This window comes from Ptychodera flava, unplaced genomic scaffold (genome assembly GCF_041260155.1).
Source record: "Ptychodera flava strain L36383 unplaced genomic scaffold, AS_Pfla_20210202 Scaffold_53__1_contigs__length_892398_pilon, whole genome shotgun sequence".
NCBI classification, from domain to species: domain Eukaryota; kingdom Metazoa; phylum Hemichordata; class Enteropneusta; family Ptychoderidae; genus Ptychodera; species Ptychodera flava.
In genome coordinates, this window is record NW_027248375.1 from 444,380 (window position 1) to 516,468 (window position 72,089).

Sequence of the window (72,089 nt, forward strand, 5' to 3'; positions counted from 1 at the left end):
TATCGCCGATGACGTCACGCACGCTCTTGCCATGAATCCTTTCGCGCCCATGGGATTCCGAGCTCATTTTCATGAATGCCGTGTACTTCAACGTCTCATATCGTTGCGCCGTAGTCGTTGGCGAGTTCAAATATGTGGCTAATTTGAACTGCATTTTATTCACGTGGATTTTAGAAGGGATAAATGATGATGTTCCTTGGACTTAGGTTTCCCTTTAATCTCGGATGTTATCTAATCTGCTTTTCTTATGATGTTACAAACTTGTTTTTATGAGTAGTTTGCGACATTGCAACAGTCAGCTATATGGCACCTAACATTTTTGAGAAATTTGCAAAATATGACAATCCAATTATCACAAATTAGTTCCAATCGTGTTTTGTGTAAAAGCTGATTTATATGAAATGAATATTTCTTGGCCTTACTACAGTCTGCAGAGGTTTTCATTGTAGTGGATAAAGAACTCGATCACTTAAGTTATCATTAATTATACAAATTGACAATACAATGCAATCGCTACTAGTGACTTGAAAATGGTGGTTCCTTATTAAAGAGCTATTCCCTACTCGACATTATTATATAAAGGCTTTGTTACAATGTTGAATGGTAATAAAACAAACACAACATTTCTTTTCTTATGAAAGGCCCATTCAAAATATAAGAAAGAATAAAGAATACTGCTCTTTAAAAGAGTCCATGGTGGCGTACGGAGATTAAGGAACACGGTGTGCAAGGTAACACGTCCAGCGAGTGTCTTCGAATCCCGCACGGCTGAAACATTTTTTTTTCATCTGTCCCCATTTGTGTCTAGGTATTGAATTCAGCACAGAAGATTTTCTACTGATATATATATTTCGGAGGGATCTGATGTAAACTACAATCAGATTGTAAATTAGACTATCCTATTTATATAATGTGGAAATAAATAAAAAAATGAAACCTAGTTTTGTGTACTAGCCTTTTTTGTTTTCCCTTCTCTCGCCCTATGTTTCCTCGCTTTGTGCTCATGGTCCAGTGTTAATTATATACGCAGTGTGTAGTGCACCCTCTCTTGTTGACCATTTGACACGCTATACAATACCCTGAAAGCCTTATAAACCCAAGGATAGAAAAACCCAAGGATAGAAATAACACAGCCGATACGATGTGTACTGCAGCGTGCCAAGGCAATTAATATGCATCGTGATTATTAATATGCTTATGTGGGCACGTTTTTGTATGAATGAGCGTCTGTATCACTAGGGATAACCATTGTCTCTCTACTGTCCTGTCTCTCGGGTAACTAACTGATCGTATGCAAACAAGTATATATTATTGCCTGAATACAAGGGTTTATGTGTCCGAGAGCAGGATACAATTTGCAAGACGCTAAAAAGGTAAATTGTATCCTGCTGCGAAGGTACATACAATAACATTTTATTACATGCCTCTTCACAGTTAATGATTTCGAAAGTTACATGCAGGCATTTTCAAACGTCTTTACCGTTATCAACCAGTATAAAACCGGTTTTAACGAAAGTCAAATAGCAGTGCGAGTTGGATATTTTACATTTAATGTTAAGTGTCTATTTTAACGTCGAAAACGTCGACGTCTTCACTGGACCGGGTAACAATGGAAACCGGTGAGTACATTGTTCACCGGCCCGCTAACCGGATGTTTTATTCACGTCATAGCATTCATATCGACTCATGCAATAAAGGGAAAGCAACTCCACACATCGTACACATATACCCCTTGTTTGTGTTATGTGAATGATGGATAGTAGGCCTAAGTGTATATTATGTTTGGCTGTTTTATGCAAAGAGTTGATTAGCTATGGCGGGGCGTACCCGGATGATCTATGTGTCTTGCACCACGGAGCTCTTTGTAGGCTGCATGCTTTCACAGACGTTCTGGACAATGCCATCCTTTGACGCTACGTTTCGAGGACAGAGTTCTCTTCATCAGTCGCTTAAATTTATTTAAGTTTGGTGATTTGTTATATGTGTTACGACGTTGTTCCAAATGACTGAAATTTGTTCTTCAAGTACGGAAGTAGAATGTCTACGATTAGTCTGATCACCGAGGTAAAAAGCTATGTGTTTGTTTATGCTCATGTGATTCGGAGTTCGGCTATTGTTAATATTAATGGGTTCTTTTAAAGCGCAATTATCCAAAAATTGTGCTTAAGGCGCTTTACAATTATTATTACCCTGATCACTGGACTTTATTACAACCACTGTCCTACCAGGTACTCATTACTCCTGGCTGGGAGCAATGAGGAATAAAGTGCCTTGCTAAACGACACGGCACTCTTCATCCTGAGATCGTGTGTCCAATGCTCTAGCCACTAGCCAATGATGCCTGGCCATTGTGGCTTTTGTAAATTTTGGCATTTATAAATGTGCCGCTCATATTTCGGTTTCTCTTTCATTCTTCTTGGTATATATTGTTTCTCTGGTGGCGTATTCTATTACACTCCTTTTGTATCGTCGATATTGCAGTTTTCGCAACATCGTTTTACTTTCTGTGTAAAATCGGCCTTTTAGCTCCTTGGTTGTTGTATGTTCTCATGTACCGTATTGTTTCACCTTAAGCAAGGTCCGTTGGTGTTGCTGTAGGGTGGCATAAGTTTCTGTGTGAGAACAGGAATATATATGTTCTTGGTTTTGTGTCTCGCTGTCGAAAATGTTCCCTTTAGTAGGATCCACTTTGTTGATGTTTGATATGAATTAATTTAGCTCATTTTGAGTTTCAATGAAAATTAAAAATAATTGTCTCTGAATCTCAGCAAGTTTGATATTTTCTGTGCCAATGTAAATACCTCTGCAAGATAACACAAAAATACAGTATTGACTACCTATTATCAAACTTATCCCTATATTTCAACACATAGAGCATAAAAATGTCGTCTTTAACTCCTGTCATATGAATTTGGAGTGTTCTTGACCAAATCTATCATCATTGCATTAAAGTGCATGAAAGACAAAGAAATGACAATACCCCTACATTGTCTCATATATGTTTATCACGGGTCTGATCAATTGGTTTACGGTTGTACTAAGAAAAACAAAAATGCCATACACATCGGCCTATAATATCAACATCACGGACGTCTCTTGCACATTGTGAGCTCAAATAAAATGAAATTGCTGACAACAAACACTAAATCTTAAATGATTGTAAAAAATCATCAAAGGGACATTAGTTAGTCCATCTCTTCCTACCTCCGTGGTTAGTCACACGACTTATTACCTCGACATATGTGGGTTGCTTCAGTCGTTGAGTTTCAGCGTAGTGTCCACACGGAAGGCTTCCTGTTTATAGACGTGTTTATTTCCTGTGTATTCCTGAGCTTAGTCACGTCCTTTTTTCTTCTATGATACAGTCACTCATCGGATTAATCTGGTGTTAATTGCAACTTATACATCATAATGAAGGTTTGTGCCCAGGCAGTCTACGGTTCACATCGTGCAGACGGTGACGGTACGCAATCTTCTTCCAAATGTGTTATTGATCGTCGGTAATCTGAACTACTGCGGTCACTGACATCATGGTATTTGGCAATGTAAACTACAGCTTTGGTAAAGTTGGGCAGTGTTGTTGCCTGGAATTTTTAGATAAGGGACACTGTGTCCCACTACCATTTATTTTTGGGAACATTTTGTACATTTTGGGGAAATCAAGCAGTTGCCAATAAAATTTTGTATTGTTTCGTAACGCATTAGTTTCACTGAACAAAATTCAAGCTACCGCGTCGCTATGCTTGAATTTCAGGCTACTGAAGCAGTATACAATATCTGCCTCAAATCAGAGCTCAGACGGACTACAGTCAAGCAAATTATGATTTTAAGTGCAGCGTATTACTTACTTTTAATCATATGGCTAGCTCCGAAAGTACGTTGTGTAAGCTTCACAGTAATTATGAAAAATAAGGATCATCGCCAGACTACACCCATCACAGTCGACTCACGAGTGCGCCCCAGGTAACTGGCATTACGCAAGAGTGCCGGACAACGGGTTCCGTTTTGGGGACATTGTTGCAAGGGCGCGGCAACACTGATCGGGGAATATAGTTTGTAAACCACGATTTCGATATACTAATGTATGAGACGACTGGTCATACGTGCCTCTCTTGTTTGATAAGGCAACAGTATGGGAGGTCAACCCAGAAATCCTGTACGAAATCCTTTCTGTACGAAAGTTCACAAAGGGAGGGCGCACTACATACTGCATACGTTATAATTACCACTGAAGCGTCATGACTCACATGCACAGAATGGGGAAGTGTAGGGGTGACAGTAGAGAACAAGAAAAATAAGTCGTAGCAGTATTATTTATTCTTTCTTATATTTTTATGGGCCATATCTAACTGCGATTTTATTTCACACATTAATTTTCACTGCATAAAAACCCTATAATACTTACTGTATTAACATGGATTATTGCATGTATTTTAGCTGAAGAGTGCATATACAGATGAATATAGTCAAGAATCCATTTTTTGTATTCAGCAAGCCTGTATTCATGTGGATTCGTGTGAATTCACGTGTATTATACTATAATACAGGCAACTTATATATGTGAATTTATCTGAATTATTGGGTTTTCATGCAGTGTTTGTCAAAGTGTGTGTCACACGGTCTTCAGGTATTCCCCTATTCCCGGGTATCTTTCTTATCCATCCTTCACAATAGTGTACAGAATCTGAATGGCCAAATAGATCTGAAAAGGAACGTTTGACATCGGAAATTATCAACAAAATGGTCATTGGTAGATATTTGTTTTTCCGGTCTTCAAATTGTTATTGAACTTTTTTTCATGTTAACTTATAAGATAAAGCAAGTACAGCATACTAATGACCAATCGGATAAGAGAATATAGCTTAATGGTAAAGACATGTAAATGACAGATTAATCGTGTCAATTGTTTCTACAGCGTCAACAGGCACCAATATAACATTAAATGATATATTGATAAAACAATATTGCAGGTCGTATTTGAAATATCCATGGAAAATTTAAGATATAATTTATATTTTCATTTGTTACTAAAAATACACAGCAGTACGCGTGTTTGGTTGAAATTGATAATACATTCAGAACCTTAATGATATTTTAATACATTTTCACTCTTTGATATAACATTGGTCAATTTCATTAGAATCTAATGTTCTATTTATATGGAATAAATACAATCATTTAAACTTTATCATAGACAGATTCATCTCTATCAATAACACCAACTTGAATGCACGGGCCATTATTTGTCATTCCTTTACAGAATCTATACAGTTACGCTATCAAAAAACCTCAAGATTCTTGTAGTTCGTGAGCCGGACCTGTTGATGGTACCATTTTGAGGGAACATTCCCTCATACATTTTCTAAAAGTCCGAAATCTTAAGTTTCTAAAAATCTTTGCTAGAGAGGTCGCAGAAGTAGCTTTCTCCTTTAAATGTTGTTGTCATGGCAACCATACTCAAATCCTAAAATTTAAGAATATTCTATAAAACTAATTATCTACAGGACGGCAAAATATATTTACATGATTTCAAGACAGACTGTAGTACCTCATATCATGTCCTTTCAGGTTACTACATGACCTTGAACATTCTTGGTCAAAGTCAATGGGTAATGCCCATAACATCTTAAAATTTCTGATTAATACAACTATTTTACTGCTATAATAACATTAAAGAAAATTATAGAAACTCGGAAACGTAATTGATAATAGCCACAAATGTGTGCTTTTTGAAAATTGTTACATTTTGTATCAAGGATGTTGTTAGTAGTGGATAATTGCCACAAGCAATCAGTTTGTTTTCAACAAGTCATCGTTGATGACACAGTCCCCACTTGTCCATTTTGCTATAATCTTTGGTGTCTAGGTAGCTGTGGTCTAGGTAGCTGTGGAATGACATTGATGCAACAGGCACATCAGGCCTGTGACTTGCATAATAAAGTAATCTGAGGAACGTTCAATAAATGACTCATCTCTGCCGGTAATGACCACTCAAGGAACTTTTGATTACATCACACATAACGATGCCCTTACTGCCTCCAGTGTCATGATGGCACATACTATACACATGGTTTGGTGGAATTTTCGAAATGGTATGGGATCGGGTATGTTGTTGTAATCAGCCATTTCGGATCATATAATGAAACAAATTAATGTGCACAAGAATGCAGCCATAGTATTTTATCTTCCTATCACGTTTGAACAAAATCAGTCCATCGAGGGACAGTGACCTATGTTTATGTTTCAAAGACATAAAAAAATCACACCAAAATTGTAATCAAATGGCTGTGTATTGACCATATGGATCATAGCACAAAATTAGTAGACATGCATATGTATGCCTACTTTATCTTTGTACCAAGTCTCAACAACATTGGTTAAAGAATATTTGCATATGATTAAGCCTCAAAGACATGAAAAAATCCAAAAATGACCATCTGACAGCGATATTGGAAAAAAAATGACAATCTGGCAGCCATATTGGAACATGTCACGAAGTAAATTGACATGTATATGTATGCCATAGTGCTTGATCTTTATGCCAAGTTTGGACAAAATGGGTGTAATGACCTTTGAATTACGATTCAAAGACATGCAAAATTCCAACAAAATGGCAGTTCTGCAGCCATATTGGATCCTATCGCAAGCTTAATTGATACATGCATATGTATGCCATTGTGCTTTGCCTTTGTGCCAAGTTTGAACCAAATCGGTTCAAGGATGTTTGAGTTATGGTTCAAAGACATGAAAAAATCGCAAAAAAATGGCCGCCTGTCGGCCATATTGGATCATATCACGAATAAATTGGTGTTCATATGAAGGACATAATGTTTTGCTTTTGTGCCAAATTTGAACAGAATCGGTTCAAGGATGTCTGAGTTATGGTTCAAAGACATGAAAAATCGCAACAAAATGGCCGCCTCACGCCCATATTGGATCGTATCGCAATATAATTTGACATGCATATGTAGGACATAGTGTTATGCCTTTGTGTCAAGTTTGAACAGAATCGGTTCAAGGATCTTTGAGTTATGGTTAAAAGACACGAAAAATCGCAAACAAAATGGCCGCATGCATATGTAGGCCATAGTGTTATACCTTGTGGCAAGTTTGAACAGAATCTGTTCAAGGATGTCTGAGTTATAGTCCAAAGACATGAAAAATTGCAACAAAATGGCCGCCACGCGCCCATATTGAAACATATCGCGAAATAATTTGACATGGAAAAGAAAGCCATAGTGTTATGCCTTTGTGCCAAGTTTGAGCAGAATGTGCTCAAGGATGTCTGAGTTATGGTCCAAAGACATGAAAATCGCAATAAAATGGCCGCCTCGCGCCCATATTGGATCGTATCACAAAATAAATCAATGTGCATCTGTAGGTCATAGTGCTATGCCTTTGTGCCAAGTTTGAACAAAATATTAATCATTAAGTTTTGAAGTAAGGGGCCGGAATGGAAAGTAGGTGGCTTGCAGCTGCCATGACCACAAAGCGGTCGTCGTCGGGGGAGGGTACGGGAGGGGGTGTTCTCCCTCCCGGCGAAGGCCGGAAATCCTGAAAAATGAGCTAAAATTCACTTTTTACAGCTCACAGTCACTTGAATTTTTAGTATTTTCAGGAGAATTGTCAGCAGTGTTCAAGGGTAATTTGTGTTCATATCATAAAAGCGATTTTACCTTGGAGATTAAGCCTAAATATGATAATTCATAATTAAAAATGATAAAATGTGGTAATGTTAACGATGTTTGAACAAAGAAAACTGAAGTCTTTAGAACCTCTATGATTTTAGGAGGTAAACTATAATAATTCACTATAAGTAATGATATAAATTTGATATGTAGATGATATTATACAGTGTTACATCTAGACAGTGGGATAGGGGATTCCCCCTATGTTGAAATGTTGGCAACCCCAATTAATTTGTCAAGGGGGACCACTCCCCCAATGAAATGGTGCCAGTCACACCTTAGAGGTACAAGTAGAACACATGAACTGGTGAAATGCCCTCGAAATTTTCTGGTAAAGGGGAAAATCCCCCTTTTTGATGCCATCCTGGATGAAACACTTATATTTTAAGCACAGTAAATGAGAAACTTTCATAAATGTATAATGTTATGCTTAAAATTAAGAACCCTGATGTTTGGTATGAAAATCTGTAGATGAAGAACTTTTATACCACTGGGGAGGTAAAAAGGATAATTTATATAACACTAATGATAAAAATGACAATTATTACCATATTTCGCAAATAGAAACAAAGACCCTCAAGGTTATTTGACTATATGGGTATGCAAAGTAAGAACCTTGATATAGGATATGAAAATTTGTACGTTCAGAAGCTCACATTTGGATTTAACCTGACGATCGTTTTTTAAGTGAGTTCGAAGATCTGATCGTATTTTAACCACTCTGGGCAACGTTCTTATTGGCGTTGATAGACCGAAAAACAGTACATATCATACGTCCAGCTGGTTATATACCTTCACATTTACGCCTACCGCAGTCACAGAGCAATATCACGCACGTCGGCTTACTAAAATTCGAACTGTAATCGGGAAGTTTTTTCGTGAAAATAAATCTTGTCATTGCCTTCGAAAACGTAAATCCACGTAAATCCTTCTTTTGTTTCTTGGTGCATTTCAAAACCGAAGATCGTACAGCGGAGCTTGATCTTGCGATCGCTTCCGTCTTCATTTGTTCATTAACCATTTTGAGTTGAGCTAATGACGGCCAACAGGTGTATTATGCACGTTTTCACTTGCGTATATAAAGGTCACCACATAGGAAACAGCGATTCAGGTAGCCAATAGAATTGTCCGTTGCAATTCCGATTTTTATTGAGGCAGTATACGCAAGACCTTGCTGCATTGTAGTACAAGGGGATCGTAGTAGTCGCTCGTCTTCTAAATTTTGTTTCACATAAAAGCCGTTGAAAAGTTTGATTACACAGCTTGTGAAACTTGCGCGTATAATTTTAGAAGGTAAAAAATATTTTAGCTATGAAAGAGTTCAAATTTTCCGAAAAAGTAGCCGGCGAAATCGTGAGAGTAACCGATCAATTTCGCCGGCTGCCGGCTCTTAATGAAACCCCTGTCAAGTGGCGATTTCTTCTCGGAAATGCACATAAATATTATCTGTTTTATCACAAAGTCCCGCCATGCACGTCTGAGACGTTTTCAAGCAAAAAGTGAAATGAATGTCAACAAACGTTCTCTCGTATGTGTGATAAATGATACATGTGGCCTCTACTTAAATTTTGACCATATTAGCCTATCTGATGATGTCAAAGTCAATGAAAGAATAAAAGTCATATATAGAATAAATGTTGATTTATTTGGTCAAAAATATATGTTTTACATGAAATATTATTTTATGGTAACGTGTTTTTGATATCATAGTTATAATTATTAGTAACTTCAACAAGTTTATATTTAGCTGACAGCATGCAGTTATTAGCTACAGCTATATGTATTGGCAAATGGCGTATATGTCAGGAACCTAGATAAAACATGGAATGTAAATATTTGCAAGAGAGTGCAACTTCGAATTACGTCATGCCTGGTAAGTGGAGTAAGGTGTATTCCAGTATGTGAACTTCTTACATTTGGAAACATGGTTGAGCTTGAAGAACAGGTCTTAGGTTACAGTTATTTCAGGGACGTAACAAATGTAGACGATGATGATAGTGATGATGACGATGATAGTGGATAAGACAACAATAATGACTATAGATGTAAAGATTGTTATCTAGAAATTATAACGATTTCTTATGAAATGCTACCATGGGCGCAGCCATCCTGGATCTTTGTTTACTTCCGGTCGGCTCTTCGGGACACTCGTACTTCTACGGAACTCATCTGAAGTCTTCCTCTATATTCAAACTCCGCTCATCGACAAAATTCAGTGGAACAATCACAAATAATGTTCTCATGACAATCTCAGACATCTGACTGAACTCATAGACTGAATAAAGTTCGCAGTTAACATACAATTTGCTGCAGAAAGATCCGTTTTCAACTTGTGGTGACACTATCATCTCTGCGAGCTTCGTGCAGCGCTAGCCCTGCGTACCGTGCTGTGTGCTCCAAATGTTACGTGGCCCATGTGGTGGCAAGGTCATGTAAAATTGTATGAAAAGATACAGGATGAATCACTGTAATAAGTCAAAGCCAGGAATGCTGCCGTTAATCATTGAGTGACCGAGGTGTCATATTTGGCCACAATGTCGTCATATCGACCATAGAACTTTTTGAAAGTCCTAACGAGTCTTTTTGTTGTGTATCCCTGTCTCACTAATTTTGATGTCAATGAGCTGTGTCTCAGTTGAAAATCAGCGTAGGAATCACAAGCCCTACAATATCTGAGAAGTTGAGACACGTACACACCATAAGCAGGTGCAGATGGAATATTACTTGATAAGTGGGGATAATTTATGATTTCAAAATCGAAATCATCCCTTTTGTCATACAGCTTAGTGTGTAGCCCATTAGTACCCACTTGTAGGAAAAGATCAAGATATGAAGCAGAGTTCCTACCCTCTGTTGTTTCTTTGATTTCCAATCATCAGGGTAAATATCATGCAAGTAATTTGATATGTCTGGATTGTCTAGACTAATCAGATCATCAATATATCTGTGCGTGTTGTTAAAACGCCTTGCAAGTTTTTTAGACCCTACTTTCTGGAACTCTGCTTCATATGAATACAGAAATAAGTCTGCAAGAAGGGGTGCACAATTTGTTACCCATTGGTATGCCGATAGATTGTTGAAATGTCATACCGCCAAACTTAACAAGTATGCTGTCGATTAAGAATTAAGCATTTTAATTATTTCTTCATCTGTGTATTTGTGCTGGGCATCCATGTTGTTACTGAAATAACCTGATCTATGTTTGATGGTAATGTATTGGTAACTTCTACTGCCATCTTTATGAATTATTTCTTTTAAATATAAAACTAGCTTAATCTGTGTATTTATTAACTCCTGATTATTGATATTAATGTACCTGATCAGACTAGGGTGGTTACCGGTGCATGTGTGAGCAAAAAATTGCTTTAAAATTTCGCCGAAATGTTGATTCACTATCTTGTCAGAGGAAACTATAAATAATTGTTTATCCAATACAGAACTAGTTAAATCTGTGTTTTTATGTACGCGTAATTATTGATATTAATGTACTTGATTAGACTAGGGTGGTTACAAGTGGATGTTTGTGCTAGACATTTGATTTTGGAATGTCACCGAAATGTTGATTGACTATCTTGTCTAAGAGGAAACTATGAATAATTTTTTCCAGTACAAAACTAGTTAAATCTCTGTATTTATGTACTCTTGATTATTGATATTAGTGTTCTTGATTGGACTAAGGCGATTACAAGTTAACGTGTGTGTAAAATTTGATTTTGGAATTTCACCAAAAATGGTGATTCTCTATACATTGTTGTATGTGAGCAAACTTTGAATATTTTTTGCAATACAAAACAAGCGTTCGGCGCACCTAGCAACGTTATTCGGCGAATCCGGCGTTCTTCTCCCTACCGGTTTACCTTCTAATACTATTTTGTACGTACCCGTTCTATGATGTCTCGCTATTTATCCAAAGTACTACCGTTCGGCAGGTTTTTGTGTACCAATTACGGGCTACTCACTGAATGGGACGCCATGTTTGAAAGGGATGACGTAACATTCTCGCACATCCACGTTCCTATCCTATTAGCAAATGTAACATTTACGTTGTAGGTGTATACTACGCTGGTTCTTTCAGTTTTTATTATACACATATTGACTGTCCATGTGGGCAACAGCATACGTCTTTAACCCCTTGGGCCTGTGAGTCACCCCAAAAACAGACTGTTTCCCAAGGTCGAAGGCCTCTGGAAACAGTCTGTTTTTGGGGTGACTCACAGGCCCGAGGGGTTAAAGACGCATGCTGTTGTCCTCATGGCCATTCAATACGTGTTTTATAGCACACCTCATCCGCAGTCATGCATAAGAACGTACCATACACAGAACTTGTCGCATGTAATTGTTGGAGTAGTTCAGTACGAAAAAGTTTTTCCCAACAGTATCACAATACTTCTGCAGAACGTTCAATGAATCTTTGATTATAGTTTTCGTCCGTTTCAAGTCCTTGTTTAAAATCAGAGCATTCGATTCTTCTTCAGAAATTAGGATAAACCTAAAAATTTCTCGACTATCGTTCTATCAGCCGCAGACAACATCTTTGTTTACATTCCGGTCGGCGCATGCGTCAATGTCGTTTTTCACGTCAGCGGGCATAATTTTTTTGGTACTGATGCCTGGCAGGCAACAGTTCCAACAAATGATGCCCGATGACGTCGTTTACGTGGATCAGCACAAAAAGAACGCATCCCACGTGACTATCAATTGTCGAATTAGAATACAGTCTGTGTTATAAATTAAACTACTGACCGGCCGAACTACGAAATAATTTATGTAAAATGAAGACGATTGACATAGTGTGATATTTTTTATGAACAAAATTACAGAGAGATGTTATAATGTGTAAATGCGTATGTGCATGTTATTCATGAAAGTGATTGTAAATGATTATATTATATCATGCTACCATGCGCCATTCTGATTGGACGAGAGCTCATTCCACCGATGCTAAAATACTGTTTTAGCACTGATAGCAGTGCTAAAACGGGCCCCTAAACCAGCATTTTCGAAAATTGCCCGGTCAGTGCATTTGAACGTACCTATCTAAACCATAGACCCTCGAGAAAGACCGAAACAGTCCACTTTGTTTCAAAGACTGAAGACCGAATTTTGATACACCGATAAAGTGTGGGTCTGTAACTCACCTCTTGGTGTAAATAAGTTGGGATCGATGATGAAAGACATCTCTGAAGCAGCACGTTTGGGGTATGATGCAAACAAATATTAGGGCGACAGCGCACCGTGCACTTTGCGGGAGTCGAGACGCGATATATCCTAGTACCGCTCTTTAAAATGAAGATAGTATTCGTTCATACACAAATAAATTGACACTTCCTCACAGTAACGGTATGTCAGATATTATTTACCAAAGTTTGGGCTATAACAGATCAGGATGTCCTAACAATGTAGACAAAGAAGTTCAAAATAACCATGGGATGACTCCTGGCGACTGCGACGATATTTGACATCAAATGCAACGAGCAGTGTCGGCGTCCAGCTCTCCCTGCATCGGGCAACACACTCAGAATCTGCACAACTGTTCATCACAGTTGCAGTCATCGCAAGTCTGGATTATTTTAAAACTGCTTGTTTTCAACGTCCAAATTATCATCAAAAATAGATCCTGTAACTTCACCCATCACTGAATGTCGCGACGGTATGCGGTACAGAATGAGACAAATCTATTTTCAGTATGCCAAAAAAGCCAGGACTTTGTTCTTATGTAAATTTACGAAACAAATTGTTACTTTTTCTTTTGATTTGAACTCTTGACCCATTTTCTGTGTGAGTGCAGCAGGTATTTTTGACAAGTATCGTTCGTGTTGCATGCGAATAAAATGCAATGTCGATATGGACGTAATGCGTATTTATCGTAGGATACTGTGTGCCTGTACGGAATCCCAACTTATAAAAATGCACGGTCACGGGCGAAGAATTTCCGACGTTCGATCTCTCGGACGTCCGTTTTCTGCATTTGGCGCTTAGAATGATGAAAAATACCCAAGTAAGACAAAAATACACGCGAGTTGATATAATATAATAGCAATAACCCCCTTCGCAGTCGGTATACACTCGATTTTGGTACAATTCGCTCCATATAGCACTCGCCTATCGGCTCGTGCTATATGTCGCGCATTGTACCAAATCTCGTGTATACTCTCCTGCGGCGGGGGTTATTGCTTAATTATTTGATCAAGTTATCAAAGCAACACTACAAATGACATCATCGACGAAACAGAAAAAGCAGGCGGAACACGAAAAGCAAACACGTTTTCATAAAAGTGACGGAAGTTGCCAAGAACAAAGTAAGCTACCATTCAAAGGCAAGAAAAAATAAAGTCTTCTGTTATCTCGTAAGTGGTGTTGTGGTGTGATATTTCTTATTGATGTCAGGAGGCAAGAACGCAACCCTCCGACAACCTTTGTACGCGACTAGGAAATCGACATTGTCTGTAAATGTACTCACTTTGGTTGAATATTTTATAAAAAATTTAAATGGGATGTAAACACTGATGCTATCTTGAAGAAGGGCGACAGCGATTGTATTTTTAAGGAAACTGCTTTCCTTCAGGTCGGATAGATAAATCTTATCCATTTTTATGAAACTCACAGTAAAAGCGTTGTTTCATTCTCGCTCATCTGTTGGCTTCATCTGACAATCAAAACATATTTTCACTGGATAGAATTATATCACTTACCTCAAAATTGGAATATCAAGAGAAGCCTGTCATTTTATGATCAACCAGTGCTTAGAAAAGCCCCATCAATTGTTAACTCTAGTAATCGTATTCTTTCATATTCATCATATTCTGTCCGGAGTTCGATTTTTCGGTCGGCGTTTTACACTCGGGAACCTGCTTGCAGGTCAAAACGGCGCAAGTTTTCATTCATTTACGCCATCACTTTGCGTATTTTAAATGATTTGTAAACTGTTTCATGCGTTTGTTTTCTGTCATCGTTCTGTATCTATGTACTCTTTGTATATTTGATATTTTGATGTATTGTGTTTTAACCACACTTTTTAATTGCCCATGTTTAGGATGAATAAAGCTGTACTTAGTTGAATCTAACTGAATAAAATCCAAACGTAACCCGACGGCCTTTTTCGAAGGCCACCATATCATCCACAAAGCGAACTACCGTTGAACAAAAGCATTGTCCATCACCGCACACTAGGCGACGTAGAGAACAACACTAACAGAAAATTTCAACAAACGAAAAAAAGTTTCTCAAACGAAGCAACGTATAAAAACTACACGGAACACGTAAAAACTAATGGAAGATTAAACAAAAACAAGAAAAACAATAAAATCCCATAAATATAGGAAGAGGCATAGCAATCACGAATACGCAAGATTACATTCTAAGAAAATAATAGACCGCTGAAATTTCAAACCTTTACTGTAAAGCAACGACATTAAGTAAACGATGGATATGGGGACAAAATTACGACGAGGTAACTTAACTTACACTTTCTCTAATCCCGTAACGAAAATAATACATTCATATGCTTGTATAAAAATAATGGAATGAACATTCGTTAGCGGACACCCTATTATCAAAAAATTACTGGTTGTTCCAGTCAAACAAATCAAATCCTGGGACATGTGGACTATTTTCTTTTAAATTCAACGGAGAATACAGTATAAACATACCTGTGGATGGAACATGGGCGCGGCTCACAAGCCTTAGCAGAAATAGCTGACATAAAATTCCATGAAACGGAGAAACTTATGTTAAATCTCCACTCCGGTCAAATATTCCGATAGAAACATTTCAGACACGACATTTTTCGATGGTTTACGCTGGAAAGGACCTTGTACCTTACTTTCAAATTCACATTTGAACATTCTGTCGACAAAATCTCGTACCTTGACTCAGTGATCAGAGATATAACCGAGAGGGAAGGCCCGACATTAATTTCGCTGTACTTTTTAATTGAATTTTCCTTCAGTGTATTTCATTTGTAAAACTTCCTTTTATTGATACGCGTACATAGAGTTTATTTCCTGAAGATTAAGTCAATCTCGCGTAACTTTCCATTGCACAAAAATAAATACTTGTCCGCATTTTCCGCAAAAACGAGGAAAATAAATCTACAGTGTGACAATGGATACTACGAAAAGTCACACGAATTTATTGCCGAGACTACAAACTGCAACAGCAGCCACGCGAGTATGCATTAATAACAATTGCAATAATTTCAGGCAGTAGTGTCCGATATCTCGCATGTGCAGCTATATTTAGTAACGATGAAGCTGCATTTATTTCCTTTCTGTTATGTACACAAAAGCAACTATGTAAGAGTCCCACCACCGATCCGTGCAGTATTTTATTTCGTTTTTTTTAAATGTATTTTATTTTTTAAGCGTCGTTTTACTTATACACGTACAAAGATTTTTTTTATTCCCGAATATGAAGTCAATCTGGCGTAACTTTATTATATAGCACAGCAAATATCCGATATCAACTGGCGTTTTGTTGATGTCGCTACAATTATGCTAAAAGGATAGGAACGGGGATGAGCGAGAATGTGACGTCATCCCTTTCAAAGGTGGCGTCCCATTCACTGAGTTAACTGCGACCTGCACACAAAAACCAGGCGAACGGCAGTACTTTGGATAAATAGCGAGACATCATAGAATGGGTAGGTGCAAAATAGTATTAGAAGCTAAAGCGGTAGGGAGAAGAACTCCGATTTCGCCGAATAACGTTGCTAGGCGCGCCGAACGGTCTGTCATTTGGCACCAGTCCACGTTCACCACGGTTGGATCTGTAGCTCTGGTTTTGCCGTCTGATCCAAAGACCAAGGCAAAACGTCGAGCTACTGTACTAGTACTGCAGCTACGGTTGAGGTTGCTCGGCGCACAGGTCCGTGGAGTTACCGTGTAGTATACAGAGAGAGAAGGCGAAGGTTTGACACGATTTTGTCCTGCGGAATCTTGTAGACGATAAAAATTCACGTATATCAACTCATGCAGCCATAAAAAACTACCGTCCTTCTATAGATAAATACATAAGATGTTTAATGTCCAACTTAAGACGCGGTCATCGCTATTAAAGGGACAGTGTTGCTATATTTTGACTTTTTAAAATTTTTTTCCAGGACTTAAATCCCGGTCAAATCAATACGAGACCTATATTGTGACTACCGACGGCTTCAAGGATATGTAAAACCACTTCTTGCTCTTTACGGTAAAGTTGAATGTTGTACGGGCGTCCGTGCGATTTGAACCAACCGCCATGACCAATGTTACTACGCACACGAGGAGCACACGGTGCATAAACAAATGCACGTCTCACAAACTACGTAAAATAGTAAAACTAAACAGGGCATTTGCTTTTAAGTTTGATTTAAGTATCGATGACACGGATTATGAAACAGAAATAAAACCATAGACGCAATTGGGTCAATGGTAAAACTAAATGATGTCAGATTGCTGTGGTGAAAGTGAAACAGGTACAGAGTATTGCATTTCCTGGGCATTTGATCGTTAGCAAATCTTTGTCAACTTTTAAAATTGTTAGGGCATTTTTTGCCATTACATTGGTTCGTTTTACAAACACGGCATGATCACTTGTTGAACTGGAAACATCGCACTCGGACTAAACAGTGAATGGTGTATCTATCTGTCTATCTAGAAAATTTGTAAAGCGACAAATATCCACAGTTAAACAATGCTCAGTGGCGCTTACAGTTACAATGAAAATGCTCTCTCTAAGATGTAAGTTCATTAGTGGACGACTGCATTAACTTGCATGGTACCTGAAACCCGAGTCCTTGCCTGAGCAACTCTGGTGACAAACAGAAGACTTTTAATCCCCAAGGTGTGAATGTTCCATTGTTATGTTTATCTAATCCAGCTGGTGCTATTGTAGTGCCATTGCAGGAAAGGCAGGTCTGTGAAATTGATCCTCTAGGGAAGTAGGGTATTCCTAAGTAATGGAGCCTTCCCGTAATGTTTAAGCATCTTTTGGAAATGTTCACATTAAGACAGGTTTTCTTTCCAGGGGTAAAGAGTTCCAAAGGACAGGAGCTGCTACAGAGAAGGAGCGGCGATCATAGGCAGTCAGATTCCACTTAGGTGTGTGCAGAAGACATTTATCAGATGAACGAAGAACACGTGGTGGGCACAAGGTGTTATTAAATTCCTGAGATATTGTGGAGATTGTCCAATTAAGACTTTGTAAGTAATCAGCAAAAGTTTGTATACAATGCGATGATGTACTGGAAGCCAGTGAACTTGCATAAGTATGGGGGTAATGTGGTCGGATTTCTGATCTTTGTAGCAATTCTAGCTGCTGTGTTTTGGGCACGTTTTAACCGCTGTAATTGTGTATCGGGCAAGCCATATAGTAGAGCATTGCAGTAGTCAAGCTTTGAAGATATAACGGCGTGGACGAGGGTGGCACAGGAATCTCTTGAAAAGTACTTTCTGATAGACCTTTGCGAAGGAGGAAGTGAATAGCACTGCAAGTGGCACCAATATGGTTGTCATCAAATATTACACCGATATTCTTCGCAAATAAAGTGCTTTCAATAACACTGGAACAGTTGTTAATATCAGTGAAAGGCGCTGGCGAATGATCAAATTTAGATCGAATTAAAATGACCTCCGTTTTAGAGTTGTTTAACTTCAGCTTATTTTGTTTCATCCAGCTCATAATATCATTGATAGTTTCTTCAACAGAAGATACGGCAGACGTGGAATTGGATTTCTTGAAAGACAGGTACAGCTGATTGTCATCAGCAAATTGATGGAACTGGAGTTTGTGGTGGTGGATGAGCTGTCCGAGTGGTGATATGTACATTAGAAACAAGAGAGGTTCAATAACAGACCTCTGAGGAACTCCGTATCTTCGTCCTTTTAATGTAACTGACTGGAATCTGTCTGTGAGGTAAGAACGAAGCCATTGAATAGGAGTAGATTTTATTCCAAGATTTGATTGACGCTGCAAAAGTATGTCGTGGTCGATGGTATCAAAAGCTGCAGATAGATCTAATAGAACCAGTAAAAAACAATTTGTCCAGAGTCAAGAGCAGTGACAATGTCGTTATTTGTGGATCCAGGATTGGTTTCTTTATGAGCGGCCTGACGACTGCAGACTTCAAAGAATGAGGTAAAAAGCCAGATTCCAGTGACAGATTAACAATCAATGTGATAATCAGGAGTAACTTATCAAGGCACAGCTTGACAAATGATGTCGGAAATGGATCCGAATTGCATGTTTTATTCGGCGATCCCTTGATGAGCGCAGAGATTTTCTCCTCTGATACTGTTTTAAAATGATCAAAAGATACTGGAGAAATGACTTCATATCACCAAAGTCATCAGATAAGCTTCGAGCATCTAGGCTTGAGCGGATGTCTGTGATCTTTTTAGTGAAAAAGTCACTGAAACGGCTACTTAATTGAAGAGACACTTCTGGTCATGAGCATTCTTTTCGATCAGATCTTTGTAATAGTTTACTTTAGCGTTTCGGATGAGGGAATTGGTATTTTTGCAGGAATCACGGTAAATTTGGTGGTGAATTTCGAGTTTGGACTCACGCCACTGTTTCTCAGCAGAGCGTCTAGTTTTCTTGGCAATTACAATTTCGGATGTATACCATTACAATTTGGTCTTACAGTGACGATACGCTTTTTCATGGGTGCATGCTTGTCAAGAAGTTCACAGAGATTTGGATTATAGGTATGAAGGGCATCATTCAGATCACGTGGTGGATCAGAGATCGGAATACGGCAATTCAATGCTGTCTGTCAACGTCTTTCAAAAATCCTTAGTTGAAAGTTTGCTCAGTTGACGATATGTGAATTACTTTTTGAGACGATGTGGTTTCGGGAGAGATAACTTTGCAACAACCTGATTGTGATCAAAGGAGCGGAAGCCATCTACATAGAGGGATGATACAAGTGAGTCAGTGTTGCATATTAACAAATCCAATGTATGTCCGTGTTTACGGGTAGGCTGATCAACAAACTGAGTAAAGTTATGTGAAGACAGAAGCATCGGTGATACACTGACACCACGCCGGGCAGGTACTATTGATCAATACTGCTCGCGATTGGAGTAACCTCTCGACAAACAAGATATGTTCGAATGTTGTTATTCTCTACGCATCGTGTAATTATTTGTATCAGTTGAATCGCATTTCGAACCAAAAGTGAGTACATCGCAATGACAGTTGCCTAGACCATATACGCCACTTACGGCCTCCTCGCCTCCGACCCACTCCAAAAAGTGTGCTTTAAGTTTAGCACAGCTGAGCACATCGTGTACCCAGAAAATGTGGTTGTGCTCGAACACAAAACTCAATGCAAGTTTGGGGTAAAAGTGCATTGTTTTTGGTGGAGAAACTGCACGCTGCAACTCCAAGGTGCTGCCACCGGTTTAGCACAGCCCTGCCACGCAGAACTAGCTTTCACCCAACAATGTACATGATGTACGTGTCAGTCGCCAAAGTATATTGCTTCAATTTCGCGTTCACCTCGACAATAACATGACTGTCTACTGAAGTTAATCCCTTCATTTTACTCTGTTTTGACATTTCTATGCCCACAGGCTTTGGGCAATTCTACATAAAGGTACAAACGAGACAAAAAATCAGCCATAATAGGCCTTGTCGTTGGCTTTTTGCAGCTTGTACACATTTGAAATGCCCATTACAAAAATGTACTCTGTAGCAGCAAAGAAAGGTGTATGTAGGAGCAGGATTGGCCGTCAAGATCTCCATGAAAAACTGACTGGCACCGGTAATAGGGAATCCGAAACTGCAACACTGCGCTCTCGACTTTAACTTCACGTGTTTTTTACACGCAGATGCTTACAGTTACCTATATAGAAGTTAGCAGTGTGGTCTGATCGCAAGTCAATGCTTGCCAACTCTGGGGTCAAAAGTAGCCCACCGTTAACCCTGACCCAAGGTTTTTATACAGTGTATGCAAATGGGATGGAAGCTGTCTATGGTCGACCGTTTTTGAGACATCTTTCAATAAGTCGAAAATCTTTATCAAGTGCTCGTTTGCAATAATATGAGGTCAGAAGATACAAATAATGTACTTTAAGTCCCACTTTTTGCCCCAAACTCTTGGTTACGTACATCATAAGGGTATTACGTACGTCAGACATTTTCGAATGGAACAAATTACCCATGGTTTAGCGCGGATTAATTAGCGTTTTATTTGAACTTGTGTTTTGCTTAAATATTTTCTAAAATAATCGCCAACTAACAATAGTGGGTTTTGCTCAAAACGCAAAGCTGTACATTCTACACCGGTATCTGTAGCCCGTTTGATAGCGGATTTAAATTTAGGGGTTGTGGGTATGCTAATGAGAACCTTGGTGCTGCTGTACGTAACAACATGATGACCGGGGTTACAAGAGATTTAGGGGCCGATATTGAGATTAAATGCTGGTTTGCCCACTTGAAACTTGAGCGTTAAAGGCAAGAGGTTTCGCTATAGGCGTAGACCTTTTATTTGACTCTAAACTTCATATTTGTTTGGATCCATGGTCCGACGGGCAGAATCGTGTCAAACCTTCCCTTCTCTCTATGAATGTACACCAGCAACTCCGGGCACCTGTGACTCGGTGTGGGGTCAGATACTGGTATATCACACCAACACTCAACTCTGCCATGCTCTCATGGATATATCTCCTGGTCCATACCAAATTAACAGCACAAATGTACACTAAAAACTATCCCTGGTTTGTATTGCTGCAGCTCCAAACCGCCCATCTTTTCATCATAGCAAACTACCTGAAATTTTCTCGAAGTTGGTACCAAATGCGTTGACAATTGCTCTCAGGGCATTGCTCTAACATGTACTTCTGACGTCATGTTACGTGACCAATAAGCGGAATCTGAACTCAGACGGTTTTTGATTGGGTAAGTTTTTTAAAACTTTAACAGTGAAATGCACTACTATAGAAAGTGTTGCTGCTACAAAGTTAATGATTTTCCGAAATAATGAATATTGTTTTATACAATTCGATTTAGTTCAAACAACAAACCAGATATAAACTGAATACCAATGTCCAGGTGGCGTACAGTGAAGTACTCTGTTCATCTTGCTCCACAGAAATTGCTGTTTTGTTGTGTTCCGGTCGCAGATTTTACGTTTTTTAACAACCATTGGCAGTATAACACATCCAAGTACTTCATGGTAAAACGGCTAGGACAATTTCAAGGTATTTTTCAAGAAAATCCAATATTACTGGTCTTCTTCTCTGGCACATGCAAGATTCTTCAAATGATATCCGTTGTCCATGTTTTGCCTCACTGCCTGTAATTTCATCGATTGTTCTACTGCATAATTGCCTGTTATGGTCGAACCATCTGTTTGCATCAGTAATTGACTACATGGGTCACACTAGTGTGCAGCATAGAGTCGTGATTGGTTTATTTCAACTAAGGAGAATGCGTAGAAGACAGAGAAACAAAAGAAGCAGACCAGGTGACAGTACTGTTGTAGACATTCTGCTTGTGGCAGTATTGCTAAGTATTACAATTCAACTTGTGCAGTGGAATGCTACAGAGAACTCCACTTCTGATTGGTTAACACATTCAAATCAACCTGCTAGTAATGATACACAATGGTCAATCACTTCTCAAGCTATACCCCAGAAATTGCAGCAATCACCAATCACCACTGGCATTATAGCCAAGCAGTTTCTTGTGGGAACATTCTTGTATATCCCAAAGTTGGAGCAATCTATGGTAACATTAAATCAAAATACTGTTCCGTATGACTACCTATTGTGTAACTCAGGAGCTCATTCTTATAATGGAAACACTCATATTGCTAAGGGCCTGACAAGAGACCTTCCAGCTGGTTTGAAGATCAGCCACTGGAATGTACAAGGCCTCCAGGATTGCAAACTTGACCAGCTACGGCACTGCTACCTCGAAGATCCTAAAATTGATTCAGATATACTTGGTATCAGTGAAACCTGGCTAACTGAATCCCATTCTGATGCAAGTGTGTCAATTGCCGGCTATGACATAGTCAGACGCGATCGGTCAGATAACAAGATGCACGGAGGAGTGGCTGCTTACATTAAAGATTCAGTACCTCATATTCCACGACCTGATCTCCAGGACGACCAGATAGAGGTTCTATGGATGGAAGTCAATTACCCAAGAACAAAAGGTTTACTCATTGCAGTGGTGTATAGACCCCAATATCACAATTTAAATTGGTGGATGCCAATTTTTGAAAAGCAATTAGAAAAAGCTGATAGCGAAGCAAAAGAATATATATTTAGGGGATTTTAACATCGATTAAGGTAGTGACTCAGGTTCCTTTGTAAATTTTAGCGATTTTGTGATTATTTCATATTCTGAACCCCTGAAATATGATCTTTTTATTAGAGAAAACTGTGAGGTAACATTGTACTGGAAAATGTCTGAAATTTTAGTGAAAACACGGCCTTCTAACCACTGCGCGAGTTATTATTTTCTTTTTGTTTTAACGGTCCGGATTACTGTCAGCGTTATCGTTATACCTTGAGGAGATTATGTAAATTTTTACGCCCCATGTTGCGCATGCGCGCACGTCTTCATAAGAGACGCTATCCAACATGGCTGATGACTGCCGGCAGTATAAGCAGTGTAGAAAACGCAAACGGGGGCCGAAGAAGCAAAATGGAAAGCTGATGGACGCGAGCGTTAGGACCGATTTAAAACTGTCTGACCTTGGCTCATACTACAACTGCCAAGAAGATTCTGATGAGTCAGATTTATCTGAAGACGAGGACGTCGTTTTGTGTAGGGACGCAGCCGATGCACGAGACTTTGTCCCGTTACAACAGAAAGTAAGCTTATTGGAAGAGACAGCAGACAGTGATGAGATGTTACGGGTGTTTGATGTCAGAACTCTGAATTCAGTCTTGAAGTCACGAGCCCTATGTAACAGCTGCTCATCTTGGTTTTGTGCTTACAGGAAGATACAACACATGGCTGGGGTAGTCATTTTAAAATGGCGTGCTCCAATAGTGATTGCAGCACTCGTCACATAGAATCGGCTTTCCCGTCTTCCCAGAAAAACGGTCGCTACTTCCAAATTAACAGAAAGATGGTTTTGGGACTGAGAGCTATAGGAAGAGGGAGACGGGCGTCTGAGAAATTCTGTTCATATATCGGGCTTCCACCATCCCTGTCGTCCAACGCGTTCAGAGAACACGTCCAAGAATTGGCAAACAAAAGCGAGGACGTCACGGAGGATCTTTTGCAGCAGGCTGTAGCTGAAGTCAGACAACTGGTGTTAGGGGAGGAACCAGATGAGGGACAGACAGTTGATGTGGCCGTGTCGGTCGACGGATCGTGGGTTTCTAGAAGTTTCTGTTCTCTCTTCGGATTTGTTAGTGTCATTTCAATGGAAACAGGTAATTTTGCTTTGTTTTGCCGATACAAAATCAACTGATGTGAGCAGTCAATTGTTTGCACATATTTCATTTATCGTAGTTGGACTGACTGTCCTGTTCGGACTACACATTATTTCGATATCTAAAAATGTATGCAGACCGGGCAATTACTATTGTTGTTGTTGTTGTTGTTGTTGTTGTTAACATTGTGTACTTGTGTTGCTATTTTTCATACTTTCAAATTCAGAAATTTGTTCACCGTATACCTTTTATTTTTGATAAGAATTTATTTTAATTGTTTTCACTGAACTCATTTTTTCCACTAAAGTAACATTCCAGTGAAAATTCTAATTTTCATTTTGTACACATACATCACCAAAAAGGAGTGAAAATTAATCCAGCTGATGTCCATAATGTTTGTTTCCAATGAAAAATAATTCCGTTGACAACAAATTAATCTGATTTCTACAGTATTACATAACTTTTTTTGTCAATGTTACATTTATATTGAAATGCTATCATGGATTGTTTTTCTTTATATTTTTCACAAGAAAGGTGTTAGATAGACACATTAGTTCGACATATTGCCGTGAATGCCGCAAAATGGAGGATGCTCCCAGAGATATCAACTTCATGAAGTGGTTCATAGAGCATGAACCTAACTGCAAGATTAACCATGATGGCTCTGCTAAGAGCATGGAGGAGGCTGGTGCTGTGGTGTTATTTGAACGGTCCAAGGAAAAGCACAACCTGAGGTATCATATTGAAATGTTCATTGTCTATCAACTCTTGGGAGTTTTCCTGGCCCATTATTGTTTACGTTAGAATTGGAAAATGCAAATTGAAATGTTAAAACTGAAACACACTTTTATTTGCACATCCAGCAAACAAATTTATATCGACTACCTGTGTTGTTCACTGTTTGACAACAAATTCTGTTTTCAAACATAAATTGTACCCAGACCTCATTTCATGGAAAATATACGCAACATGTTGCATGCACACTTGTCACTTTGTTTCACAAAGCATCTTATTTCCAATACATTTAAGTTTCTTAGGAAGAGGGCTGCATATGATCTGTCAAACATTATGTGAACCTCCAACAAATAAATTTATTTTTTTAAATAGATACACACGGTACATTGTGATGGAGACAGCTCAGCATATTTGTCAGTCCGCGATGTATATGCCAGTGATGGTATTGTTATACAGAAAGAAGATTGTGTTGGCCACATTCAAAAGAGAATGGGGACTCATTTACGGAAACTGGTGGATAAGTACAAAGTGAGTAGTGAACCACATGTACAAAATCTCAGTCACCCATAGAAATATTTATTACAATTTCCTTTTAACAGTGATAAATTTCTGACTGAACCTTAGAACCACATAAATAAAAATTTGGCATAAAATAAAATCATTATAAGGCAGTCTTCTCCACAGGGGGTTTACCAGGGCATTTCTTTGACCTTCCTCTTTTTTTCCCCCTGCTGTCCTCTTTATTCTTATTCTCCCCTCCTGCCTAACATTGTCAACAGCAGGTTCTTTGTCCCGTGAAGGAAGAAACTGACTGTTTATACCTCCATGTTTGTGTGAAGATACAAGAGATACTAACAATGAAGATGATTGAAGATGTCAACAATAACAATGGTCATTTCTCATACACAGACTATGTTGAGATTCTAAAGAATGCATGTACATTTTATTGTACTTCATGCAGTAGAACTGGAAGCTTTAGTTTATACACAAAACAAAAATGCTGAAAAAATAGTCAAAAATTGGTAATACTGGGGCTTTAAATTCTAAAATTTGCATGATTTGATTTTAATGGACAGAAAAAGTTTTCTCTCTCTCATCAAGCTTTCAGATCTAATTGCTCTTTAAAAAAAAACTTGTCAAAATTAAATTTTCTGTATTTTTCATTGTTTTGTTAGGAGGCAAGCTTGAAGATGGAAAAGCCCTGACAGGCAGAAACAGGTTGACAAACCAGATGATCAACGCTTTTCAGGTGTTCTATGGCATCGCCCTTCGAAACAATAAAGGTAAGACCAATTTACAATGTCATCCCTTTATCTCATATTTTATATTAAAGGTACATTAGCTTTAGCTTTTGGCTACTTTTTCAGTATTCTACTTCTGTGTATCAACTACCGTGTCTATCCTTAATCTGTCTGTCATGCTGAAATTTCCAGTATTCTCCTTGTCAACACGGCTTCTATGTGTGTAATGATCATTGTTATTGTTTACAATTGAATTCTAGTCAAGACTTGAATACAATTTTCAACAATACCAATGGAGATTATTCCTCTTTCTCCCAGGAGTCATAGACAATCTAGAAAGTGTAGGGAAACCACATTACAAAAGTACTGACAGTACTTTAATTGTAACAAGTTATCTAAATCATTTGTTGATGATGCATGCAACATGACGCTCTCTTTACTGTAGGTGAGCTAAAACTGCACCAGGTCTCTTTTTTGATTTATCATTTTAAATTATTTTGGGCTGAAACCATTGTGTGGATTAATATTGTTGATGACACTACCACTCCTGAAACAAAATAATACAGTGAAACCTGTCTATTAAGGACACCTCTTGGACCAGAAAAACCATCCTTAGTAGAGAGGTGTCCCTTATAGATAGGTAAAATTCTATTCAAAACGCTGTGCTTGTCTTGAAAAATCTGTGAGGTGTCCTGATAAGGTAGGTGTCCGTAATGACAGGTTTCACTGTAGCTGTTACACAGTGCCCTTCTTCTCGTCATAAATGTTAGTGCAGACACTCAATAGTTACATGCAGGTTTGTGGTAAATTTGTCAGGGTGTTTTTATGCACTTTTGATGAACCAGAGTATAGTACTAGTGGTTTCATAGCTCACACATCTTTCATTATTTTTTTAGGTAATGTGCCAGAAATGAGTAGGCAGACAAAAGCCATTCTGCAACACTACTCAAGTACATACAAAGAGCCTCATCATGAATATTGTCCCCAGGGAGCAGATAGCTGGTGTAAGTGGCAGAAAGACAAGGCGACTGGAAAGACAACCTACAGACCACTACAAAATCCACTTGCACCAGCTGTAGTGAAAGCTGTTGAGCCAGTTATCACAAAGTTGGCTGATGAGAAGCTGCTGGAAGGGGCCAAGAATGGTTTCACCCAGAACCAGAATGAAAGTTTGCATCATGTACTATGGAACGTCATCCCCAAAGACCAAAACCATGGACTTGATGAAGTTTTACTTGGTGCCAACTATGCGGTGTCTTGCTTCAACTCAGGGTTTTCCAAGTTCAGCAGAGATTTGTACAGCAGAAGTGAGTTGAACATCAATTCAATGATGACATGGAAGTGGCATTCACTGGACCACATTCGCGTGAGAAATGCTGTGTACAAATCATCAGCCAATGCAAAGAAAAGAAGAAAGGAAAACAAAAGGCAGCGCTTGGTTAAACTGGATAAGTTTCAGTATGCTGAGGGAAATACCTACCAATCCGGTGCTTTTGACAAGTCAGCCGTGAGGCAGACCAGTACAAGGCGATGTACTAAGTGTTACAAGCCAATGAAGGGACATAAAGAGTCAGAGTGTGTGTAAACATCTCAATGGACACAACAGTACACATAGTACATGACAGAACATTTTTACAAAACACAGCCGATGAAACCAGGGAAGTACACAATTGAGCTCTTTCACACTGAAGTGTCAAAAATCAAAGACTTATCTTTCTTAATATTGTCAATCATAAAGAGTGCCAGTAGTGTTTATGCTATATAGTTTGCATGACTCTCTTTTCCACCTCATATTTGGCTTACATGGTACAGTACAGTAAGACATTACTGTAAATAGGTAATTGATGGAAATTTGTTTCAATGAAAACTTCACTTTCAGAAATATTCAAACCAGCTGTGAAAGTGTTAAAAACCAGAAAAATGCAATTACTGGTCAGACTGATCTGAAAGTTGATGTGCCAAGTATTTTTGGCCAAAGTAATTTAATTCTTTGTATTGTGCTATGCCGTCCACTCGAAATGGGGAAAGATATATCTTTCTTGCCTGATTCATCAAAAATTACTTTTCTGAACAACTGCCTTCCTCATTGAATGCTTGAAAGTATATTTTGGGTTCCTCTAAATGGTTTTGGTGAAATACACATATATATTAAGCAATTACAAAACTACTACAAGTACTATATATTACTATCAAAGCATTAATTTTCACCTGGATTTAAATTCACTCTTCTGATATTTGGAGTACATTCATTGGGTTTTATTGTCACAGATTTGTGCTGTGAAACAATAAGTTCTATTGTAACTATTGTAATTAAATATTTGCCACTGGGATTTTATCAATCAGCAAAAAAGCAAAGTAAAATCAAAACCCAGCAAAACATTAATGCTTTTACAGTATCATAAAGAATTTTTAGAGATCATCTGTCAATGAACTCAGTCATGCATCCCACAACTCTATTTTTATTACAATAACTTTATTGACTAAAGACTGGAAAAAAGAAGTGACATATAAATAATAGTAATTGAAATATGGTTGTTGTAAGAAAATAAAAAAATCAAGACAAAAAGTAAATTTGTGATTGTAGATGATATCAAATACAAAGACTGAAGTGCAGCTGTTCTGTCCCAGTTATAAGATTGGTGTGAGTGCATCCACAAATTGTTGCATGGTGACTTGGTAGGCTTCCTGCAAATTAAAAGAATAAAACGATTTGTGTTAAATGTTGACCAGATTATATATGTTGACTGATAAATATATATTGTTTGTGTGGTGACATGAGTGTTACTTGTGAGTGAATGTTGTAATTTGATATTGAAAAATGAAGTGAAATTGCGTGAAAACTCTGCATCAACTTTCAAGATATGTGTGATTCTGAGATGTGTGCTATCAATGGCTGTATGTGAGAGTTAATGTATGTAAACAATTAACAAACTTGCCTTCCACAATTCCCCTTTTACATTTCTGGGTAGAAGTGTTCTCAGGTATTGCAGAATCACTGGTGGAAATGCGTAATGGGCACGTTCTCCTTCAGGTCCAATCTCTTTAGCCTGTAATTTCTCCAAGGAGAAAAACATCAGCAATAATTGAAACACGTAGCTCAAAATTAATGGGTCTTACTGTCCTAGACAGCCAGATTGTGTTATGGTCAATTCATGCGAAAACTCTAAAGAACAAGTCATCGTTGATGACCCAGCCCCCGCTTGCTAATGGGTACTTTGATTACAGGTTCTGTGATAAAAATACTTTGATACAGATGGCACTCAATGGCCAAGAATGAGTTCCATGGTGATGAAAAACATAAAACCAATGTAGGCCACTATCCTAAAGGTCATTAAATGAGTCAACTGGGAATTAGTTGACAGGATGTTGCAAAACATTTTTTCATTCTATTTTAACACTAATAGATAACCGGTACCATATTTCATAAAGTTTAATGTAGTATTTACAACACTATGAGATCAACATCTGTATCAAGTTCATCAAATTTGACGTTGTATTTGTGGATATATCACTCTAATTAGGAAAGTTCATTACATATGCAATTACAAATTAATTAAAATGACACTGATAAATGTCTTTTTCACTGTGAAAGCAATGTGACTTAACATCTGTACAAAGTTTCATAAATTTGATGCAGTATTTCTGACATATCAACCTAATTATGAAACTTCAATAATTGACATGATACTGCTACATGATGTGAAACAACTGACGAGCATGTATGAAATAGGTCAATGTCCTTGTACCAACTTTGAATGATACTGGTGGAAATACCAGTATGTCTGAGTTATGGCTCAGTACATGAGAAAATCGTAACAAATTTGCCGCCACGCAGCGATATTTGATCTTACTGTTTAAAAAATCAACACGTATATGTATTACATAAGTCAATGTCCAGGTACAAACTAATAAAATCAGTTGAGACTTGCTAGAGTTATGGCTCTCGACATGAAAAAAACCATAACAAAATTGTTACCATGTGGCCATATCAGACCATATCGAGAAACAAATCAATGTACTTATGTATACTATAAGTCAATGTCCTTGTACCAACTTTGAATAAATTTGCTTGATACATGTCTGAGTTATTGTTCAGGACATGGAAAGTCGTAAAAAAAAATGGCCACAAGGCGGCCATATTGGATCGTATCACAAAACAATTCAATGTGCATAAGTATAACATAGGTCAATGTCCTTGTACCAACTTTGAATAAAATCAGTTGAGATATGGCTGAATTATGGCTTTGTACACGAAAAAATCATATTAAAATGGCCGCCTGGCGGCCATATTGGATCATATCACAAAACAAATCCACACGCATATATATGACATTGGTCAATGTCCTTGTACCAACTTTGAATAAAATCTGTTGAAACATGTCTGAGTTATGGCGCTGTACATGAAAAAATCGTAATAAAATGGCCGCCTGGTGGCCATATTGGATCGTATCACAAATCAAATTGACATGCATATATATGACATAAGTCAATGTCCTTGTACCAAGTTTGAACAAAATCAGTTGAGATATGCCTGAGTTATGGCACTGTACATGAAAAAATCGAAACAAAATGGCCGCCTGGCGGCCATATTGGATCGTATCACAAAACAAATCAATGTGCATATGTATGACATTGGTCATTGTCCTTGTACCAACTTTGAATAAAATCGGTTGAAACATGCCTGAGTTATGGCTCTGTACATGAAAAAATCGTAATAAAATGGCCGCCTGGCGGCCATATTGGATCATATCACAAAACAAATTAACGTGCATATCTATGACATTGGTCAATGTCCTTGTAATAACTTTGAATAAAATCGGTTGAAACATGTCTGAGTTATGGCTCCATACATGAAAAAATTGTAATAAAATGGCCGCCTGGCGGCCATATTGGATCGTATTGCAAAATAAATCGATGTGCATCTGTAGGTCATAGTGCTATGCCTTTGTGCCAAGTTTGAACAAAATTGGTTCGGCAGTGTCTGAGAAACTGTTGATGACGGACGGACGGACACATGGACGGGACCCATCTATAAGTCCCCGCCGGACTTCGTCCGCGGGGACTAAAAACAGGAAGTACACCATTACTACCAGAACACAGTCAACTTGTGCTTTCCGTTTGGCAACAGGATAAGATAAACACAGGGTACTGACTTATTTTGTAAAAAAATCCAAACAAACAAAATAATGTTGTCAAAAGCATATACCGTCTATGCAAACTTTAACCTGAAACATACATTTAAATTTTGATCTAAATTTTGAGTATGTTAAGGCAATATGCCTTAGACAACATTTATTTTGTGTGTTTTGTCAATAAGAAAAACGCAGGCACTGCAAAACACGGCAGTGCCTGCGTTTTTCTTATTGTGCTGCACAACCAAGAACCCCATAAAAGAGAATTAAAAAGTCTTACATAGAGTGCATATGCCCAGTTGCAGTACAATATCTAACGTATCCTCTTCTGGTTAATCCCTCGTTTTTTTTCTGTCCTGTACCATTCTCTCAACTTCTTTACAGAATGCCTCCACAAGGTCTGAGCTGTGTTGAAATGACCAAAGAAACCACGAATTTTTAACAGAATGGAAGAACTGAGTGACGTAAACGTCGTAAAAAAACTGTCTTCGTTAAAGCTCCATAACCTGTACTTTTTAATATGGTTTCTCTACACTTGCTGGATTGAAACGCTGAACTGTAATGAAATGCAAATTATTTAGCATATCAACACAACCCATCAGAGTATAATTCAAGTCTGGCCTAGAATTCGTTTGTAAACAAAATGATCAGTACACACATACAAGCTGTGTTGACAAGCATAATATTGGAAATTTCAGCATGACAGACAGATTAAGGTGAGACACGGTATTTGATATACAGTAGCAGAATACTGAAATTGGCGAAAAGTTACAGCTTATGTCCGTTTATTAATGAACAAATGCAGCCAGCGTCATTCTACGCGAAACAAAACAATTAGAAAAAAAGTGTGTCGTTTTATAACCCCTTAATTGAAATCTGCCCTCCCGCGGGTGGTAAATTGAAACATTTGTTGGTACTATGGTAACATGGTTGCATGCGTGATGTTGAGAATGCCTAACTAGCTATAGCTCCATACCAGGGCTCGATGGCCATACACAATGGCACGTACAGCACTGTAGATTACATAGCCCTGCGTACGATGCTGTGTGTTCCGCTACAGCTAATCGCCCCGCTCACCACAGCCCTGCAAAGACCCGTACGTAGGGTCGGTGACTTCAAATCCATTTTGGGACTTGACGTAAAGCCAAAGTACTGCCGAAATGACAACGATGTTGTGTGTTGGCCGCTACAGCTAACACACAGCATCGTACGCAGGGCTAGCGAGAGAGTTGCCGACATCGATCGTCATTTACGAAAAGTGAATAAAAGATTGGCATTTTTGGAAGCGATCGAGTAGCTGAGGTACGCAGGGATACGACTTGGGCCCAAGAACGCTGAATTTCGACAGTAATTTGGCTTTTTACGTCAAGTCCTAAAATGGATTTGAAGTCACCGACCCTACGTACGGGTCTTTGCAGGGCTGTGGTGAGCGGGGCGATTAGCTGTAGCGGAACACACAGCATCGTACACGGGACTATAGATTACACTGCCGTCCAAAGAGAATCTATTTAATCTTCACTGGAAAATATGGTTCTATAACAACAGCCCATATCTTGGACTTAGTTTGTCCATGGAGGTAGGAACCTTGGTTTGTCCAATTTGTCAATCCGACACTGTTATGTCGGTCTAGAGCACAGCAACGTACGCGAAACGTCGCTTCACGATCGTTGCCGGTCAATTTCTATATGTGGTCAAGAGAGTGTCGCTGGGTGTCGCGATATGTCGCCATTTCAATTTTACAATATGTGAATCTGTCGAGTATCACCTCAGTCGTTTATTTTAAGTCATGAAGAATCGCTTTTACATGTAACTGAAGTTGATTTTGGTTTCATACCCGAGGCCATGATAGTACATGTCACAGTATAGTAGAAAGCGAAAGAGCGCACGAAACCCCGGTCACTTTTTATGGTGAGCAAAAGGACTGCAGCAGATCACTTGTGAAAACCACAAAAACAAGTGCGACTTACCCGCATTCCTTGAACTTCTCAACTACAGAATTTTTTAGAGCATCGAGAGTTGGTCGTCTCATCTTTGAAAGCAAGCAAGCAAGCAAGTGACGTCCTGTACTAAAGGCACAAAAATCGGCGCTAAAATGAACTGGGCAACCATTTCACACTTGGTACGTGCATAAATTACGGGCTGTGAGACCGGAAGTCGAGCGCTTGCGAGAGAGCGAGCGCGCGTCGTCGGCAGAACGCAGACCTGTAAACCATTCCGGCTGTATGATTTTTTAAAACTTTTCTAGTCTTGTAACCAGACTCTAACCGTTACCAAACAGTGTACAGTTAATATAATTATAAGCTAGATACGTATTTGACAAACAGATTATGCCCTGAATTATCTTTCTAGTGTTTATCGTGTAAATAGTACCCACCGCTTACGCTGACCAGCCTCACGTTTCTACGCACAATTTTCATCATTTTTAGGCGAACTAATGATTAGGACTTGTCAGTAATTCTCTAACCTGATGCCAAATATTAACCTAGACCCAGATCGAATGATTTTTTTTGAAACGCACAAAAATCCGACTTTTTCGGCGATTTTGTGTGAAAAATGGGACGTTTACACAAATCGTCGATTTTCTCAGTTCCGATTTTTGCTATGTATGCGCACCTTCAAATGAGTGTAAGTCGACGACCCGTGAGCGGATTTCCCCGATTCTTCGCATGCTAACAGTTCATGAATAGACTTGAAAAACTGTGTCTTAGATTTTTGATAAACCCCCCTGAAGTGACGAACATTGACAAACGTGAACAAAATCCGATAATTTATGCGAAAATCCGACAGTTCACACTTCAAAGGCTCACTGTGCAGAAACAAAAGCGAATTTCAAAAATCCAAAACATGGTTTTCCCCCAGTATATCAAGCTGTCTAGTGCCGTTAACAGATCACTTGGGGGTGCTGCCAATTCTTACTTATACTCTTTTAAGTGAAAAAATTCAAAATCACATGTTTTTGACTTAAACAAACATACCAATGCATGTTTTGACAAGTAAACAAAATTTTTACCTTCTTCAAATATAGACCTATTAGAAAATGTACCACATGTTGGGCGTGAGACCGTGTTTTTCTATGTGAAACTTTTGATTGAAAATATGTGTCAACGAAACTGAGTCACTACCTTAATGAATGGTATAGATAAACATCCGCAATGGGAGGATTTGATCATCTCTTTTCAATTAACTCAATTAATAACACAGCCAACAAGGGTTACGGAAACATCTAGAACATTACTTGATCACATATATGTTAATAATGTCAATAACGTACGGTGTGTAAATGTTAAACCCTATGGTCTTAGTGATCACTACCCGATTAGTATAGTTAGGAAACATAATTTTTCATGTAAGGCTAATCCTCTTACCATTAAATATAGATGTTACAAGAATTTGAGCTGGCAAATTTTCTTGTAGATTTAGAGGAAATACCGTGGTCTGTGTTGGATATTTATGATGACCCAAACGATAGTCTAGATGCTTGGTGTAAATTATACCAGGATGTTTTAGACAAGCACGCCCCTTGGAAAGAGAAAAGGGTTAAAAGGGCGGTGCAACCTGAACGGCTCACAGAGGATATTGTTCAGGCCATTCAACAGCGTGACAAGGCTAAGTCTCAAAAGAAGTATGATGAGTATAAGATGTGGAGAAATAGGGTGAATAAGCTTATTAAATCATCAAAGAAAGATTACTACAAAACACTTATAGAAGAAAACAAACACAACACCGATAAGCTTTGGAAGTATTTAAGAGAGTTAACAGGTGTAAAAAGTTCTTCGCAGTCAACTATATTAAAAGTAAACAACACAGAACTTACTGACCCTGAGGCCATTGCAAATGCATTTAATGACTTTTTTGTAAATGTTTCAAAGAATTATGTCTCTTCTGATAATATTAATAATCAAAGTATGGATGACAAACATATGAAGTTAAAACATCATGTACATAAACACTTTCATCAAGTAAATAATTTTGAAATAACATATATGAAACCAGAATTCGTAACTAGGTGTTTGAAGGAATTGTGCAATAACAAGGCGACTGGATTAGATAATCTGAGTGCAAAAATGCTTAAATTATCTGCTACTATCATTGCCCCCTCACTATGCAAAATTTTCAATCTTAGTATAAAATCCGGTATATTTCCTGATCAAAAGCCCGAGTTGTTCCCTTGTTCAAGGCTGGTTCAAAACAAGACCTTTGTAACTACAGACCAGTTTCAATACTACCAATTGTCTCCAAAATTATTGAAAAGCATGTGCACATTCAGTTGTACAAGCATATCAAGCCGCTATTGAACAATTCTCAATCAGGATTTAGAGAGCACCATTCGTGCGAAACAGCCTTGATTAAACTTAGCAACTTGTGGCTAAAAGCTATGGATAATGGAAATATTAATGGAGTAGTGTTTTTGGATCTTAAGAAAGCTTTTGATCTGGTTGATCATAGTGTATTGTTAGAAAAATTATCAATTTACAGGTGTGATGGTAAATCTCTTCGGTGGTTTAAATCTTACCTACAAAATCGCATGCAATTGGTTCAATTTAGAAATTTTTACTCTACAAAGCAACATATTTTGACTGGCGTTCCCCAAGGTAGTATACTTGGGCCTTTATTTTTCATCATTTACATAAATGATTTGCCACTTTATATTGATAATAACATTGACATGTACGCAGATGATTCAACCATAACTACCAGTGCAAAATGTATTCAAGAAATTGAGACAACTTTGAACTCTGACTTAAATAATGTTCATAATTGGTGTAAGAATAATAGAATGGCCATTAATTGTGACAAGACAAAGACAATGATTGTAACAACGCAACAAAGACGTAGACATTTGAATAAACAAACTTTAGACTGTAATCTTGGTGAAACGGAATTGCAAGCAGTACACTGTGAAAAGATTCTTGGTACGCTTGTCGATGAAAATCTGTCATGGAAGCAGCACTGTGACAAGATTTTTAAAAAAGTAAATAGTAATATTGCTTTGCTCAGGAGAATAAGACAGTTTTTACCCATGAATATAAGAAAACTTTTTTATAATAGCTATATTTTACCACACTTGGATTACTGTTGTCATTTATGGGATGCATCACCGTTTATGAAAAGGTTGCATAAGATTCAGAAAAGTGCTATCAGAGTGATGTGTGATGCAAGGTATAATGCTTCGATCGAGCATTTTTTTAAAACAATGCATATAATGCCATTACCAGATAAAATAGTTTATAAGAATGTTTGTATGGTTTTTAAATGTTTAAATAATCTTGCACCGCAATATATGACAAGTTTTTTTTTACCGAAATGATCATAAAAGAGTTACAAGATCCAAGATGCAAAATTGTTAGTGGTTCCTGCAACAAATAAAGATTTTTATCGAAAAGGCTAACTGTAAATAGTGCCAATCAGTGGAATAATGTCGATTTAAATATAAGATCTAGTAACTCATTAAGCAGTTTTAAAACTGCCTACCTGAAAGCGTATTGGGTATATTTTTTGTGTTTGTAAGTTTTAGTTTTCTTGTTAAATTTGTTTTTGTTATCTAGTGTGATTGTGCATTTTTTTCCTCCTGTGTGCAGGTGGTGACTCCTGGCCACTTTTTCTGAGCATTGTATTGTTCTAGCTTTGTTTGTCATGTTTCATGTTGTTCTGCTTTGTATCAGTTTGTATGTTCATTTGAGGGCCCTGGGGAAGATAAGCATCTTACTGAAGCTTACCAGGCTACCCTCGTTAAACAAGGTTTAATAAAATAAATAAAATAAAATATGATTACGTGTTTTACAACAGGTTCATTAATAGTAGTACGCTTCACAGAAGGTTGAATATTCAGTAAACAGACTAGAAAATTTTAGCATTATAAACTCAACAGAACAACTTGACCTGCTAATGTGACTTCTGAAATGGAAGGACTTTGTGTTCGACAAAATTACAAACTTAGTTATCAAGCATTGAAATTGACTGTTGATGACTCGACATGTAGTGACATTTATCAAACACTACTAGATGCATGAAATAATACAGTATGACATGAACTACTGCATACTTTTTGACGTTATGAAGTTGTGTTAAACAATTGCACCTTGACCTGTCTCATTTTAAAGTGACAGACAAAGAGCAAGGAGATGTTACGCAACATTTGTAGACCTCAGGATAATCACTCACCAAAACACAAGAACAAAGACAGACATTGTATATTCTGACAGCAGTTCAATTGAACACGCCACGCGGAGTGGCAGACAGACTACTGATAAGCTAGACGTTCATATGGTCTACTGCCAGAGTATCTATCTCTGACGAGGATTTATTGTATTATGTTTTCAATATTCCTTTCAATAAACCCAATTAATACCAATATAATCGACAAGCGTGTGAGGAGTGTAATAAGAACAATCAGATATCTGTTATATCATTATATGTAGCGGGTTTCATCAACTTTCGCACAGTACTCTCAGAGTTTCATCAAATGTAATGTAACTTTGGAGTAATATCATAATTACAAAGCTCATTAATATGCAAAATGAACCCTTAATTAACTCCACATAACTAAATGCTGTACACCACAATTAGATATTTGTCAGATCAGTATCTGCAGCAGATTTCATCACATTTGGTTCAGTTACTTCGGAGATATATGACTAATTACAAAACTTCATAAGAGATGCAAATGCGCTACTTGGTAACATTACACTGCCAAATGCTTGTTAGTACAATTCAATATTCATCAGATCAATATCTGTACCAGATTTCACTGACCTGGGTGCCGTTATTTCAGAGTTGTATACCTAATTACAAAGTTCATTAAATATGCAAATGAACCAAAATGGTGTCTGTCAAGCCTTAGTGATACAAGTAGAACACATGAACTGCTGAAATCCCCGAAAATTTTCCAGTAAAGGAGGAAAATCTCCCAGTTGATGCCATCCTGGATGATACAAGTTGCATTTCCATCTTAACCCTGCCATCGATTCATCTTATCGAAGTTTCAGACGCCGGGTCAGAATGCCATGCCTTAATTTGTAGATCTTTTTAATGGTTTCATATTTTTAGTTTTTTTTGTGTGACTTATCGCTTTATTGTACTTTATGCAATTATATTTTTTATTTACATTTTATGGAGCCTATTAATGAGACTTCTTGTCGCTCCTTCTCGAAAAAAATAAATAAATAAATAAATAAAAATATAAAATAAATAAATAAATAAATAAATAAATAAATAAATAAATAAATAAATTGCTACACATCTTGACCTATGTACTTTTTTCTTTATTTAAACAGGTCCACAATCACCAGTGATAACAGTTGGTTTGGCAAAATCATTCCAGTGATTGAAGGTTTAATTAAAAGCAGATTATGAACTGAATGTGCTCACGTGTTTTACAATAGGTTCATTAATAGTAATACGCTTCACAGAATGTTGGATACCCAGTAAACAGACTAGACATTTTAGCATTATAAACTCGACCCCTGAAATGGAAGGACTTCGAATTTGACATAATTACAAACTTAGTTATCAAGCATTGAAATTGACTGCTGATGACTCGAAATGTATGGTCATTTTTAACACATACTAGATGCATGAAATAATACAGTATGACATAAACTACTGCATACTTTTTGACTGTTATGAAGTTGTGTTAAATAATTGTACCTTGACCTGTTGCATTTTAAAATGACAGACCAACGAGCAAGGAGATACTTATTCGTAAGGTATTTATATATTTTTTGGAAGGACTTAGAGCAATAAACAAGAAAACAACATTAAAAGTATATGTCTTGATATTTATAGGTTGCATGAGCTTGTTTTCTTAACACTTGGTATGCCACATATGCTTGTGTAATATGAGGGGCAGGGGTAATGTTTCTCTTTCTCTTTCGAATCATAAATGATGACACCATTAAAATGTTACATTGAAAGTGCTGAATGAGGCCTTTTTTTGAGGAAAAATCGCACACTTGACAGTTATAAAGCGTAAATATTTCAGTTTGTGTCAATTTTAAGTGTTTTTTTTTAAAACAAGATTGTAACATATAGGGTATGGGTAATGTTTCCCTTTCTGCCTCGAACCATAAATTATGAAACCATATATAAGTGTTATACAGATTGAAAGCTCTGAAAAGGGCATTTTCTAAAAATGTGTAGATTTATTTTAAAGTTACAATGCCTAAGCCTGTCAGATTGTGTCAATTTTGAGATTTTGAGTAATTATTTGAACAATATGCACAAAACAGTCTGTTTGCCAGGTATCGAAATCATCCCCTCTGTGGCATTTACGCTCTATGATTTTCTCAGCAGTCACAATCTGTATATTTGCCATTTAACTGATGGTGGGTACGAGTGTAACGACCTGTTTCGTAGGGTGCTGTCACGCCCTCATTAGTAAAATAGGAATGAGTTTGGGGTAGCATATTTACCGCTAGTCGAAAACAAAAACAGCAAAGTACCATAAACAATACATTTTTAAAAGGCCCAGATAATATCCTTACTATTGGTTTACAAATTTATTGGGTTAAGCAATGTTATAACATCGATTAGACTTTATGTCGGCCATGAAATGTGAATTGTAAAATTTGCTTAATTTCAAACTCAACAATTAATTTCCTATTCCTTCAACTATTATTACAAGTATGTATATATTGTTTTGAAAAACTAAGAGCAATAAAGAAGAAAAGCAATGTTTAATGTGTATACACTACGGATTCAGAAGCTGCATGAGCATGTTTTCTGAATATGTAGTATGTCACATATCTCTCTCTAACTAGACTTATGGTTTGCTTTGTCTTTCGTTGAAGAAGAAAATGCTAGATTTAACCGTAGCTTCTAGGTAATTTTTGTGTCTTTGTACTTCCTGTTTTGTTTGTGGAGTCCATGTTGACTTCACTGGGCAAAAGTTCGATATACAACAATATATACACATATGCTGATTCTATACATGTGTCATGTGCGTTAAGTATACACGTACGTATACTAATAAAATGCAAAACTACAGTGTACATTTAGTATGCAAAGATCTGCATTACATATGCTCGCGATCTGCATACAAATACGCTACGCATATCAAACGTATTTGAATGTTCCATATACAAAGATATACGTTGCATATGCAATTAACATTGTGTTTAATATACGACAATATACGTAAATATGCTAAGCGCATATCAAACATTTTGTCCAGCGCTTGTGTTTGAATTTATTTTTCTGAGTTTCTGAGTCAGTATGAATTTATTTGTGTCTTGTAGGAGACTGATTCGGTTCGGACCTTTTTGTGATGGAATTAATTCAGGCCTTTGCAAAAAGTGTTCATTTCTATAATTGTTAGAGTTGTGTGTAGATAGATTTTTAGTAAATCCATGTTTTTGTTGGTCACTGTGTTTCATTTATGTTTGGTATGTTGTAATATTGTGTTTGAGATCTTTTGTTTATCATTTTGTGCAGTAATTGTTGCTTTTTCAGTTTTATTACGCCTACTGTTTCAACACAATGTAGTTAGTGGTCATGTTTTGCCATTGTGTTACGGTAGTGCTATTTAAGGGAAGTGCGATTCTCTCGTGTTCCCCTGTGGTATTAAAAGTAATACTATTTATAGTGAGCTCTGATTCTCCGAAACGGTCATTTTCCTGTGAATATATTTATGATATACTGCACTTTACCCAATAAAACTATATAAGTTCAGAGGGGCCAGATTCAGCACTTTCAAAATATGAAATATTTTTATGGTTTCATCATCATGATTAGAAAGAGAAAGGGAAACATTAACCTGTACCCCTTATATTACACAAGGATATGTGGCATCCCACATGTTAAGACAACAAGCTCATGCACCCACTAAATCTCAAGACACATACTTTAAATGTTGTTTTTCTTGTTTATTGCACTATGTCCTACCAAAAATATATAAATACCTTATGAAAAATTGTTTAGAGAAACAGGAACTTAATTATTGGGTTTGAAATTTATCAAATTTTACTATTTACGGTCAATGGCCGATATGAAGTCTAATCGACGTCCGAATGTTAATTTATCCCATTGAAATTAAATATCAAAGAAAAGGTCATGATCTGGTTTTTTAAAATGTAACATGTATAGTATTTTATTGTTTTTGTTTCTGTCAAGCGGTAAATATATGACCCCTACTCCATTGTTGAAATCCAAGATGGCGGCCAAGATGGCGCCAAATGAGCCCCATGGGACAATATTTGATTTTGGGAACATCAAAATTCACAAACTATAGATCCTAATGATTACTAAAATGTAAGTTAAAAATATATCCATGGAGTGCATGGGAACCTTACCTTCCGACTAGACTATAAGGACAAAACTGTATAATAGCACTTGTGTTTTTGCAAGGCTTATTTTTCTTCATAGATAGGTATAGTACGTCTGTGGTGAATCTACTCACTTGTCTTTGTATTGATATCATGGATAATATTGCCGCTGGAATTTCAGAATACATTTTCTTTTTTACTGGGAACAGAAATTACGTTAATCAAGATGAATATAATGTTAAAAGAATCAGGAGTGCTTGCTATGGAACCAGCGCGTCCACTTCCATCGGGGATAAATGAAAAGACAGAAAGGTTACTCTGTATAGTTGTGAGTGGAAAAAGTAAAGTTTACAGGGAGAGGTGTTACTATAGCTCAAGTGCAGAATAGGAAAGAACTTACAGTCAAAAGGCCTTAAAAACTACATGACTGAAGGTTAGTTGGTCTCATTAATAACTAGAAGAAGTGTTTTAGGTTTTGTAAGTAAGAGCTTAAGTTTTGGCTCCTGGTTAACTTTTCTGCAGAATTTTATTATCTTGAGAGTAATTTTGTTATCGTTATTGAAAAAAGAAAGTCACATGGCATATAACATTCAATTTACTGCCGATGGTTGCTCTCTTAAGAAATTATCTTATTACCACAAAACATGCAAATTGGGAAAGAATAAAATGCTTTGCCTAATGATATAATGATGAAATGGATATAGCGATGGTGTAGCCACTAGCGACTCAGTAATTTCCTAGGCGAGGCAAACCCGGGAGATAAAGAAAATTACTATACAGAAGAAGGAATAACATCCGGATAAAGTCGCAGCTTGAAAGAAATTAGCAGATTACAGTCGTCAGAAGACATTACAGAAGGAACTAGTTGAAAACTAAGCCATAACAGCCAATGGAATGGGAATATGACAGCAAGTACTGGTTTAGATAATGTCCATTGCAAACTCCTGAAAATTGCTGCTCCTGTAATTACTGATTCTCTTCTACGTTTATTTAATATGAGTTTATCTCAGTCTGTTTTTCCGAACGCCTTTAAATGTGCCAGAGTGGTTCCATTGTACAAAGGATCAGGAAGTGTCAATGACTTTGCGAATTATCGTCCTATTTCTATCTTACCAGCTCTTTCGAAAATACTTGAGAAACATGTTCACGTTGCTCTGTATTATTATTTGTCTTGTAATGATTAGCTGTTAAATAACCAGTCTGGTTTTAGAAAAAACTTCTCGTGCCAAACTGCTTTGTTACGCCTTACAGATGATATTTTATGTAATATTGATGACGGATACTTAAATGGCGTACTCTTGCTTGACCTCTCAAAGGTTTTTGATGTAATCGACCACAAAATTCTTTTGAAGAAATTGTCAGTTTATCGTGTATGTGATGAAGCTCTCAGTTGGTTCAAATCTTATCTTTCCAATCGTCATTTAATTGTTAGCTATATGGGCGGTATGTCTGAGAGAGCTCTCGTTCAAGCGGGCGTTCCACAAGGCTCTATTTTAGGACCGCTCTTATTCACACTTTTTATTAATGATTTACCATTATCTGTAGTTTCTTCTCATTTACATATGTACGCAGACGATCAGACATTGCTTGCACGTGGGAAATCCATAGATGATTTTAACAATACTATAAATAATGATGCTGTACCTATCAAGAGCTGGATTTCTGCAAATTCTATGCGCCTTAATGTTAAGAAAACAAAGAGTCTTTTGATTACAACTCCTTATAGGTTAAATCGTTTAAATGATCGTGATGTATCGTTATCTGTAAACATTCATGGATTTTCTGTACCATGTGTTCATCTGCAAAGGTTTTAGGTGTAACTCTTGATGAAAGCTTATCTTGGAATGATCATATAAATTACATGTGTACATCGTTGAACAAAAGAATTGGTCTTTTACGCAGGGTACGTTCTTTTATACCCATTGATTATCGTATCATTTTATACTATGGTTTAATTCAAAGCCCATTAGATTATTGTTGTGTAGTATGGGGTAACACGACTGAGAAAAATCTAGAGAAACCTTTTACACTGCAGAAGAGAGCTTTGCGTGTACTTTTTGAATTGCCCTATGATTTTCCTTCTGTAGAATTGTTTTCTGTTTTCAATGTTATGTCAGTAAGACAAAGAATTTATTATTTCCTTGCAATTTTAACTTTTAACTGTGTGACAGGTAATGCTCCGCAATATCTTTCAGATATGTTAATCTTTTGAAGTAGAATTCATCAATATTATACACGTTCTGTAGAAAAAATGGATTTTAATATTCCAAAAGCAAATATATGTATGGGTCAGAGAAGTTTTAAATATCGATCATCGCAAATCTGGAATTCTTTACCCAGTGCATTAAGACATGCTCCAAATATAACAACGTTTAAGGTGAAAGTGAAACAATTATAAAAAAAGAAATGTTCCTCTGTAATTAGTAATTATTAATTCGTTTTGTTCTTTTTGAGATTTTTGCTCTTTATTTGAGCCCCGACGAAAATTTCTCCTTGAGTAACTCGGTCGCTCAGTAAAAGTGTAAATAAAATAAAAATAAATAAATAAAAAATTACTTGTATAGTACTTTTAATAGAATACACGATGTGTCAGTTTCACAACCATGGTTAATACTTTGCACAATCCCTCCATGTTCGCCAAGACCAGGCTTCTTAAACTATCCAAAGCTGAAATGCAGGCGGAAGTAGCACGGGTGAAGTTTGCAAAATATTATATTGCCCAATGTCCATTTTCCATTCTTTGTATACAAAATGGATACGTAAAGAGGGGTGATTCAGTGGCTTCAGTATGAATCTTAAAGACAGAGATTGGGTGATAAAATAATAATAATAATAATAATAATAATAATAATAATAATATTTATTTATTTTATAGCGCATAACATAATAGTATAAAATCTCAATGCGCTTTACAACACTTATAGATATAACGAAAGTACATTAAAGTTGTCATAAAAATAATAAGTAACATTACAAACAAGCATACATAAACATACACGTACACACACGCACACACACACTCGAGCTAATGTAGAACTAGCAGTCTGGTAAAATATCAGAATTGTACACGCTAAAAGTTTCAACTTTTAAAACACAATTGCAAAACACTAATGGAGTTAGATAAATAAAAACTCACTGTGACAAATATTATTATTGCGCCCCGTATGCCTTCCTTATGAGATTGGTTTTAAGTTGTGTTTTAAAAAAATACAGGGAAGGTGCGTTTCGAATAGAAACATCTGTAACCTCCACAAATGTAATAATTTCCACAAATGTAGTATCAACCACAATTGTAATAAAATCAACCACAAATGTAATAAAATAGTCAACCATTAATGTAACAACCCGTAACCACAAATTTAATAAATTAAATTAACCATAAATGTAATAAAACTTGACCATAAATGTAATAAACTTGAACTTGCATATGTGATCATTAGTTTATCAATGCCCTGAGTAAATAATAACTTTATTAAGACTAGTGTAATGTTATTGCATACTTTCCTGGAACTAGGTTCCTTTCCGAAACACAGAATAGAATACTTTGAGAACGCTATCAGAAATCGGCGAGGTACTGATCAAACCATTAGATAATGGAAGTGGAACAGCAGTTTTGACATAATCAGCTGATAATCACATAATAAGGAAGCGTTAAAATACCTCGTCAACCAGTGATACCACACAAAGTTTATGACAGATGACTCAGAACAAATAACAGAGAAATATAAAACCTTATAACAAAAACTTTCAACACAAAAATTGTTGGCGCGAACATATATTTCAATTTAGTAAAAAACAATACGAACACTACCTTGAACACAGTAGAACAAAATTTGACATCCTGGCATCCTTAGTGAAGGAACAAACTTCAAGTGGGAAAACATAGGAATACAGACAATCTATCGATCATTCCACACAATTTATCCACTGAAGACGAATTTGAGGCAATTGATTAAGAAAGTACGACAATTTTCAAAAAAACGGCGTTAAAGGATCGTAGTGTTATACAGTCTCCCCCACTCTGGAGTAGAGAGTGCACTGACATTCGCATTATAGCTGTGTCTAGCCATGGCAAATCAGTTCTGTACACAAAAAAGGGAAACGCAAAATACGCTTTCAAATATGCAAAACACACTAAACGCTAACAATTAAGATATGAATAATGTGTGGAGTTGCTTTCCTTATTACATAGATCAATATTTAAGGGCTATTTCCTCAATTGCAACGACAAAATAGATTTATTACATTTATGGTTGATAAGTATTACATTTGTGGGTTTTTTTTATTACATTTATAGTTACCATTTATTACATTTGTGGTTGATTTTTGTTACATTTATGGGCGATATTACATTTATGGGTGCATTTTATTACTATTGTGGTTGATATTACATTTGTGGAGATTATTACATTTGTGGAGGTTACAACATCAAGGGAATTCCACAGCCTGGGAGCAGCTACCGAAAAAGCGCGCTTTCCATAATGCTCCTGATTATAGCGAGGTTCGACAAGTTTTGTAGCATTTGCAGAACGTGTTAATCTACTAGGATTGATAACAATGGGAAGATCTGACAAATAAGTTGGAGCTTGGCCATGAGGACATTTGTATGTAAGCATAAGAACTTTGAAATCAATTCGATGGATGTAACTCTGGAAGAACAGGTGTAATGTGTTCGTGTTTTCTAGTACGAGTAACAAAGCGAGCAGCTGAGTTCTGTATGTGTTGTAACCGGTTAATGAGATAATCAGGTAGATGAATGTACATGCTATTACAGTAGTATAGGCTTGATGTTATGAAGGCGTGGATTAATCTTTCAGTAGTTTTGCTATCTAAGACGTTACGGATACGACCTATGCGATTTAAAACAAACGAGGCTGACTTACAAACTTGCAAAATTGATAATGAGCTAAAGCAACACTATCAAAATAAAACCCAAGGTCTCTGACAACATATGAAGGCGTAATTAGATCTTTTCCGACACGTAGTCCAGGTAGAGGTGTATGAGGTCTGAATTTCGAATGAAAGTGAATTAATAATGTCTTATTGTCATTTAAAACAAGCTTGTTAACGGCCATCCATTCACGGATCTCGTCCACACAAGTTTCAATTTGTAATTTTGAACGATCAGCCCGCTTTACAGGTTAAATAAATTTGTTTGTCATCAGCATACAGCATGAATCTTATCGAGTGTTTTTCCAGTATGTTCTCAAGGGGGCACGATAAAGTGTAAATAATAATGGCCCTAAGATACTGCCTTGTGGGACTCCATATAAAATTTCACGTGGTTTGGAAGCGATATTATTCACCATTACACCCTGAGTCCTTCCTTTTAGGTATGATGCAAACCAATCCAGTGCAGGAAAATCTCTGAATAGATGTCTTAAACTTGCAGTTGCGTCACTTGTGACTGCTGCTATTACAGATTTTCTTGGGCAGAAGAATTAGACTCTGAAAGCAGCTAATACACAGTGTTGTATAATGGAAGCGACAGGAATGATTGGTTTGGAGGCAATCGTACATGTGACTGCTTTTCCAGTTGTTTCAGTTCTTGTACAGGAAACGGAATTGAAACTAAAATGGGATAATTTGATCTTCATATTTTTCGAATTCCAAAAAATGTAACGTGCCGTGTAACTAAATAGCAATATTAAAAATTACCTATAAGTGCAAAACGTATAAAGAACAGCAGATGATCTTACATTTGCAGATTAAGCCGACATTTACCTTAACATTCAATGATCCAAAATTAGTTCCAATGATGTTAAGAACTGATATGTTAATGATGAAAGAATAATGACTGAACGGGCCATAGAAAATTTACTAAAGATACTTAGTGTCCTGAAAAACTAACATGGGGCCGGGGGCACCGACGTCCTTTGTACCTCCTTACTGTTTATTATTTGCCATAAATGTGAAATTTGGCAAAAAGTCAAATTGTTTGGACATAAATGAAAGTTATTTGAACTGGTTGGTTACTGCTCCAGCATAAGTTCAAGTGTGGATTCTAAGTATCAACAACCTTGATATGTGTGAAAGTGAATTAAGAATAAGAGATGGGACTCAATAGGATCAACAATCTCTAAAACAGGAAAAGGTGAACTTATATGATACAGAAGGGGAGAAAATTTAGCCACAAACTATTGTAATATAATGGACAATGGCTAATCTAAACCAAATTACTTAAACTGGATTGTTGGCATTGATTACACATGTATTTATTGTCCATCAAATAGAAAATAAATTTGGGCCATTTACTAAAAAACATTTGCTTGTTACACTCACCACACTTGTACTTAGTATTTGGAGTGTACACCTATCTACAATACAATGCTAAAAAGTTTGGACTCTGTAGGTCAACAGTGCATCTTTAATGTATGAGACTAAATACGCTTACCCTCAAGTATGTATAGGCCAAAAACAATATTTAATTTTGAATTATGTGGTGCAGGGAAGGACATACAATATGGTGAAAAGCAAACTAAATATAAAAACTGAATATACAATTATATGGAGATGTTGTTTCACAGTCATGAGTATCTGGTGTGTGCCGAGAGACAAATATTGAAATTGGACAGTGTCATCCTGACCACAGTTTGTCTGACTGGTTGTATCCTTCTGATTTCCTGACATGGTGATAGGTACAAAATATTATGTTATTCACGATAGTTATACAACATAGCTTGCATTTTTTTCAAGTAGAACTGATCACGAGTTTTACATGTAAGATAACTTTCTCATAAACTGTAAATTCCGGCTTCTGGCAGCTCAAACGTCGCAATACTATATTTTTTGATATAATATGGAGTGACTTGCACACACATGCAATATGCAGTGACAGTCGATATATTAATAGTAAGAGTCTACTACATTCAAGCATAGTGATGTTGACAACTACATGCATGCCAATGCACGATTTCAAAGTAGCCAGGAGGAAATTCTAATGGTCTTTTAGTGGAAATATAGGTATTAAACGACAGTGAAACAAACAACATTAGTTATCGTGACCTTGCTTAAGTGCAATCTCGGATCATGTATGATCTGATGATCATGCCAAATTACCATGTCGGATTATGCCATGATTCTGAAGTGCGCGTAAATCGGTCAACATAAGCACACACTGTCTTTAGCGATCGAAGTCAACAATGATGTCAAAATCAATGCACAACTGTCGAAATTACCCAAAATAAGCAACAGAAAACTAAAAGTTATCGCTGTGTCGAAAGGACAGTACATCAACATAAAACGACGCTAGTTTGTTATGACATGGAGGTAGAAGGATAGAGCGTTCCCTCGCACTCACCCACCTATTAGTATGGGCCGCCAGTTGGATTGCCTCGCTAAAGCAATGGCTTCGCCGGTCGGGTAAGTACCGAGTACCGAGGCCATTTTTCAGTCTATCGAAGGAGCGTTTCGTGCCAAAAAATACATGACAGCAACAAAAGTACCATCACTGTGAACTTCATATTTACAAAACATCATCAAATAAACTCTAAAAACTTTAAAACGTCAAAATTCGCACAAGACCGAGAAACAAGATCGCGTGGGTTTGATTTTTCAAAGTCCTTTCAAAACTAAACAACGCTAACTTATATATGCGCATGCGCATATTAAGGGGAGACCCATTTGATTTCGAGGGGGGTATGCAGGAAGTGGGTATGGGAACTTTTTTTGGTCAGAGAGACAGCATTTTTTTATTTCAATTGTCAGACCTGCATCAATTTTTTTAATCAAATGGAGTAGCAGTGCAATTTTCAAATTTAAGCCAGTGTTTCACATATCACAGGATGGTTTTATATATTCATTTTACATTCCAACAAATGAAAACAAAAGGGAAAGTCTAGTATATGTACAACTTTAAATTATAGAATACTTTTTGGCAAATCAACTATGATCAGTACTATACCTGCTTTTCTTTAAAACAGTCAATTCCTTTTAACTTCTCAGGGGAGGTGTTATCTTTTTTGGTCAGAGAAACAAGGCTCACACATTGTATTTCATTATATTTGTTGTTCCTCAATTTTCATTGTCAACTTGTAATCTTTCTAACATATTCATATTGAGAGAATAATGTATTGGTTTTAACACTAGTTTATTGACTCCTGTCTTGTGTTTTAAATTTTCACAATTTACAGAAGTCAAATAGTCCCATAAAGATATTGCCTGTACCATTGAGATATTGCAACAGAAATCCTGAAATATGATTTCTTGGGTCAGAAAAGGGAAGGAAAACATATAGTGCACTGAGGTGTAAAGTAGTGAAAGCTTATATCATAAGTGCTGAAAAAAAAAACAAATAGAATTGCTTGTGGTAAAAACATTTGCGCTGCCTGTGGCAGCATGCTAGCAAGCAATACACATGAGAATGAAGTTTCCAAAATTTTGCTCTTTTCAACTGCATTGTGACAGTTCCTTTTTTATTTCTGTCTGTTATGAGAATTTTTTTCTCAAGCCATTACAGGCTTAATTTTTTTCTTTTATTTCACCTGGTGACAATTTTTTTTTCTCAAAATCCTCCATACCCCCCCCCTAGAAATCAAGTGGTTCTCCCCTAAGTGAGTCCCTGACCTATACGGGCCAGTGGATTACTTCCTCAGTAGAACTGATATGCCTGCCGGTACACCAGTGTTTATCGCCTACAGAGGCCATCATTCTTCAGTCGATCAAAGGCGCCTTTCGTACCAAAAAATACATGACAGCCGCAAAAGTGCATCACTGTCAACTTCATAACTATAGAACATATTGAAATACACAGTGAAACGTTCACAACGTAAAAAATGTGCCCAGACCGAGAAACAAGATGGCGTCCGATTCGATCAGACTAAGATTTTGTCCTAAAGTTGTGCGCATGCGCAGACGGTAGCTTTAACGAAAACGAGTCAAAATCAAGTAAATATATAATAAAATGGATAAAAATATTGTTTAAAAATAATGCAAGGCATGTATCACCAAATTTTGAACATTTCTGATGGCATTTCAACTATACGAAGACCCATGCCAAACATCACAATAATCAAATCAGCGGTTTTGAGGAAAATTGAAAATAGTGGTTTTCAGAAAAAAGCTAAAAAAGTGACTTAAAATGAATCAATCAAAAAAAGAAAAAAGACCGTTTGAGATACATGCCCGAGTGACCACAAGACCAAATTTCAGAAAAAGTTACTGAGGCGTTTCTGAGATACCTACGTCCACAGCATATGGCCCACTATGTTGGCCATATTGGGCCGCGCCATCACATTAGTACCTTGTGCCCACAGGGCACAAAGTACTAAAAATGATTGATGACTGATAAACAAAGCGAGAAGACACTAACATGGCAGCAGAGAAAGAATTTCATTTAAGAAATGAAGATCTTGAACTTTATGCAGACTCAGATTTTACTGGGGGTAGCCACGCGTATAGCAGAAACGTGATTTTCAAGGCTTTATACCCCTCAGACAATCAATATATGGGAACTATTTTATGACCGACAGACGTTATATCGGTAGAAGTATGATGTTGCATTTTTTACAAATACAGTACAACCCCTACTTGGTAAAAATAAGTATGAAAGTTTCTAGTAAAAGGTAGTGATCCTGTCTTATCTTTGGAATTAGAGTGTTGTAAAATGAAAGGCGAACAGACATGCTATAAAGGCAAATCTGGTAAAGTTACAACGGTTATGTAATGATGATCATTATAACAGTATTGTGGGTTTGTCTGCGAATGTTAGAAGGTCGCTTTTTTAGAAGACGTTATTAACAGCGTATTCAAGAATGCTAAAGATTGTTATCAACTCTATCAATTGCTAAAAATATTGGGTTGTTCGTTTAATCCACTTCAACGATAATGTAAGACGATATTTTAGCTACGAAGGACAAACAGACATGCACTGAAAAGAAATCCGATACAACGATATCACAACGGCGGCCTTAGTAGTAATTATTGTCGTTTTTTTAGTGAATGTCAGAAGCTCATCCTTTTTATAAAACAGCATTATCAGCGTATTCCTGAACCTTGACGATGGTGATCAACTCCAACACCTACACAAATATAGGCTACTCAATTAATCCGTCATACATTATGAAAAAGACATTTTCCAGGAAGATGGGAATATTTCCACGAAAGTTTGAGTCATACCACAACATGCTGCTAGTGGTAACTAAAGTAGTCAAGTGGGATTTCGTGAGTGCATTTGGAATCCCCGATTCTTTACATATATAGCAGTAACGCCATGTTGGATTTCACAGTTAGAAAGGAGGTAAGTGCTAACGTCTTTTGCGTCTCTAACGATATGAGCAAGAGTTAAACAAATCTACTCATCTACTCAAATCTACTACAAAAACGATATGCTATCTTGGAATCGGTGGTTTCCTTTACATAATTGTCGCCATAATTTCATCACGTATGGATCTCATTAAGATAACGTGCCAAAAGTTACGAGATTGAAGCCCAAAGCTGTACACCATTAGCTATCAAAAAAATTACATCAACAGGTAAAAGAATTGTAAGTTACATGTTTTGATGTCCTGAAGTGAAGTTTTCCTCCTTGGATCACAGCTAATTGTTATGTTTATTAGAGTAAATTAATGAAGGAGATGTGACTGCACTCATTAGGCTATTAAATGTCTTTCTATGTTGTACTGTTATAAAGTATGGTCAAATTCAGGATTAGTCCTCCAGTTATATGTTATTTAATGTGTTTTGATTTAGGCTCTGGCATTTGAATTAGCCAACGCTTAATGATGTCGGATCTTCTTTGCGCCAGTATGACCTTGAGACCTATCGCTTCTTCTAATAAGCAATTAGTCGCATTTCATTGATAATCAATTTAGTAGTTCGAAGAACACAGACATTATTTTGCATTTTGGGTGACGGCCTGACTTTTGTTACAATCATCGCAGTTAAGTTGTGATCATAAACATAGGAATATTATCTACCATAGTATTCTAAATTTAATGTATAGGGTCACTCGGATTACTAAGATCGCTTATATATATTTTCAAAGTGGAAAATTGGTAAATAATCTCGTTACTGATTTATAGCAACGCAAATGCTGCACCATAAAGAAGTCAATGAATCTCAATAAATCAAGTACAAAATGTTCAAGGAAAGTTGTCGCCATAACCCTTCTGCTTTGTGACTGAATCATCATTGCTTTGTGCATAAAAGTTAAGTATTAAATCCCTTGCAGTCTGACGGTACAGTACCTTTATGTTCCTAATGGTTATCATGCTACATTTCTTAATAATTTGCTCGTGAAAACCCACATTTTGTCTCGAAAAATACGAATAACTACACAACAACCTACCTGCCTCTTGGAGCCATTTGCTCAGCAGAGCATGTCGGGCAAGGAAAAATTTTTTCCCGTTCGAGTATCCATCCTTCGTGTGTTTAATGAAGAATATAATTTTCCAGTTCTTTTTATGAATCATTTTGAAGTAATCTGGATCTTCGCTCCAGAGATTTGGAGGTTCTCCTTCAGGTAATTTATAAATATCCCCAGTAATTCGGAACGTTTTCCCTGATGGTCAAAGGCTTGTGCATGGACAACAGTCAGCCCCTTATCTTGGTGACGCTCAACTGCTGAACTAATCACTTCACTGGTATGCAATTTGCAATACTTCATGTCTTTACGGGTTTGTATCGGCATGCTGTAAAATGACATAAAGATAATATTCATTATTATACACCAGGTCTGTAACATGGAGCAGCCGGCATTTAGTCGTAAAGTAAGTTTTAGTATCAGAGGACACGGAGTCAAATAACTTTGATTCGGAGTACTATAATTAACAGGCTCGTCAAACCTCGCCCATAAATAAACGTTAATGGTCAGGGTCCATTATAGTATCAATGAACCAAAGAAAACCTTAAAAATTCTCAGAATTTTCCCACGCAAAAGACAACAAGGCCCAATAACTTGTATTACCCAAATGTTGTATTTACTGATCAGTGACTTGCGTTGTGTGCTAGCTCATTTTCAAAATGGTCCATGCGACGCATTGTCGGGTGCACAATTACAATTGTGCAAATCCGGAGATTCTTTGAAGAAAATGTGTAAACTTAGCCATCAAGTACTCCATTTTATGATTGATTATGTTCTTTGTACAAATACAAATTTACGTTTTAGCTGTAAAGTTACTGTTATGATACGTTCAGTTGAAAATATTATTATTCATATTCATGGGCATGTAAAGAAAACATTACTGTGTAGTGTTAGTCTGTCAAGTGGTTCAGCTCGACAAATCACAATGCGACGGACAGGGCATAGTTATAAATAACACGATTTGAACTAATATATGATAATTGGATGAGAATAAGTATTAGGAAAATGTAACGAAATCGAAATTTTCATAGCTGGAATTTTACAAAATGATAGAATATTGTATAATTTAAATATTGTTCTCATCACACAAAAAACGAAAACACAACGATTATTGCATACCTCTTTCATCGGACTCATTTTCATGGAAAAAGGTCCATTTTTGTGTAAATGTACTAAAGAAACGAGACAAAAGCTTAAAATTTCTCTACTTGACAACTTTTTAAGTAAGGGGACTTTTGAATTGCCCCTGACTTTTTCGTTAATTTAAGGCTTCATATGCATTAAATTGAGTCAGGGCACCTTTAAAATGACCCTGACTGACCTAACTGTAAATCAATTGAAAAGCTCCGTTTTGGTCGAGGAAAAGTGACAAACTGAGATTATTGCTAGTGTTTCAGTAATGAAGACACTACACACAAACTCTCATATTTTCATTCATATATGAATAATGTTCATATGTTTTGAACAATATTGCATTAGATACTATCATGCACTGATTCTTACCCATAACATTTCAACAGCATCGTAAATTTTGAATAAATTTGTAAAGATGGTAAGCAAATATGGTGTAATATAAGACAAATTTCTGAAATTCTTGAGAAATATAAATTTTACTATAACCCAAACGGGATTCGAACCCCCGCACACTCACGGCAACATCGCCTAGCTGCTAGGCATCACACAAACCAGTCGGCCACTGCTTCCAACCCAAAAGAGTTGGTCACAGTAACCGACTTAGATGTTTCAATTCTGTGCGCGACCGAGCAACACGGTATGCGTGGAGCAGACGACACACAGACACAGTACACATACACAGTACACACATATATAGTAATCGGAAAAGCACGAAGCTTTTTACTGAGCTATCAGACAGACTCGGGGACAAGTAAATATCCACCAGCAGAACTGTCCACCCAGGTTAAAGAAATATAAATTTTACTATAACCCAAACGGGATTCGAACCCCCGCACACTCACGGCAACATCGCCTAGCTGCTAGGCATCACACAAAACCAAAATTGTGCCAATCCAATTATCCAAATTCACTTCCGATCGTGTCAAATTTAATTTTTTTAACCTTGACCTCATAAAACCTTTACGTCAACACGGGGAGCAACATTCAGTGTTTCATGCAGTGAATAATGATCATTTCAAACTGTGTGAATATGAGCGGAATTATTCTGCTGACCAACCATTTCTACCCTTGCGCTGCACATCCAGGGTTGAAATTTTGTTTTATACTCTTAACGGAAGTGCTGAACGCATTCCAACTCTACTCACTCCTTCATATCTAAAACGAAAAAATAACCTAACAAAACACCAGTTATAACACCAACAAAGAAAACAATGATGATTTAACATTAAACTGTCTACACAATGACCTTTCGTCAATATTTCAAAACCAACAAAAACAAACAATCTCTAAGACGACACTGAACAGTAGAGTGCAACAATAACTGGCCAACTTTTTTCGAGAAAACACACTGTGTAGCATAAAAACGGAATAATAACTTAAAAGACCCTACTCCTAGAGAATAAAATCAAATACGAGAATAAAACACCCGAAATATTTGAGAAACAAACAAGAAAATACTCGGACCACAACATAGTGATTGAAGCATCTCTCTTTGATTAACTAAGGCTAAGCAATACAGTACAAAACCATTTGAGGCGCACAGAAACAGTGTAGCGTCAACTTCCTCGTAGAGGAACACTACTAGGCAACGCAGCAGCTGCTTAGCCCAAAACCCACCTGGTTACGAACAACTTCACGTCGAGCATGAAATACTTTACCCTTTGTAACACCCCATGCCCTTACAATAAGAGGATTATAGGCCACAAGGAGACTGATAGCCTTTGAATCTGACCCCCATGCATAGCTGTGATGACACATTCCACACTTGTTAATGGATACTTTGATTAAAAGTCAGTAGAGAGGATAGAATCCTGTTTGCTAATTGGGTCTAAGATTAAAAATGAGTTCCATGTTGATGAAAATATAAAACCCTTGTGGGCGGCCACTCTAATGATAAAAGGTAATGAAATAAGTCAAATAGTAATTAATCTACAGGATGTTGCAAAACATTTTTGCATTCTATTCTAACACTGACTGATTATCAAAAGTACCACATTTCATAAACGATACTGTCAAGTTTCAATGAATTGTATTCCAACACTGTGAGATCAACATCAGTACAAAGTTTCATGTAAATGGATGAAGTGTTTCTGGATATATCACTCTTATTAGGAAAGTTTATTACTTATGTAAATTAAATATTGATTAACATGATAGTGCATTGTGTCTTTATTCAATTTTAAAGAAATGTGAGTTCAACAATTGTAGCAAGAATCATGAATATTTATGAACCATTTCCCGCCATATTAGCTTAGTAACGAAAATTAATCAAATATACAAATTGGCAGTAATTTGACATGATACTTCTACATATCTTTGTATGCCATAACACTACTGATACATGCCAAGATTCCCCGGCACAAACGCTATAGTTTCGAAATCAGTTCCATATGAAAAGATACCTTGATTGAGGTGTGAACTGACTGTCAATCGGTGATTTCTCTACAAATATCACGGGTGATGTCATATTCATAAACATTGTGATCTGTTATTCTACTTGATCGGTAGTTTATTAACTCTCAGGGGAGTCATAAGCCATTAATTCGGTAACGCGGAATTTTTCCGCGTTCAGGCGATTAGCCTGTATACTTGGTTTGTGCCGGCCAATTCCCTCACGTAGATAAACATATCTACCATGTTTCACATTTGATACAACATTTCTGTTTCTTTTACAATTTCAGCTAAGAGTTCAAGAGGGGAAGGTATTCTCAACAGAAACTAACTAAAAAGTCACACATTGTAGATCAATTGTATCTCTCAAGTGTATCTCTCAGTCTAGACAGAGCGGCTGCCCCATGCTGGTTTACTGTAAACAATCAATGAGTCTGTGACTTTCAAAGGTGTCGTGATACCCGAGCTAATTGTTTGTTCTGTACATGATAAATTATTTGCCAGTCTGGATCTATAAAACTGCTGTATGCACACTTCCCAAACTTGGCACAGTAATCAGGGCCAATGAGAAGTGATGCACCTAACCCTTGAATTTTTAATTAGTCACGTGACCTGACGGTCATATAAGATTTTCCAAAAACCTCAATTGGCTTCTCCTGGTGACCTAAAGTTTAAATTTTGTGTGTATCAAGCATGTACCCTGTTTTCGAAAATTTGGAAATAAAATCTTTAGCAGATACGTAATCTTGCCCGTTTTATTGATTTCTCACAAACATCAGATTTAATCTATAAATATCTTAAACTCTAGAGACAACAGACAATTTGACTTGAAATTTCACATCAGTTTACACAAGTTTGAGTTATATTAAGCAATCGAAAGACATTTCGCTCGGTCACGTGGTTTGGCCACCATTTCGGATTTTTGTAAATTCCAATTAATCTATAAAAATCTTAAACTCCAGGAAAAGGCACAATTTAACTGAAAATTCACTCATGTTGTCACTAGTGTGACTACTATCAAGTGTAACGTAAACAGTGTCTTCATACGGGGTTCGAACCCACAACATACGGCACCCAGTCGCCTAGCAGAGAAGCATGGAAGGCATATGGATTGGTCAAGTGGTTTGGCAGCTATATTGGTTTTTGTTTAAAACTTATGCCTACCGACAAATAGTATTCAAAAATCTTATTCACCAGAACCAATGCATCAGTTGAACTGTAACATAGCCAACATGCTCCTTAGTGTAAGTACTTTTAAAGTTTGCAAAGGGCACATGGATCGGTCACATGGTTTGGCGGCCATATTGTAATTTAAAAGCCTTCAGATTTAAGCTTTAAAAAATCTTCTGAACCAACACAACGAGTTAACCGAAATTTAAGTTGTATCCTCCTTAGTATAAGCCCTTTCAAGTTTTCAAAAGGCATTTGGACCGGTCACATGGTTTGGCGGCCATATTGGATTTTGCGAAAAACTATGATTACCATCGAAACCTTCAGTAACCATAATACGATGTTCAAAATTCTTAACAACAAGAACAAAAAGACCATTTAAAGCTCAAAGTATCATCAGCTACCTGAAACTGTGGCAACTGCTTTGGCCCAGCCAACACTGCTTGCAGCCTTATCAATCATTATTATGCCATTATTTAATGGATAGGTCAATATTATGTCATTATTGGCCATTACTATGTGATTATTTGGTAAGGATTACGACATTATTGTGACATTATTTGACCACCTTTATCATCTGAATTTAGTATTTGACCTGCTTCATAATATGGACACCACCCAGTAATCTTGAACAGCAAGATTCACAATGGCAAGCGCTGATGCATTTGGTTCCCTCGCATAGAGCGAGAAAAGCTGGATTTGCGTAACTTCACAAAATGAACATGCTCGAAACGTAGATCGATCACGAGTTGGGTAAAAAATTTGTTTGTTTTCGGCTGAGAAAACTATGGGCTCCAAATTGGAGGCAGGGCTGTTGTGGTAGGCAGCGGCTTATAAATGATAACATGCAACCAGAGGTAAAGGTACTGAAATCTGGAAATGTATCTTATAAACTAAATTAGCTCGACACGATTTAAATATTACATGCATGAACGGGGATACTATAACCTTATGTCAGGGCAAAACATAGCGGAGATGAGTTGCATGCGGGTAGCGACCGGTCTTCCATACGCAGTCGACTATCCATGAGTAGACTTGCAACTCTAGTGGCAGTGAGGACATTGAGGGATTTCTATCTATAATGCTGTATCAAGCACCTGTTAACATCGAGTTTTCCCGGTTGCCAAAATACAATAGCTCTTCTCAAGAAAACATCAAACATTCATTTATAGACGTAATTATTTACGAATTTAAACATTTGAACGACAATGTTATACTCTGTTGATATTGTTTGCGAGTCAATACTGTACTAGTAGTGATATAATACCGATCGCAAAGCTCAGCTGACTCTGTCGCGCTCTTAGTAAGGGGAGTTACAAGTTGAGGTACCAGTCTGGATCGTACGGCTTTAGTAACCGAAGCTGACATATCGAGATGTAGATTGTAACACAACCTTATACTTTATTACAAGATGACGACTGTGTCATCCACTGTCTTAGCTCTGACCTGTTATGTCCCTAGTCTAAGTTCTCTAAAAAGTTAAATACATCTGTAGACTTACATAAATACAGTGGTTATCAAGTGGTTATTTTCCCGCCAGTATCACACTACGGATTATCCTGTTCTCGATTGTTCTCATTGAAATCTTATCAATAATTAATTAAAACTATCACACTATATCTATCTGCTTCTCGGACAATATGCGTCAATGACCTTCACACGCCTTGGCCTTGTGAGAAATGCTTCGAGATAAAATATCTACAGGGAAGGTCGCTACACGCTCCCATCTTTTCAATAACCAACGTCCTCGCTTGTCAAAACGAGTGACGGAGAATGGCGATAGCTGGTAATTGCAATCTACTTAAAATTAAAAAAACCATTGATTTTAAAGCGATGTGGTTACAATATGCATAAATCACATATTTTACAAGGTAGCATGACCATCATTCGTATGCCTTGAAAATTACAGACTAACATTAACACATCTAAAATACGTACAGAAATACTAATAAAATCACTAAATACATCCAATTACAAATGCAAAGTTCAACTAATCTACATTAAATACAAGAAAATCGACTGAAAATCATTCGAAATTTGTGCCATATATCAATGATAATTTTCCTTTAATTTGTTTGAAAGGTGAGTTAAATTGAAAAGTGGGGGACAGTGGGAAGGATGACGTAATTTTGTTTGTTTATTTCTGATATCACGGTCAAAGGCTTACTGTAATCATAGTAATGACCGATAGGCATCACTAGACTGCAGCAAATAGCATCTTCTGTGCCAAATTGCGGGGCTCTATCTCTGAAATCTTTATCAATAAATCAAATAACGTTAAACAACTTCAAAACCTCCTAAAATAAACGCGCTAAACCCCAATATCGCTTCATCTCCAAAACTTAATTCCTCAGGAAATTTGGTCAAATCTAAGGACCATTTTATCACTAATGTATCACTTATTGTATCACTAGCACTGGCATTTTTTAGCAAACTGAGGGGGAGATAAACAACAAAACACCTAAAACGCCTGTACGCGTACCTCGTCAACACTTCATCAACAAAACAAAAATACTTCAAAAAAAAAGATACCTCATTTTCATACACGTCCAGAGTATTTACCAATGTAAGGGGTTGTTTCCAAAATGCCAGAAAATTCACCAGAAACAAAAAAGCAATATATCCTTATTTGCATTATCGTCTTACCTAATGAGCGGGTTAATTACCTGTAATGGGGACGGGATTTGACTTCAAACTTTCCAAAGCTACGTCATTAAGATTTTCCTCTGGTTCCCATGTGTTATGTTTCGTGTCGTGTGCATGCCATAAGATTAAATATTCATGCTTTCCAGTTCGATATCTACATTTTCAATTTTCTCTTTTCCAAAGAACTTTTTCGTATCATTATTATTACATTCATCCTCAGTTTGTGATAAAGAAAGCTGGCTTAATCATTCATCAACATGCTCATAAATTTAGCGGCGACGTTGTTTGTTTCATTGATTATTATTAGATGACTCAAGGGTTTTTTTACTGGTTAAGTAAATTTCAGTATCTGACTCTATAGCTGCTAGGTATGGCATGTTTTGTACATCATCGTTTGTCTCACTATCGTCAGTGCTGTACTGACTCGATAGTGAGTCTAATAGTCGATGTGCTCTCAAATGTGCGTGTTTCAATCAACATTTTTGTATGGCTTTACATTTCCTACTGGTTCCAAACGATAGTTTACGAGGGAAACTTGCACGCTAATTGTGTGTGTTGGCCTTGATATGGATTGGCGAACTTTGGACATTCCCTGACTGCCAATGCTGGAGTATGTTAATGGACTGTATCACCTACTTTGAACTTGGCAGTCTAGCTCAATTATCTGTTGTGTCTTTCCTTCATAGCAGTTTGCGCTCTTTGTATATTTTCCTTGGCTAACCAAACTGCCAAGTTTCTTTTTTGCGCTTTGTCTTGCAAATGGAAATCTATATATTTCTTGATCTTGACTGTTATGGTAAGATTCCTACACCTACAGGAAGTATCGCTTCATATCCGAACATTCCCATGAAAAGACTGACACTAGTCGTATCATGTGGACTGGATCAATACGCAAACATAACAGAAGCCACATACTGATTCCAATTATCTTCCGTTTTGGAAACATACATGGACAACATACTCAGAAGACTTGAAGTTATACGTTCAGCCAAGCCATTTGGTCGCATGATAAGGGCTTGTAATTTGTTTTGTAATTTCAAAATAAGGACAAACTTCTTCAACAATTTATGAAGTAAATGCTGTTCCTGATTTGAGATTAAAATACCAGGGAAACAAACATGCAAAGTATTTGTTAAAACATAACCTTAGCAATTGTGTCATCCTTCATATCAGGAATTGCAAATGCCCAAATAAATGTCCTCAAATATTCTGTAAACAGTAAAACGTACTTATTGCCTTATTTTTTCTTTCAAGCGACATAGAAAATCAACTCAAACTCTTTACATAACCGAGGACACAGGGATGGGGAGCAAAGATGCTTTGCCTTGAGGACCTCGAATTTACATAATCAGTAACATCATGATCATACTTTTCCAGTAAAAACGCAACTTTATAGTTTCCAAAGTACGGCTTACGTCTTGATGACAAGCTGTAATGTCATCATGCATTCTCTGAAGGATATAGACTTTCAAGGATTGGTGAACCACAACTTGTCTCATGCATTTCTCTTTATTTTGCAGCCTTACCTGTCGCATTCAAATAATGATATAACACCATCAATGATTGCATAGTTATCACTATCGAAGGTTAGGTATCGCGCCAGTTTATCATCATCTGGTAATTCACCTTTCCCAATAAAATTAAACAAAAGTTCTAACTGACTGTTCTTTCTCTGCAAATCTAAATTGTGTCAACGTTTCATCTTCTTCTACTATGTGATCAGTACTACTAGAGTCACTGCAATTAATTCATAGATTTCAATTATCACTAGATTGTATTTCCACGTCTGTTTTAGGTTTAGTCTGTCTATGTAATTGTCGCACATCCGTAACAACATCGTCATCAGACGGGATACCTACTTTATTAAGTGGGACTAATGATTCAATGCTTTGAATTTCCGTGGACATACCTGCATCATTATCGTCCTTTGATTTAGTTGCATTGAAATCAATATCTACTTCCGATTTCTAATCATCAATAAAACCTCTATTTTTAGTCTATTTATACTATTGTTAAAAACATCCGAGTATTTCCTACGAGACAACCAATCAGCATGTGCAATAGACTTCACTGGCCTATTAACAACTTGAAAATCATAACCGTGCACCTTAAGTACCAGTGAGCAATTCTACCTGAAGATTTCTTAATTCTGACCAAATACTGAAAATGCTCGTAGATAATTTGAAATTTCATTGGCATTGGGCCAACCCATTTATAACTACTATAGCCTCTCTCTCTGTAGTTGTGTATAAACTGCAACAACTTGACAGGTATTTGGTCTGTACAACTTACGAGACGCTTACTGATTGAAATGCGTCCATTAAAGACCCTTGTTCTGTATATGTAAATGCTGTCAGATCGCCATTTTATTGAGAACAGGAATATATTTCAGTGATCATAATAAACACAATGCAAAAAAACAAGTTTTGTCAAGAAATTCAAAAATCTAAAACTGAATAAATTTTGTATATCAATCAAAGGATCACCATTTCATTTTTCACAGTCATTGTTTCAGAATTGAGGAATTCGAACTGAGGAAAAATAAATGTGCAATCTTTTCGTACATTAGACGCCATTGTTTTCAATGGGAAATTGAGGTTATTCATCACGTTGTATAATGAAAAATATGTCTGAAAAGCTGTGGTTTAACTTTTACATTTCGCTGTTATTTTTTAGAATTTTGAGACTACACATCTCATTAAGGTTAACTAAAACTCTATCGGTTTTTAGTTTCCTCTTATTTTAATGAAATGACGAGTTAACTACTGTTTGTGCAGTTGGCTATGTCCTAATCTATTTTGCAAATGACTATTATCACCTAAGTATTTTAGCAATTTGTGTTTGAAATACTCTCACAAGTATTAAAATTAAAAAGGCAACATATACAGGAAATGCAATATGCAACTTTTTTATCAAAAATTTACTGTTCAGCTATGAAATCCGGCAAAAGTTCTGTCACAGCGTAAGAGGTGGATTATACTCTCTGTACTCATACTAAATTAATATGTGGCGAAAAGTGCATAGCCCAAAATATGGGCTGTAGCGTTCTGAAGGATGAAGTTTCAATTCAGCCTCACAAAGGCGAGAGAAAACCGCATGAGATGTTGTAAGTGTTCACCAAACGTCCTTGAGAAGATAATAAAATCATCAATATAAGCCGACACATAATGCCATAACATATTCCTAAAAATAAACTGCTGAGTACGTTGTAAAGAAATAGCTGAATTTCTTATACCCTGGGGAAGTCGATTATATTCATACAAACCACCATGACATACAAACACCATTTTGTGTCTTCCGTTAGTCAATGGCAAGTTGTCAAAAGCCAGACATCAAATCTAAAGTCGAAAAGCACTAGGGGATTTTGATTACCGATCATTTCAAGAGACTCTCTAAGGTCTGGGATAGGGAATACATACGGTTTAGTAATTGAGTTAACCTTGCAATAGTCAAGACAAAAACGATATTCCTTTACTGGCTTACTAACAAAAGACGACTGGTCTTGAAATTAAGAAGTGCTTGGGATATTAAATCTTGGCCAGCAAATTACCAACTTCCTTCTCGATGACCTTGCATTTTTCCGGGTCAACTGTATAGGGTGGCATTTTAACTGCTTGAGCCCCTGGGACTAATTCGATTCTATGTTTAATGACATCACAATAACTCAATGTCTTATCATCATCAACAAACACCAGTTGATTTTTTCATAATACTTCTCGCAAACTCTTTCTTTTTTGGTCACTTAAAAGTGAATCACTCAATTCAAACTGACTCAGAAATCATTGGTGGGGTGGTTTCATTTAGATACGTCATCAACCTTTGTACCAATTTCAACGTCCAGATTCTGAATAGTGGCACCACAGGAAGAAAACTACTACAAGTACATAATTTTGTCCCTTCCTTATGTGTATATTCTCTTTGGTAGCATTAACTTATCTTATTGGGACTTTGTTCTTCTTTGTCACCGATAAAACATGTGCTGCTGCTACTCCCAAGTGGCTCAAGGTTTTGGTGTTTTCTGTATGTCTGAGAATTCCATCGGACATACGGACATTAAACTTACTGGAAATGTCAAACTCTAAACCAGGTAGAACAGCGAAGCCTGTGGTAGCCTTGACAACCAAAGCTAAATGAAGCTTTAATCTTTTACTAGCAATATCAATTACAGAGGAGAAAGTGAAGCTGAACTACAGACAATACCTGTCGCTTTGCTGTGTGTTTAGAGTGCTATTCTACGTTACTCAAGGAGAATAGGCGTTCTATTTCAGGCCTTAAAAGGCCAAATAATAATATAAAATAATATGATATATAAAATAATAATAATAACAATATAAAGGAGCCACAATGAAGCATTTATAGGCAGAAATTCCCAACAATTGGCGCAATACAGGGAGAAAACTGTTTGCACTAGAAAGTTTGACCCAAGTCATCTTGTGACGCAGACAGAGACAATGGCAGCCCGTTATGTAACTGAGATAATGCAAAAGGTACCTTTTTAGAATGTGACGGGGAACGGGTCAAATCCGTCTTCCAGAAGCACTTCCATGTAGTGCGACAAATGCAACTATACTCTTTTGGCCAGAAATCTATAAGGCGATAGCAGAAGTCATCGATCCAGATAGAATTACAGGCATTCAGAGAATTAAAGGTTTTTTTGAGGTTGTATGTGCAGAACATGCTAACAGGATTATTCTGCTAGCAGGTGGCATAAATCTACATGGCAAGTGTATACCAGTCTTTGACGAAAACCCCTTCATCTCAATGCAAGGAGAGCATAACGACAAAGACGTGATTCAACATAAATGCATCGAGCTAGGCATGAAAGTACGAATATTAATCCGAGCTAAATGGAGAATTGACGGTAAATTGACGGGAATATGGAACGGAAAATGATCAAAGATTTGTGCTAGATTTACTTAAAATAAAGGTTAAGGTAAAGACTAAAAGGTTTGCACAGAATAACACAAGAGAGACAAAGAGCAAAACGGATCTACTACAAGAACAGATAAGGGATTTTGAGAGAGATTTAAATGAGCGCAAGCGGAGGGATATAGAGCTAGAAGAAAGATATTTGGAAAAGAAGAAAGAGCTTGATAACCTGTATCTTAGTAATTAACATGGAGCACAAGTAAGATCGAGTGTGAAATGATGTAAGGAGGGGGAGGGTACACCAAATATTTTCTTTGTTTGGAAAAAAGTCATGCAGATCAAACCAAATCAATGAGCTCTTGATTGATGACAGTATTGTTACAGATCAAAAACAAATTCTCAATTTGGCCGTTAAGTTTTACAAGCCATTATACACCTCAAAAGAGTAGATAATAGTTGTATTTAGAATTAAATAAACAGTACTGGTATCAATGTTAGTCTGAATCATCATAATTTGGATATATCACATTGGATCATTCCTAATAACATGTCAACCAAAGCTATCTGACGAGTAGTTTTTGAGAATTAAATTTTCTGACCAAAAATGACAAAAATTGCCCCAAAATTAAAATTGCAGATTTCGCCATAATTTCAATATATCATATATTAAAATAATCCCTTGGAACTTGTATACTAAACACCAAAGCTATGACTTGCAGTTTTTGAGAAACAAGTCATCGTTGATGACATAGTACCCACGTGTTAATGGGTACTTTGGTTAAAAGTCATTGGAGAGGATAGAGTCATATTCATTGATTAGATCTGTGACTCAATGTAAGTTCAATAGTAGTGAAAACGTGAAACCAATGTGGACGTCCACCCTAATTACATAGGGTCATTAAATAAGTCAATAAGTAATTCGTAAAAAGGATGTTGCCAAACATTTTTGCATTCTATTATAGGACTGACAGATTGTCACGTGTACCACAATTCATAAACGATACTGCCAAGTGTCAATGAATTGTAGTACAACAGTGTGAGATCAACATCTTTACACAGTTAGAAAAATGCTTCATATGCTCTTAGCATATTGTATATTGACGTATATGGAACACAATATTAATTGCATACACAACGTATATCTTTGTATATGGAACATTCCAATACGTTGATATGCATAGCGTATTTTTTGCAGATCATGACTATACTTAATGCCGATCTTTTCACATCAAGTGTACACTGTTGTTTTGCATTTTATTAGTATACAAATGTATATACTTATCGTATTTGACACAAACATAGAGTCAGTATATGTGTATATATTGTTGTAGATCAAGCATTTTGCCCAGTGAAATTTGATGAAGTGTTTCTGGACACACACACACACACACACACACCACACACACACACACATATATATATATATATATATATATATATATATATATATTATATATATACATACATACATTTGAGTTTGTATCAAATGTAACTAACAACAAATTTAGAATAATTAATCACTCCGGTGAGAATTTGTCATGCAATTCACAAAATATTACCTACCTACTGTCATGTGATCAATGCAATGTACAATATGTGGGTGAAACAGTTCTCTCTTTAAGAAAACGTATGAATATACATCGAACAAGTAAATCTGGTTGTGATCATATCATAGACCACTTTCAAAATACTTGCACGGAAAATTCACTTTCTGTACAAATTATTGAAAAAAATTCTGCGGTGATGGATATGATATGCGTCGGAAACTTGAAAAACATATGCGCAGGATGAGATTAGATCAAGAAGATGAACTAATGCAACTGATGAGAACAATGGTTAAATGAACGAGCAAAGAAAAAGTTTTGTTTTCAAATGATAACCACGCCAGTGTTGGAATTCTATTTCCAAGAATTTCACGCACTGGTGTAAGACCATCCAATGTTCATGGAAACAGAAACAAAAAACGATATGCTGTTTCATGTGAGGAGTTTTTTCATATGTTAAGTCAATGTCTGAAAAACAATCTTGTTATCTTTTAATAACATCAGAAAGATTCTAGACCAGAGCAAAAAACGAATATTGAAACAGATTGCTTTTTTATCCTACAACACAAAGATTACCAACAGAAATACCATCAATGGTACGATTACATATTGGATATAATAGACACTATACTATACAAACAGCCAACTAAGCAATCAGTAACTCCACCTAAAAATACCTGTGTAGCGTATTACGAGAATAAGGGTCTCGATGATATCAACCTTTCGAAGATCTTTAATCAACGTGATATTTATCAATACCTACCAAGAGAAATGAAGGAGGATGATGATGGACCTCGAGTGACATACAGACTAGTTAAACCTGTTCGTAATAACATCTTCAACTACAAACAAACAGTTGAAAGTATAAACATCTCAGAAGACGAATGTATATCTGACACTGGCAGTTGTGACTGTCAACATTCTCAGTTCTGTGATCCGAATCACAGACATATTGTAACAGGGATCTCAGGATTGTTGAAAATGCCAGGTTAAGGAAATTGTTATCAAAGGGACCTAATTTTAGGGAGCCAAGGACAGTCAACCATTCTCAGTGTTTTAGGTTTATTGAGTCATCTCTCAAGGACTTCATTCAATCCATGACCGCCAATTATGATGTTGACATCACAACTTTCGATGAATGGAAAAGTAAGGTGATGATGCGGTAAATGCAAATGCTCAAAAAATAAAGAAACGTAAAAAACAAGGAAAACATCTCTAGTACTTAAAGACCCTACGGCAGTCGCCTGTCTCGAAAACCTACACCATAAATATGTGTGGGTACCAATAGATAAAGCTGCAAACAATATTGCATTTGTGTGCAAATCATTCTATGTAAAGATTCTCCTTAGGGACGTTCAGTTTTTACGGCCGGGGGGGGGGGGCGGGCAAAATCCAGGGGGGGTCATCATAATTTTGGAATCCGCAAAGGGGGGGGGGGTCATCACTTTTTCACTGGTAGGAAAGGGGGGGTCACCACATTTTCAAAAACATAATACCTACAATAAAGTTCACTTTATGCCATTGTCATGATTGACCTCTTTTACCGGTGGGCTGCCTTTGGCGGCACACTACAATAAATATACTTTATGTATTACCCATGACCCTCTTAACGGGCAGACGCCTTTGGCGGCCCACTCCAATTAGGTTTACTTCATGCAATGGCCATGATCGACCCTCTTTACCTGCGGGCCGCCTGCGGCGGCCCACTACAATAAATTGACTTTATTGTAATTCCCCATGACCATCTTAACGGCCGGACGCCTTCAGCGGCCCTGTTCAGTAAAGTTTACTTCGTGCAATGGCCACGATCGACCCTCTTTTTACCAGCGGGCCACCTTTGGTTGCCCACTAGATAAAGTTGACTTTACGTAATGGCCCATGACCCTCTTAACCGGAGCGCTGCCTTTGGCGAACCACTCCAATAAAGTTTATTTTATACAATGTCCATGGACATAAGTTGTCTATGGAAATGAAGTTAAAAATTGCCTTACAGTCGTCCTTAAGTAACAGACGTTTGCATGGATGTGGCTGAGAAGTTTGTGCACTGGTATCTCTGCTACACGAATAAAGTGCACCGCGTACCGGAGTTCAAATCCAAACCATGCGGGTAAATTTGACATGTGGGTTTTGGTTATTTTTCAGGGGGGGGGGGTCATCAATTTTTTTTCGTCTGACAAAGGGGGTCATCATTTTTTCGCGAAAAATGCAGGGGGGTCTATATTTTTTTGAACACCGGCGACAAGATTTTGCCGCCCCCGGCCGTAAAACTGAACGGTCCCTTACTGAAGTGGGTATCATGAACGGAGGGTCAGACACATACACAATATCAACAAAAGATGTGATATCTGTTATCACAAAACACCATTGTAGCATGTGACAGATCAGAGAAAGAACAAAAGCTACCACTAATGTAGTGGATGCCCAAGATGCATAAGAACCCAGCCGGAGCTCGCTTTATTGTAGCATAAAGCACTTGCAGCACTAAACCACTCAGTAAAGCGGTTTTAGTGTCTTTAAATTAATTTTGAACAAGTACAAAGATTCCATCTAAAAAGTAAATTTTACAGCAACATCAAAACTTTCTTGGTTGTCAAATTCTTTTCCAGTAATTGAAAAGTTTAACGTCATCAACACCAGGAAAAAGGCTAAATGCATCTAAACATTCTGTTTTAGTACACTATACACCAAAATCGAACATAAGGATCTACTAAAGAATTGTACAACGTAGTTGACTTTGTATTTGAGGGTGGAACTAAACGATATATTGATTTCTCTTCTTATAAGGCATTTTGGCGCAAGGAGAAACAAAGCCTTTGTTTTTCTCAGGCATCACTAAATCTGCTATAAAACATCTTATAGTTGAAAGCTATTTCCAGATAGGCAACCTACTCCTTTTACAAAACACAGGCATTCCTATGGGTATTAATCCAGCACCATTTTGGGCAAATTTGTATCTACACAGGTATGAGTATAGATTCATGTCAAAACTCATTTACACCGATATAGGTCGTGCTCGAAAATTTCATGATGCGCACGATTCATCGATGATATATGTCTTCTAAATGATGGTGGAGAGTTTTGTAGATCAAACGAGCAAATATATCCTGCAGAGCTCACGTTGAAGTATGAGCATAATGGACAACATGCTACATTTCTCGAATTGGACATATCTATAGTAGATGGAATATTCGTCTATAAACTCTTTGACAAGCGCGATGATTTCAAGTTTTCTATAGTGCGAATGCCAGATCGCGAAAGTAACATCCCTTCGTATATTTTTTATGGCACTGTATTGTCAGAATATCTTCGCATTGCTCGCGCAACACTTCTAATAGAAGATTTTCTTCCAAGAGTTGCCAGCCTGTACAACAGGATGTTGTCTCAAGGAGGACAACAACCTAAAATTATCAGACAGTTTCATAAAGCTATGTCAAGACATCCTCAACTTTTTGAAAAATTCAATGTAACACCGAAAGACATCATATATAACATAAGACTCAAAATAACTTAAGGTGTGGTGGTACCTGATCAGTACTGCTTGGGGAGCCAAGGCAGTTGACTGTATTGATTTTAAATCCCTGACACAGTCGCGTTGGTAAATAACTGATGAAAACCTAGGAGATTTGATGATGTTACTTCTTTGCTGTATATTAATTGTTATAAACAAATCCTGCTGGTGTCATATCTTCATTATTCATATGGCACAACCATAGAGAACCCATAATGATCTTTTGCTTGCACTTGCATGACGTTACTTTACATCGTTGCTGTATTATTTCCATCCGAGTGAATTTAAACTGTTTAACTACTTCTGATATATATATATATATATATATATATATATATATATATATATATATATATATATATATATATATATATATATATATATATATATATATAATTATTATTATTGGGAAAGTTCATTACATATTTAAATTAAATATTAATTAACATAACACTACTCTGTGTTTTTCTTCCGATGTTGAAGCACAGTGAGCTCAACATCTGTATCAACTGTCATGAAATATGATGGACCATTTCTTGCCGTCAGCCTAATTACGAGAATTCATTCAATATACAAAGATATACGGTGCATATGCAATTAATAATGTGTTCCATATACGTCAATATGCATAAGTATGCTAAGCGCATATTAAGCCTTGTTTACAGTGTCTGAATCCTAATCCGACTATCATGCTGAAATTTTAATTATTCTTTCTTGTCAACACAGCTTGTATGTGTGGAGTGGTTATCGTTTATGTTTACAAATAAATTCTAGTTTGGACTTGAATACAATTTTTAACAATATCAATGAAGGTTATACTCATACAGGTTGTGTTTATATGCTACTTGGCATTAAATAAAATTTTAGGAATTCAATGCAGAAAGATAGGGAAGTCACGAAAAAATTGAAAAAATAGCGACAAGATACAGCTAAGGGAGCTTTGAAGTCTTCTACGAGTATTACAGTACTGAAAGATCAATATCTGTATCATGTTTCATCAAATTAGATGCAGTATTTCTGGACAAAGCCCCCTAATAAGGAAAGTTCATTAAATATGCAAATTGACAATTAATTTGAATGGTACTACTAAATGTCCTCAAAGAAATGTTAAAGCAATGTAAGCTTAACATCCATACCAAGTTTCAAGAAATTTGATAAATTATTTATTGACATACTAGCCTTATTACAAAATCATGAAATATGCAAACCAGCATTATTTGACATAACACTACTACATATCAGTGTATGCCATTACGCCACCTAAAGATCATCATCTATGCCACGTTTCATCAAATTTATACAACATTTCTAGACATATCACACTAATTAAAAAAATTCACCAAATATGAAAATTAGCAATTAATTTACATGACACTGCTTAATGTCTTCACACAGTATTGAACAAATTCAAGATCAACATCTTTTACCATATTTCGCCGAATTTGATGCAGATGTTCTGGACATAGCCCTCAAATTGGAAAGTTCATAAAATATGCAAATTAGCAATTAATTCGCATGACACCACTACGTGCCTTGGTTAAAGGGAAACCTAAGTCCAGCGACTTTGACAGTTTATCCCTTCCAAAATCACCCTTGAGTAAAATGCAGCTCAAATTTGCAACATAATTGCACGCGCTGACGACTACGGCACGACGAAAAGGGAACTTGAAGTAGACGACATTTATGGAAATGAGCCCGGCATTCCATGGGCGCGAAAGGGCTCATGGGAGAAGCGTGCGTGACGTCATCGGCGATACAGACGATAGTAGCTTGAAGCTGGAGGAGTACTGTGAACAGTTCAGCGCGTTCGTAAGACGACTATGGAGAGTTCGGACAGCGATATTTCTGACATCGAGTATTACTTTTCCCTGACTGAAATCAAACCATACTTAAATTTGAACCTGTCCAAGATATGTAATAATTAGAAAGCATCTCAAAACATCGTTCATATCTTGGTTGGTTGCGTTTTGTGTATGATTCAGCGGAGGGAGTCACTGTGCTTGTACAGACCCCGAACTGGATTGGAGAGACTGAGTGACCCTGCGATCCTTCAACGCTACGTTTCTAAAACAGAGTTTTCTGTAT

The 72,089-nt window shown here is 36.9% G+C and overlaps 1 protein-coding gene and 2 long non-coding RNA genes across 3 annotated transcripts; 2 read left to right on the forward strand and 1 right to left on the reverse strand.

Moving 5' to 3' along the window:
- The first annotated feature begins 24,601 nt into the window (after window positions 1–24,601).
- On the forward strand, window positions 24,602–25,475 carry LOC139128431 (uncharacterized). Its single transcript, XR_011551298.1, has 2 exons — window positions 24,602–24,804; window positions 25,178–25,475. It is a non-coding gene; the product is annotated as an uncharacterized lncRNA (long non-coding RNA).
- A 351-nt stretch (window positions 25,476–25,826) lies between these two features.
- Window positions 25,827–28,344, forward strand: LOC139128418 (uncharacterized). The gene is made up of 2 exons (XM_070694189.1): window positions 25,827–26,088; window positions 26,943–28,344. The coding sequence occupies exons 1-2, from the start codon at window positions 26,037–26,039 to the stop codon at window positions 27,629–27,631; spliced, it is 741 nt and encodes a 246-aa protein (XP_070550290.1). The 5' UTR covers window positions 25,827–26,036; the 3' UTR covers window positions 27,632–28,344.
- Window positions 28,345–28,498: 154 nt separating this feature from the next.
- LOC139128419 (uncharacterized) lies at window positions 28,499–31,849 on the reverse strand. The gene is made up of 3 exons (XR_011551295.1): window positions 31,459–31,849; window positions 28,983–29,093; window positions 28,499–28,731 (listed from the first exon to the last, which is right to left on the reverse strand). It is a non-coding gene; the product is annotated as an uncharacterized lncRNA (long non-coding RNA).
- Between the last annotated feature and the right edge of the window lie 40,240 nt (window positions 31,850–72,089).

Bases quoted from the DNA above. Each gene is read 5' to 3' on its own strand.
- LOC139128418 (XM_070694189.1), top strand. From the start codon at position 26,037: ATGATCAACGCTTTTCAGGTGTTCTATGGCATCGCCCTTCGAAACAAT. The intron at 26,089-26,942 runs GTAAGACCAATT...TTATTTTTTTAG, and splicing joins CGCCCTTCGAAACAATAAAG to GTAATGTGCCAGAAATGAGT.